The 68868-nt window shown below is 67.7% G+C and overlaps 1 protein-coding gene across 1 annotated transcript; it reads right to left on the reverse strand.

Moving 5' to 3' along the window:
• Positions 1–12606: 12606 nt before the first annotated feature.
• Positions 12607–51306, reverse strand: RXRA (retinoid X receptor alpha). The gene is given in 11 exon segments (XM_071217113.1): positions 12607–16279; positions 17612–17717; positions 19540–19631; positions 21408–21540; positions 25788–25917; positions 29678–29847; positions 36823–37002; positions 37308–37458; positions 42984–43151; positions 43154–43227; positions 50790–51306. Coding segments are annotated over 11 exon segments (1854 nt in total). The 5' UTR covers positions 51292–51306; the 3' UTR covers positions 12607–16131.
• Between the last annotated feature and the right edge of the window lie 17562 nt (positions 51307–68868).

The following is a 68868-nucleotide window of genomic DNA, read 5'->3' on the forward strand; positions in this document are numbered from 1 at the left end:
ACTCCTGGGAGGACGCCCTCACCCGCAGTTACCCTCCCTCCACTCCCGCACTGCCGCTCAAGAGGCAAAGCGGGGTCCAGGAATACACAGCTCATGAAAAGGCAGCTCGCTACGTGCCCCGAGGCCAGCTTGATCCAGCGCTGTGATTCACGGCGTTGAGTGTGCAGAGATGGGCTTTTCTGAGCGTGTTCACTCAGGAAGGTATTTGAGGAACTTTGAGGAACTTTCAGCTTGGAATAGAGAGCGCCATCCACTGTCAACCCAGGGAATTGCAACCCAGCTCTACAAGCTGTTGAACTCTTCAAACAGGAGCAAGGCCTCTGCCTCGGGTGGGGTAGGGTAGGGGTAGGGGGACCAGGCAGATGGGACAGTGTCCAGGGACTGGCAGAATTTCTGGATCCCTAAGCTGATGTGGTCAACAGAGAAAGAAGCCACTGAAATCATAAGGGTGCTGGGGCGGGGTCTGGCCTGGGCTTTTAAGCTCCCACCCCCTCACCTTCCACCTGACCCCCTAATACAAACACTTGCAACCAGCAGCTCTCCTGGAAGACTAGCAAATGCACAGCCTCCGCTCTCCTAAAGCCGCGGCAGAACTAATTAATTACAGCATCTCTCCCCCTCTCCCACTCTTGCGCCCACTCTCTGGCTCACTGCTGTGAAGTGGGTGCTGATGAAGGCTCACTGGACTCTCTGTGGACAAGGTGACCCTTCCCGCCAGCAGCCCGCATGCCCCTAACAGGTCTTCAGTTGATAGCTGGTTTCCACAGGGGAGGACGTGGGAACAGCTGGTGGTTGTGCCTTAGTGTTTGAAACTCCCCTTTGTTATGGAATACTTTCAGACTTATAGAACCTTTGCAAAGAGAGCAGGGCTCCCCTGGCTCCACCCAGGCGGCCTCGTGCCAACGTCTACCTGGCGCTCGCCCAGCAGGGCACCCGCATGGGGACGCGAGCGTCCACTCACAGCTGTCCCTGAGTCTCGGCCTCGGCTTCCCCCAACGTGCTTCCCATCCAGACCCCACGCTCCGCTCAGCAGTCGTGCCACTCTCTGCTCTAGAGGCCACGCGGCTCCTCCAGTCCCCTTGTTCCCGATGGCCTGGACAGGGCGGCAGGAGCCGGTCTGCATTTTGAGGATCGTCAATTGGAGTGGCGCTGTGCCCTTCTCCGCACAGCCTGTCCAGGGCCTGCTGGCAGCAGGTGCAGCTGGCCTTGGTTGCCTGGCTGCAGTGGGGGCTACTGGGCTTCCCCCTCCAAGGAGGTCTCCCCCGTCCCCCTTTCCAGGCTGCACCCCTAGGAAGAAAGCCAGGAGGTGGAGCCCACGTTTCTGGCTGAAGGGACCCTCTGCCTCTCTGAGGGTAGAGCACCTGTCCACGTGGCTTGGAATTCTTTCGCACAGAAGATCCATCTGTCCTCCACCATTTGTTTACCTGTGCACTCGTTTATTTATGTAGTATGGACTCATGGGTCTTTATTACATACTTTGGGGTAGAACCCAATACTACTTTTTTTCCAGTGTTCCCGCTTGGGCTGTGGGGAGCTCTCTCCATAGGCACCTATAGCCTCAGTCGTATCCTCTAGCATCTTTTTGGTTTTGGGGGTTTTAGCTCCCTTACTTTTACTTTCTTGCATGGCAAAGTGCTACAGGCTTATCCTCTAAATCCCCTGCCTGTGCTGGAATGGACCCCGTCCCCGTGAAGACCCCATCCTGTGGGTGTGGACTCATTTGGAATTGGGATCTTCAAAGGTCCTATTAAGTCAGATGGAGCCAAACTGAACCGGGGAGGGCCTCAAGCCAAGACGAGGGAGGCCAACGAGCAGGGGAGGCCTGGACATCGGAGCAGGGACCGAGGCTCCGACGTCGTGAGACAAGGCGGGTGGAGCTCTGGAGTGCGGCCAGTCGACACCAGAACGCACAGGCCCCGGGGAAGGAGCGGTCTGCCAACCCCTGGATTTTGGAATCTGGCCTCCAAAACCATGAGACAGTCGATTCCTGCTGTTTAAGCCGACCAGGCCACGAGATGTGGTAACAGCCGTGACAAGCTGAGACACCGCCGCAGGCTTGCACTCGGCCATTTCTCCAAGAGGCCCTGGCTGCTTTTACTGGCACGTGGTATTAGAAGCCATAGCCCGGGACCTGGGTGTGCGCACGGCTGGGGGGAATTCATTGCTTCTAGCCCTCTTGCTCTGTGTGTTCTAACCCATGGTATACTAACACGTACCTGTGCGTATTTCTTCCTCTACCCACCTGTGTCCACATGAAGCTGGACCTGAGTTCACACGGAGGTCTCCAGCCCTACTCCTTCATCACCTGGCTCATTCTAGCCTCTCCCTTTGCTTATCTAGAACCTCCCACCCCAACAATGAGACAGCTGGCTCCCACTGGCTGCCATCCATTGACTCGATCGCTCACAGTATATGGTTTATACTGAATAATGGTTTCAGAATTGTTAGCACGTACCCCCATGGAAACAACTATTTCAACTAGAGTAAAGTGATTTTGTGTGGTCCCCTCTGTCCTCGGTCTACCACCTTCCACCCATGCCAAAACATTCCTAATCCAAACCTGGATTAGGGTTTATTCCCCTACCCTCTTCAGTGAGGTTGTTTCATACATTCGCAATGCAATTAGATTCTCTTTCACATTCTGCATTCCAACCTGGGATTTTAATTTGCATACAATATTGTTCACGCTTTGAGCTGTAAATTCTATGGGTTTTGACAAATGCGTAGCATCATGTGTCCCCAATTACAGTACTGTACAGAGTAATTCACCACCCTAAAAATAATTCTCGGGCTTCACTCATTCAACCTCTCTCTGATGGTTAGGCTATTGGGTCTATTCGGCTAGGTAATTGTGCCCAGTTGTTTGGTCAAGCAAGCACTGAACTAACTGTAATGCAAGGACATTTATGGACTTTAGTCACCATTGACTTGACTGCAGTGGTAAATCATAGATAGCTGATTACAATTACATTAATCAAGGAGATTGCCATCAGTAGTGAGTGATGCTTTATCCAATCAGCTGACTGCCTTAAAAGGGGAAGTGATTCCGCATTGAGTAAGAATTTCCCAGCTCGTCTTTGGACAGCCAACGTCTCCCAGAACTCATCAAGAACCTTCACTGGACTTTCATTGGAGCCCCTGGTTGCACCTGCCTGTGGAACCTGGACTTTTGCACCCCACAGTCACATGAGAGACGCTGATAAAATCACATACTATTGACAGATATCTCTTGTTGATTCTGTTTCCCTAGAGAATCTGACTAATACAGCTTAGTGCCAGGAGTGGTTCTTGGGGAACAGTCTTAAACATGGGGTGTCTAAGGTGGTTCTGGAAGCTTTGAAATTGGCTCTAATTAGACTCAAGTGTACTGACGACTCCCTTTCCAATAATGAAGAGGCTGCTAACAGTCCATGGCATGAGTTGGCAATCGAGATATGCAAAATATCGCCACTGTATTCCTCCACTGCCATACTTATAAGAAGCAAGGATCTGGGTGAGAGTGTTTTCAACACCTTAACAGAGTTTTGTGGAGTCAAAAGTTATAATGATGTTGACTGGCTCCTCCTAGATATTCTGGATACTGTTACAAAAGAAAGAGATGAGTTAAAGGCTTCATATTTGAAACTTAAACACCACATGACTGATGGGAAAGTTTCTATGTATGCTGTCAAAGAAAATCTTGCCTCCTGTAACCACAGGCTCAGAATATCTGAGAACCAAACTCAGACTCTCATTGTATGAGTAGGTGAGTTACAAAGGAAACTAAAATCTCAAGTTGCAAAAGAGTGGAATCCAGAGAATTGGGATGGAGACATATGGGATGATGATGATATTGGTGGAGACATCTGAACCCTGAATTCTGCTGAGACTTTACCAGATAAGCCTGCCACAGCCTGCCCTGTCCAGAACACACCTTGTCAACGTTGTATCATCTAGCCTCCAGCTTGCCCCAGGGAGTTTAAAACAACTTCCAGCCCTGAGGTGGGGACCTGTCAAACTGAAGCCTGCCCTCTCCAGCCTCCAGCCTGCCCCAGGGAGTCTGGACCTCCTCCCAGCCCTGAGGCACATACCAGTCAAACTCCAGCAAGCACTGCCCAGCCTCCAGTCTGCGCTGAGGAAACTGCCTTCCAACCCCTGCCTGAAGAGATTAATCCTGTCTCACCAAAAGAAAATGCAAGGGAATGCCCTGAGGTCAGTAGCTTGCAAGGCATTTCTCATCCTTTTCCTTACCCACCCCCACCACCCCTCTTGTCTTGGAGACCTATCACTAGACTAAAATCACAACAAGCTCCCAAAGGTGAAATTCAAAGTGTAACCCATAAGGAAGTAAGGTATACTCAGAAAGAACCACATGGCTTTTCCAACTTATATAGACAGAGATCTGGGGGATATGTGTGGGAATGGATACTAAGGGTGTGGGATAATGGTGGAAGGAATATAAAGTTGGATCTGGCTGAATCTATTGATATGGGTCCACTAAGCAGACATTCTGGATTCAATGCTGTAGCTCAAGGAGTGAGAAAGGGCTCTAACAGTTTGTTTGGGTGGCTGACTGAAACATGGACCAAAAGCTGGCCTCACGTGTCTGAGGTCGAGATGCCCAATTTGCCCTGGTACACAGTAGAAGAGGGAATTCAAAGGCTTAGGGAGACTGGAATGCTAGAATGGATTTACCATTTGAGAGCTGCCCACCCACCCCAGGAATGTCCAGAGGACACACCTTTAACCAGGACTGTGAGGAATAAATTTGTAAGACTAACTCCTTCCCTGAAGAGCTCTGTGGTTGCTCTTCTCTGTAATCCAGATATTACTGTAGGGAGGGCTGTGATGAAATTAGAATCCTTAAACATTATGGGGATGATCAGATCTCGGTCTGGTAAAAGTCAAGTATTGGCAGTCAATCGCCAAAGTCAAGGAGGGCGTGGCCACTGCAATGAAAGGAAGATTCAAAAAAGCACTCAAAATAGTCTGAGTCGCATAGAGTTATGGCATTGGCTAATACATTATGGGGTACCTAGCAGTGAAATAGACGGGCAGTCTACTAGATTTCTTCTGGATCTGCATAAACAGAAGAGTTCTTGATCAAGTGAATGAAACCCTATCTCAAATTACAGAAGCAGAGAGTCACAGCCCCTTAATCAATTCCCAGACTTGAGACAGTTTATAGACACAGAGACCCTTGAATGAGGAGGAAGCCAGGTCCCCTAGGGGAAGGATCCTGTTAAACTGCCAAAATGTATACTGTTAATCTTCCTCCCGCCTTTCCCCAAGGAGACCTACAGCCTTTTACTACAGTATCTGTGCACTGGAGAAAAGGAAAATGATCAGACATTTCAGGGATTATTAGACACTGGCTCAGAAGTGACATTAATTCCAGAAGACCCAAAATGTCACTGTGGTCCACCAGGCAGAGTAGGGGCTTATGGAGGTCGGGTGATTAATGGACTTTTAGCTCAGGTCCATCTCACAATTGGTCCAGTGGGTCCCCAGACCCATTCTGTGGTTATTTCCCTAATTCCAGAATGCATAATTGGAATAGACATACTCAGCACCTGGCAGAGTCCCCACATCAGATCCTCACTGTGGAGTGAGGCCTATTATGGTGGAAAGGCCAAGTGGAAGCCACTAGAACTGCCCCTACCTAGCAAAATAGTAAACCAAAAGCAATACCAGATTCCTGGAGGGATTGCAGACATTAGTGCCACCATCACGGATTTGAAGGATGCAGGGGCGGTGATGCCCACCATGTCCCCAGTCAACTCCCTATTTGACCTGTACAGAAACAGATGGATCTTGGAAGATGACAGATTGTACTTAACCAGGTGGTGACTGATTGCAGCTGTTGACCCAGATGTGGTTTCATTGCTTGAGCAAATCAACATATTCCCTGGTACCTGGTTTGCAGCTGTTGATTTGGTGAATGCTTTTCTCTCAACTGCTGTTAGTAAGGACCACCAGAAACAGTTTGCTTTCAGCTGGCAAGGACAGCAGTATACCTTCACTGCCCTGCCTCAGGGGTGTATCAACTCTCCAGCCCTATGTCATAATATTGTCCGCAGGGACCTTGATTGTCTCTCCCTCCCACAAGACATCACACTGGCCCATTATACTGATGACATCGTGTTGATAGAACCTAGTGAGCAAGAAGTAGCAAAGACTCTAGACTTATTAGTAAGGCATTTCTGTGAGAGATGATGGGAGATAAATCCAGCTAAAATACAAAGCCCTTCCACCTTAGTGAAATTTCTAGGTGTCCAGTGGTGTGGGGCACATTGAGATATCCCTTCTAAAGTGAAGGATAAGCTGTTGCATCTGGCCCTTACGACCAAAAAAGAGGCACAACGCTTAATTAGTCTCTTTGGATATTGGAGATAACACATTCCTCATTTGGGTGTGCTACTCCAGCCCATTTATTGGGTGACCAGAAAAGCTGCCAGTTTTGATTGGGGACTGGAACAAGAAGAGGCTCTGTGTCAGGTCCAGGCTGCCGTGCAAGCTGCACTGCCCCTTGGGCCGTATGATCCAGCAGAGGCAATGGTGCTGGAAGTTTCTGTGGCAAACAGAAATGCTGTCTGGAGCCTTTGACAGGCCCCTATAGGAGAATCACAACACAGAACCTTAGGATTTTGGAGCAAAGCCCTGCCATCCTGTGCGTTCTCTACTCCCCTTTTGAGAAACAGCTTTTGGCCTGCTACTGGGCCTTATGGAGACTGAACGCTTAACCACGGGCCACCAAGTTACCCTGAGACCTGAGATGGCTATCATGAGCTGGGTACTGTCTGACCCACCAAACCATAAAGTTGCGTGTGCACAGCAGCACTCCAGAATAAAGTGGACGTGGTATGTGCAAGACAGGGCTCGAGTGGGTCCTGAAGGCACAAGTTACATGAGGAAGTGGCCCAAATGCCCACGGTCACCACCCTGCCATGCTACCATCTCTTCCCCCCACAGCTTTGGCCTCTTGGGGAGTCGCTTACAATCAGTTGACTGAGGAAGATATACTGGTACGATACGCAGGTACCACCCAAAAGTGGACAGCGGTAGCACGGCAGCCCCTTTCTGGGACATCCGTGAAGGACCGTGGTGAGGGCGAATCCTCCCCGTGGGCAGAACTTTGAGCAGTGCACCTGGTTGTTCATTTTGCTTGGAAGAAGAAATGGCTGGAGGTGCATTTGTACACTGACTCACGGGCTGTTGCCAGGGCTGGATGGTCAGGGTCTTGGAAGGAACATGATTGGAAAATTGGTGACAGAGGTCTGGGAAAGAGGTGTGTGGACAGGCCTTTTTGAGTGGGCAAAAAACATGAAAATATTTGTCCCATGTGAATGCTCACCAGAGGGTGACTTCAGCAGAGCAAGATTTTAATAATCAAGTGGATAAGATGACCCGCTCTGTGGCTAACGCTCAGCCTCTCTCCCCAGCCACTCCTGCCATTGCCCAGTGGGCTCATGAACCAAGTGGCCGTGGAGGTGGGGATGGAGGTTACGCACGGGCTCAGCAACACGCACTTCCCCTCACCAAGGCTGACCTGGCTACAGCCACTGCTGAGTGCCCCATCTGCCAGCAGCAGAGACCCACACTCAGCCCCCGAGATGGCACATTCCTCCAGGTGACCAGCCTGCTACCAGGGGCAGGTTGACTACAGTGGACCACTTCCACCATGGAAGGGGCAGCGATTTGTTTTAACTGGAATAGACACATACTATGGATGTGGGTTTGCATTTCCTGCACACAATCCTTCTTCCAAAACTACCATCCGTGGACTTACCCGATGCTTTATTTGCTGCCATGGCATTCCACACAGCATTGCTTCTGACAAAGGAACCCATTTCACAGCAAATGATGAGCGGGAGCGGGCACACGCCCATGGAGTTCCCTGGCCTCACATGCTCCCCATCGCCCTGAGCAGCTGGGTTGATAGAACAGCGTCATGGCCCTTGGAAGACTCCATTACGGCGCCAACCAGGCGGCAACACCTTGCAGGGCTGGGGCAGTGTCCTCCAAGAGGCTGTGTGTGCTCTAAATCAGCGTCCACTCTATGGTGCTGTTTCCCCATAGCCAGGATCCACGGGTCCAGGCATCAAGGGGTGGGATTGGCACCCTCACTGTCGCCCTGGCGGCCTGCTAGGAAAGTTTACTCAGGTCCCTGCAACCTCAGACTCTGTTGGTCTACAGGTTTTAACCCCAAAAGGAGAAGTGCTGTCACCAGGGAACACAACGATTCCATTGAACTGGATGTTAAAACTTCCACCTGGCCACTGTGGGCTCCCCTTACCTCTCAATCAACAGTCAAAGAAGGGAATGATTGTACTGGCTGGGGTGCTTGATCCTGACTATCAAGGAGAAATAGGACCGCACCTACATACTTCCCCGGAGAACCCTAATACACTCCCCCTACCCCACCGACCCCCGGCACCCACTGGCCTTTTGACTGTCTCCGTACTTGTGTCTTTCCCAGAGTGTCATGTAGTTGGCATCACACAGCACAGAGCCTTTTCAGCCTGGCTTTCCACACCCAGCAATGTGCATTTAAGGTCCGTCCCTGTGGGGCATGGCAGTTCGTTCCTCTTAATTGCTGAGCAGTAGTTCACTGTGTGGCTACACCACAGTGTGTTCCCCCAGGGAGGGATGTCCTGGTAGCTTCCAGGATGGACGATTACGGACGAAGCTGTGATGGAGATCCACATGCAGGTGTCTCTGTGGGCATCGGTTCTCACTCAGTTGGACCAATACCAAGGGGGCATTGGATGGACATCATTTGATTCTGTAAAAACTCTGCTGGAGGAAGCCTGGCCAGCAGCACCTCCCCTCCTGAGCCTTGGGTGGCCCTCCCTGCCTAGGCTGGGGAGCTGGGGTCTCAGCTGAGCTCCCCCACTTCCTGGCTCCCACCCTCTCCAGCCTCCACCACGCCAGCCCCTCCCGGTAGCCCGCGGGCTCCTCAGCGAAGGCTGGTGCCTGCACCTGCCCAGAGCCCCCGCCTGAGCAAGCACCCCTCTCGGCCTCAACTTCCCCACCTGAGCAACGGGGCAGAACACCGCTGCTCTTTGGACGTGCTCTGACCTTGGACCCCTCAACGCCATCGTTCTCCCCTCTGTCCATACAGTGGACCCCAGGCCGGCTCCTGACTTGTGCTGGGGGTGGGTGGGTGGTTACCGCTGCCCCCCGGAGCCCTCCCCAGCGGGGCTGGCCAGCCACGGAGGGAGAATGGGGGGTGAAGGCCCTCTGCCACCTGCAGTCCCCAGAGGGCACAGCTCCCTCGAGTCTGTGGGCTCCAGGGCCCACCTCACCCTCTCCTTAGCCAGAGCAGGGCTTCCCAAAGTGGCTCCCCGGACCCCACGTCAGAGCCACCCCCGGGCAGATTCCCACCCCACCACCGGCCTCTCCGGTGGCTCCGAAATGGCCGGGAATCTCCCCACAGGCTTCCGGCCTGGGCGAACGCTGAGACCCACGCCTGTCCCCAGGGAGGAAACGAGCTTCACTCGGCCCAGCTGTGGGCTGGCCTGCGCTTGAGCCTCAGGGCAGGGTCAGGGACTGACTGAGGCGTGGCCCGAGGTCCCCAGAGGCTCAGGGACACGGCGGCTCTGCCAGGTGCTCGCTGGGAGGGGGCACAGCATGGCGTCGGAGGGCTGGGAAGGGGGGTCGGAAAGCTCCAGGCCCGATCCAGGTGCAGGCGATCGGAGGCCCCATCCCCCACTGCACCCCCTCGCCCGGGACCAGGCCTGGCCCAAGCAGGCAGCTGGAGCCAGGCACACAGTAGGCCCGCGCTCCCAGGCTTTGCCGCGCTCAGGATCCCCGGCCGTCTTTACGCTGTGCCGACGCTGGCTTCGGCCCGGCTGCATGGGGGGGGCAGCTGTGCACCAGAACTTCGTGATGCTCCAGGTGGTTCTGAAGTGTGCGGAGCTGGGAACCACAGCAATGGGCGCCGGGAAACGCTGGGCCTGGGAGGGCCTGGAAGGACCCGGGCTGCTCTGCTGCAGCACGTCCGGCAGGGGGCAGCACCGCCTCGCGTGTGGCCCGGTCCCACGCCGGGCCCTGGCGGGACGGACACGGAGCGGGGCGGACACCGGGCGCAGGACTTCGGTCGGCCCGAGGCTTCGGGCGGGCCGTCCTAGGGGGCCTGGGGGCTGCTCCAGCCTCGCCTCGCCTCCGGCTAGCAGGACCCTCCGAGGGGCTCGGGGACTGTGCATGTGGCTGGAGGCTGGCACGGAGCCCCCAGTTGCTGTCGCTTCCGTGAGGGCGGGCGGAGAACCATCCATCAGGCCCAAGGCTGGGTGGGGTCTGCGGGTGCCGGGGCTCCTCTCCTGGCCATCTCCCCACCCCACCCCACCCCCCCGGGCAGGCCCAGCGGGGGCAGGGCTGGGACCCCGGGCCACCCTGGCAAAGCGGTAGGACAACTGTCCCTTCCTACCCTTCTGCGTCAGTCCCAGAAATCCCAAGGAGGGTCCCAAATTTGGGGACAGACAGGTATGAGTGCCCCCCAACCGCCTCCCCGGGCGGAGGAAGGTGCCGGCTCCACATTCCAAGGGGTCTCTCCGGGGTCCGCACATCTCAACGACGGCCCTGCCCACCACTCCAGGGGCTCTGCATCTCCCCATGGGCGCCAAGGGGTCCTCGCCCCAACCCCCCATTCTCTCCAGGAAGCCCCATTTCCCAATGGGCCCTTCCCATCACGGACCCCCGGGGGTCCTGGGGGGGCACATGCTCAGTGTCCCATTCAGGGAGTTCCCACGAGCCCTGCATGCCAGCTCCCTGCCCGGCCCTGCCAGGTCCAAGCCCAAGGCTGAGGCTGGCCGGGGCTGTCACAGCCGCTGCTGCCCGTGAGCCACTTATCACGCCCGGCATCTCTGGTCCAGAGGGACTGCCCCGGGCAGGTGTTGCTATGGCAACCAGAGGCCAAGCAGAGGCCGGAGGCCAGGTTGCCACCGGAGTACCCTAGGCAGCTGGGGTTTCTGCTCAGCTGGGGGGACGAGGGGGACACGGCAGGCCCTCGGGCTCTGGCAGGAAGTCCAGGACGGGCACCCGCCCAGCTGGACCCGGCCAACCTCGAACCCCTCCCCACTCGCTCCAAGGGGCCCTGGAGGCTGCGCTGAGCGCCCCCTGAGCGCCTGGAGCCCCCAGGCTAGCACACGGGAGGCCCTCACTGTGGGGCCACTCCTGGCCAGCTGGCCTCCACGCGGCTGTGGTTAGGACGAGGCACGGGCACCCTGCGCCGGGGGCAGGGCCGCTCTAGACCCTCCCTGGCCTGGCCCGCCTGACCGCCCCCGCCCCACCCCTCGGCAGAGGACACGGTGGTGCTGGACGGAGCCCGCGCCCCTCCCTGCTCCTTGCTGCGCTCCCCCCCGGCCTCTCGTGCGGGCTGTGGCCACTACTGGACAGTTGTCCATGGACGCTGTGCTCAGTGCTGGAGGCTGGCCTCTGCATGGGCGAGGAGGGGACCAGTGAAGGCCGTCAAGGGACACCTTTGAGCCAACGGCGCCCATCATCGGAGCACACCGCGGGCACGGCTGAGTGCACAGAGGACAGATGCCTGGACTCGTGCGTCCTTCCCGCTCTGTCACACACACCTCACGGCGGCTTCACCCTAGCCACACCCGCCCTGAGCTCACGGCAAGCACCCACCACATCCACGGAAGGCAGAGGGAGCAGGCGTTCCACGCGGCAGGTGAGAAAGCCCAGGCTACACAGCCAGGGGCTCGGGAAAAGTCCCTCGCAGGGAGGCAGCGCCAGCCTCTCGGCCGCTGGGGGCTGAGCCCCTTCCAGACCAAGTGGGGGCCACGTGACATGGCACAGAAGAGACTAAGCCGAGGGCCGTGGCAGCCACGGAGACGCGGGGGCGAGACCGCGGCAACCGCGGCTTCCCTCGTCACACCAAGCCTCACCCTTCCCGTGAGCCTTCGGCCCAAAGCACGAGCTGGTGGCGAGGCCGCTGCCCGACGCGGACGGCGCTAGAAGGGCCCGTCGGAACCAGCAGCTGGTGGGCGGCCCCTCAAATGTACGGCACACCGCCTGCACAGCGTCCTCTGCACCTGCAGTGCTCAGCCAAGGTCAGCGGCCCAGGTCTGGGTGCACCCACCCCCCAGCACTCCCAGGGTGGCGGGCGAATGCCAGCAGAGTGTCCTGCCTCCTCTACCACTCCCCTGTCCATCGCTCGGGGGCAGCGCGTGGGGCCGGGGTGGGGGCACGTCAGGCAACGCCTGGGGGTTCGCCCTGAAAGCTGGCTCCCCTGGCCCCCGTCTTCCGGCTGCAGAAGCTTCTGGAGCCACACCAGCTCTCCCGCGGCAGTGCCTCCGTGCAACCGGCTTCAGGGCTGGCCTGTGCCCCTGGGAGGGCGCCCGGTGACACGGAGGCGCGTGCAGCATTCGGGGGGCGCCAGCAAAGTGCGTCCAGCCCGGCCCCAGGCAGCAGGAGTCCTAAGGCACTGACAGCAGGATGCGGGTACGGCGTGGACGCTGCCCGGGGGGTCGGGGACCGGGCGAGGGCGGGGGCCCGGGGTCTCAGCAGGCCTTCCCCAGGCAGGCCCAGGGCCGGGAGCCCCCCGGCCTCGCCGGCTCCCAAACCCAAACAGGAAAACCCTGACACAGAACAAACGAGAACGGCACGGCAATGTATTTTTTCAAACGCTCTTATTTCGTTTGTTTCTCCTCTCATGTGTTTCTTTGCTGTTTCTTTCTTTTTTTCCTCCACAATTCTATCACCGCTGTTCGTCCAACCCCGGCATCGGTGGCCGCAGTGTCTCAGAGCACAGTCGTGCAGGGAAGGAGTTTCACAGTCAGAGCCGCTGCAAGGCTGGTGGGCAACCAGGACGGACAGAGCAAGGCTGTAGAAGTTACTCGAAAGGGGAGAAGACCGGGAGAGTTTCAGGCCCACCCTACTACCCCAAAGGGAAAAAATATATATATATATATATCTATATCTATATCTGAAGCGGTTTCATACAAAGCCTTTACGCCGTGTCACGGGAGCTCCCTTCCTCTGCTCTGTCTCTGTGTCCGTTTTTCGGAAAAAACTTTCACCTCGACCTCTAGAAGCAGAAACAAACCAAGTCCCCGCCCTCCCCCGTCCCCACCCTATCTTCCAAGTATACATGAGGGATAAAATTACATTTGTACAAAAATAGATTTTTTTTTTTACCTTTCCCGATGCTTTAGACATTTTTTTCTTAGCTTTACTCTCTCTGTGTATTTGTCATCCTCTCTAAAGCATTAGCGACATGTCCCAGCTAAGGCATTGCTGAAGATTGGGAACTGCTAAAGCCGTCTGCTCCAAAGCATCTTAAAATAGATGCATCTCCTTGCCTTGAGATATTCATTCGAACCCGGATTTCACCAAAGGAGGGGTCCTTAGGTACTCGCTTACACGAAGCAAATGTATAGGAAAACAGGAAAAAGAGTCTTGATTAAAAATCAACACGAGACGCTGGGAGCCGCCGCACGGGTGCTGCGCCGATGGCTTGACGATGAAGAGGCGCCACGCAGCACGTACATGTTCAAACCGCACGCCTGCATGGACGGGGCTCGGGTCGTGCACCCCGATTCCGTGATGGGGACATCAGCTGGTTACCCCCCGGCTGCTCGCCGCCGGCCAGGAATCCCTTGCGAACGCCATGACTTGGACAACCGTCCCCAGAGGCTGGGGCTTCCAGGCCGTGCTGGCCGCGCCCGCTGCGGGATAGTCACCCGCACGCCGACTTGCACGGAAAAGGCCTAATGCGGGGGCAGCGGGCGCTTGGGTTTGCTGACACCTTCCAAACACCCAGATGCGGTCGTCTCGGTGCGTCGGCGCGGGGGCCGCCATCTCAGCGTCAGAGCAGGGAGGAGACGGGCCGGGTCGCGGCGGAGGCGCCGGCAGGCCGCGGTGGCCAGGCCGCGTGGCCTCGAGGACTGCGTCCCGCAGCCCGGCCAGGGCAGGTGTGGGTCCGGGCAGCCAAGGAGCTGATGTTAGTGCTATCTTTAGAAAATTAAAGATTGTCCCACCGAAATAATAATAAAATAATAATACTAATTACAAAAGAATCACCCTAATTGAACCAGGTTTGCAAGGATCCGAAACGTCTGGTTAAATAAAAGCCCACCCTGGCGAGCGGCGCGCCCTTCTCCCGTGCCACCGCTTTCCGCACAGGCAGCGTTGCATCGACGAGGCTGGAGGGGAGGGGAGAGAGAAGCCGCCGTGGAAGAAGCCGGAGGTCCGAGGGGCCGGCGCGGCGCATGCGAGAGGCGGCGGTTAAGGCTCGGTGGGCACCGGGGGCGGCCCGAGGGGTGGGGGCGGGCACCGGAGGCTCAGTGCTTTGTGTCCAGCCGGCCAGAGGCAGCGGCGGCGAAGCTCTCAGGAAGCAGCCCGGGCGGAGGGCCCAGTCCCTGGCTTCCTCCGCTGGACGCGCGGCGGAGGGAGGCACCGGGAGGGCGCGGGGCGGGGGCCGGCCTGGGACGGGGTGCGTTTGGCTGCAGAAGGCACCGAGGGCTGCTGGGTGTGGGGGGCTTTCTAATTTCCCACCGCGGCCTCTGCCAGTCACAGCCATGCCCCCAAAGGCTGCGCGGACTTCCGGGGGCGTCTGGGGGCAGAGACAGGTGGTGTCCACCGCAGTCAGAGGCCGAAGCTGTGCGAGGGGCCCCCGCGGCAGGGGACACAGTTAAGCTGCCACATTAAAGGGCGGCTCCCAGCAGGGACGGGAGAGGAAGGAGATGCTTCTGGAATCTTCTACGGACTTCCTTCTAAGCAGACTGCTGCAGCCTCCACCCACTTGGCTCTGGTTGGAGCCTCCTGGACGGCGAAGAATGGGCACTTTCTTCTCCCACGGAGCCCTGGATGCCTGCCCCTCTCCCCGCCTGAAAGCGCCTGCCTGGCCGCGCTCTCCTCCAGATGGGGCGCAGACCTGAGAGGGTGGCGCCAGCGCGTTGCAGGGAAGTGGGACGACGGGCCGGCGAGGGGTGGGGAGGGGCCAGCAGGAGCGAAGCCAGCCCCCGCCAGCCCCCCCTCGGGCTGAGGCAGCAAGACCCCAGCCCCCACCCCGGCCGCCCCCGTGGGTGCCCACGGCCGCCAGGTGCAGAGGCGTGGGCTAAGACACGTGTGGGGAGAACTGGGCCGAGAGGAGGGTACAGTGCTGGAGAGGCTGGCTTGGCCCGAGCGCCCCCCAGGAGGTAGAGCGGCACCCCCGGGCTGGGCCCACGGCGTCCTGCACGGGCGCTCGGGGAGGCTGAGCAGGCGCAGCCCGAAGCCCGGGGCACAACCAGAGCAGAGGCCCGGGGGCTCCCAGGGTGGACGGAGCTGGGCACACGCGAACCACAGCGCACAGCCCGCTGCCCGGTGACCTGCCCAAGGGTGCAGGGACACAGGCAAGAAGGGGGCCAAGAGGGGCCCACGCTGCCACGGCCCACGGCTCCCCCACGGGCCGGCGTGCCCACAGGCCTCTGCGGCACACACTTCGCTCCCCTTCCTGAACATTCCTGCAGACCTCCCGGGGAAAACCAAGCAGCCATCCTGCCCCTTGCCACCCCCGCGAGCCTTCGAGATGCCAAAAAGGTGGCCCGCAATAGCCGAGGTCCTTCCAGAGGCCACTGACCGCGGACACCCGGCCCTGCCGAGACGGCCCGCCGCGCAGCCTGAGATTCGGGGTGGCACGAGGCAGGGGCGCGGGCTGAACGTGATGTCGTGCGGGTGCAAGCTAAACCCAAGATGCCGCAGAGGGGTGGGCGTGCCCGGTGCCTGAAGCCTTGGGGGGGCCCGGGGCCCCGCATGCCGAGGTCAGCCTCGTCGGGATCGGCTCGGGGCCTGGCCCATAAGTCATCTTTGGAAAAGGAGCGCCCGTCCGCCTCTCGGCCAGAGCTCCCCTCAGCCTTGCCAGGGGGTGTCCCGCGGTGGAGCACCCGCCTGCCCCCAAGCAGGTGCACGGTGGGGGGGGATCCCAGCAGCCAGAAACAGCAAACAGCAACCCAGACGAGCCCGCCCCCCACCTCGGCCTCCGGGGGGGCCCCGGGGCCGGGCGGGGTCTCCCCCCAGCGCTCCCCGCTCCCACCACGGCCCGGGAAAGCCGCTGCCCCTGGCCCAAGCTGCGTAGTGATCCAACGAGAGCCGTCGCCAGCTCTCAGGCGGGGCCGGGCCGAGCGCGAGTCCGAACGGGCCCCGCGGCGGGCGGCCCTAGGTGGTCTGGTGGGGGGCCTCCAGCATCTCCATGAGGAAGGTGTCGATGGGCGTGTCCCCGATGAGCTTGAAGAAGAAGAGGTGCTCCAGGCACTTGAGGCCGATGGAGCGCAGCGCGGGCAGGCGCAGCAGCAGCTTGGCGAACCTGCGGGGCAGGGCGGGCCAGGTGAGGCGCAGGCGCCCTCGGTGCCCCGAGGGGGGTGTGCAGCGGCGGGGGGAGGGCTGGGGAGCCGGGGGCCTGGGCTGGGTCTTTCAGGAGGAGGAGGGGCCGAGCCAGCACCCTAAAAGCAGGAGGCCGTGGGGGGTGCCAAGACCCTGAAAGCAGCCAGGAAGGGTAGAAAGCAGCCAGGGGGCCGGGGCGGGACGGGGAGCAGAGGCGGCTTTCTCCAAGGGCAACGGGGAGCCGGAGCAGGCCTGTGAGCGGGGCAGAGGGCTGCGTGGACGCGTCTGAGTCGCGCGGCGGCCCTGGCGAGCGTGGGGGCCTGCGCTGGGACAGCGGGGGATGCAGGTGAGAGCGCAGCTTCCCAGCACACGCCCTGGACTTGGAGGGCGGCTGGGGGCCCGCTGGCGACGGGCGGCGGGTCTGCGCTGGAGTGGGCCCCTCCCCATGGAGCGACAGTGTTCTGCGTACCCCCCCCCCACCGCGGCGCTGGCCACTGCTCAGGAGCAGCTGTCCCCTCGGCTCCCGGCCAGCGCCCCCTCGCCAAGAGGGCTCTGCTGAGCTGGGGCCAGAGGGAGACGTGGGTGGTGGGTGGCGCCCCTTCTCGGGTCCTGGCCCGGCCCCCGGTGAGCAGGGGACGGGGCAGCAGTCAAGGCGGGGGTCTCCTGGGAGGAATGCCAGGGTCGGCCGCTCTGAGCTCCAAGGTGACGCGTGGCGAGTACGGCGCGGGCCCCGGGGACGTCCCCGGGGACACTCGAGAGACCGCAGCGCCTCGCGCCTCCTTCCCGGGGACCCGCCACGGGGGGGCGGCTGCCGCGCAGACCGCGTTTCAAGGAAGAAGGCAGCTCCGGGCTGGCGCATGGCTTTCCGCGAGCTAGTGAAGGCGGTGGGCGCGCAGCCAGGGCCCCGCAGCCCGCCCGGGGCCTCCCTCTACCGCAAACCAGACAGCCAGGAGGCGCCGGCCCAAGAGGGGGTGGGGTCAGGACAGGACGTGAGCCCCGAGAATCTGCGGGTGTCCGCCTCGCTCCTCCCAGGTGCCTACTGTGCGCCCACCACTGCGGACCAGAAGCAAGACCCAAACCCTCCAGGGGCCCCAGCTGGGAAGGGAGGGGGGTAGGCAGCTAGGCATTTACTCCCCAGCCATCCACTTGGGAGCATTTATACAGCGCCTACTGTATGCCGCTGCCGGCCCATGCTAGACACACTCCAGCCCCCGCCTCACTTATTCACTCAACAAACACAAGCGCCTGGCATTGGCCAGCGGGGCGGTGCTTGGCCGCCAGCGCCTGTGCGCGGCCCCGCTCGGCCACGGCTCACCTGCCGGGCTGGTCGGGGTACTTGTGTTTGCAGTAGGCCTCCAGGGACGCGTAGACCTTCTCCCGCAGCGCCTCCACCTCGGCCGGGTTCGAGAGCCCCTTCGAGTCTGCGAGAAGACGCCGCCGTCAGAGCCCCCCCGCTGGGGAGCCGCCCCCGGGCACCAGGCACCAGGCACCCCCGTGGGCAGCGAGAGGGCGCGCGCATGCACCTGCTCGGGGCCCCGTGCGACCTGGGCTCTGCCCCTCGACCTGCCGGGCTCGGGCTCCTGCCTTCCCTGCTCTGGACACGAGGACCCTGAGGGACCCCCACGGCCAACGGCCTTCGCTGCAGACACCCTGGTGAGAGCTGCGGCCCCCTCCCCAGACACCCCCCAACACCCCCGGAAGCCACGGCAGCGCCTCGGGCGTCGGCAGGTCCTGAGCCCGGGACCCTGGGGGCGGGAGCCCAGCCCGGAGGGCGCAGCTGCAGGCAGGGACGCCAGCGCTGGGCCCCCCGAAGCCAACAGCGGCCCAGAGGAGCTGAAGAGCGAGGGGAGGTCTCGGGGTCAGCTTGGCTGAAGCCACGGGACTTTGTGAGGCAGCCAGAGCCACCCCCCCACGCGAGCTGGTGCCACGACCCGCCCAGCCCCACATCAGCCGGCTGCCATGCCGTGGCCTGTGCCTCGCGCTGACCCCGACCCCCGTGCCGGGAGAGCCTGGCCGCCCTTGCCCCATCCTCGTCCCCTGTGCAGTGCAAGCCCCTCTCTGGCCCCTCGGCGTCCCGCCCCAGGCCCGCTCCTCACTGGTCTGACCCCAGCCAAGCGTGGCCTGCCCCGGGGGTGGGTGGCGGCTACGGCCCACCATCTGCAGCCATCGGGCCTCGGGGTCAGGCCGCTGCCACGTCCCTGGCGGTGGACTCTCGTGGCCGTCCTGGCGACCGGCTTCCCAACAGGGGCAGCGGAGGTCCGGCGTGGCCGTGGCTGCTTAGGAAGGCTCCGGGCCCGCCACCCAGGCTCTGCAGTGGGCTCTACCTGTTCCAGGCCTGGGGTGCCTCCCGCCCTCCCCAGCAGTGTCAGGGGCCAGCACGGCACCCACCTAGTGGGACCCACCAGGGCTGCCTCGGGTATGCCCCGAAGGCCCTCCCACCTCCTCACAACTCCGCTCTGTCCCCTTGGCTGCCACCCCCACCCCAGCTCCCTGCATCACCCCCAGGTGCTCACGGCAGCCTGTCCTGTCCTCACTCGGGCTGCACCGAGCAGAAACCACTCGGCTCCCTCCCCACCAAAACCTCAGGGGCTCCCGTGGCCCCAGGTAGAGTCCACCTCCCACCACGGTGCCCGCTCCACCGGCCCCTTCCTCAGCTCTCACGGCCCACACCAGGCCGGCCAGAGGGTCCCGTTGCGGCGGGTGGCCCGCGGCTGGCAGCTCCTGGGTGCGCTCCCCAGGTGCCCCGAGGCAGGCCCCGCGCCGCTCTCCAGGGGCCCTTCTGGCCAGCAGGTGCCCGGCGCGGCCGGCATTCCAGGAGCACTCATGGGGCGAGGAGGAAGCACCCCAAGGCTTTCAGAGAAACGCGGAGGCCGCACAGGGCAGAGGTGCGAGCAGGGTGCCCCGGCCACAGACGGCCTCACCACCCCAGGCCGTCCCTGGGCCCCATGTCCCAGGCCAGCCCAGGGAAGGGCTCTTAGCAGGGCCCAGTCCGAGGCCCAGAGTGTTCCAGAACGAAGCCTGCTCTCCTTGAGCTGAGAAGTCTGGTGCCAAGGGCAGGAGCTTGGCCCGCAGAGCCCAGGAGACTCAGCCGGACACAGCGCGGACGCCTCGGCCGGCCCCGAGGGCCCGAGAGGGGGGTGCGCCTGCCCGTCCCGTTATATAGAGAGGGGCCCACGAGGCTCGGGACGGGGAGCGGCAGGCGGGGAGGCTGGGGGACCGCGGCCAGGCGCGGGCTCTGCGCACCGGGGTTGAAGAGCACGATGGCGCGCAGGCAGCCCAGCTCCGTCTTGTCCATCTGCATGTCCCGCATCTTGGACACCAGCTCGGTCAGCACCCTGCGGGGAGAGCCAGCCCTCGTCAGCCCACGGGCCCCAGGGAGGGCGCGGCCGGGGCAGCCCTGCTACAGGCAGCCGCGGGAGCCGCGGGCACCCCACGCCCCTCCACGCAGCCCCTGCCCAAAAGGCCTCCCCGCCTCCGCCCCGGGAACCTGGACAACGGCGGGGGGTCATGAGAGCGGAGCAGGGGGCAGGGGACCGGGTAGGGGGGCGGTGTCCTGCACCTCTCGACCCGCTCGGCTGCCAGCCGGGACACGCCTTGTCCCATCTGCCCAGGACACGGCCTTCCTGGGGCACGAGCTGGCAGATGGGGCACCTCCACTTCCGTCTCCCGCCATGGATGCCCGCCCTGGCCTCGTCAGAAAGCGGGGGCCCCGTTCCCCACAGGGGCCTGCGGGACAGCAGCTGAGTCGGGGTCCCCCTGTCCTCTTCAGTGGCACTGGACGCCAGGCCCTGGGCCTCCCCCGCCCGGCAGTCTGCCACCCACCCCAGCAAGCACGGCAGGGGGCCCGAGGGCGGGGGGCCCGGGGGTGAGCGCCGGGAGCCCCTGGGGGGCTGCGAGCCGGCAGGGATGTGCTCGGACCTGGAGAGCTTGGAGGAGCGGGCAGGCGAGGGCGGCCGCGGACGGCGCTTTAAACAGGGCGCGGGACAGGCATGGGGAGCCCGAGGCCCCCGAGTTCATGGGCCCCGCCGCCACCCTCCCCGTCACCTCTACGAGCCGACAGCAAAGCTTCGGCAGGGCACGCGGCTGAAGGTCCCCAGAGCGGGGTCCCGGGGAGGCCCCAAGAGCAGGCCCCCATGGCAGGAGGCGCTGCGGCCGGCAGCCCCGCCCTGTACTCTCAAATGCCCTGAGAAGTCCCGCGGCAGGGACACCGAGCACGTCGTTTCAACCCACGCTGCCCCAACGTCGCGGAACATGGAAAACCCTCCGTGCTCACGGCATGGGCTGGCGTCCCAGGGGTCCCACTCGGGGTGTCACCGGGGCCTCCTGGTCGTTCCCTCTAAGCCACCCTGGGGGCAGCGATCCAGTCCCCACGGGTGAGTGAACCTGCGGCTTCCAGTGCTCCTGCTCAGGCAGCGAGCCCCTCGCCTCCCCTCCCCCAAGCCTCCCCCTCCCCCCACCCACATTCCCCTCCCCCTACCCCGCCTCCCCCTGCCACCCCTCCCCCACCCCACCTCCCCCCACCGCCCCAACGCTGCAGGCCCCTCCCAGGCCCTCCCGCTCTGCCCGGCTGAAGCGGGCGTCTAGGTCCCCAGAAGGCGGGCCTGGCGGGAGTCGGGGATGGGGCAGCCGGTCCCACTCTCCCTGGAGGAGGGTGAACGGGCAGGGGGGTCTCTAGAGAGCAACTCGAATGGGGACGGACAGGGGCCAGCCTCGGGCGTGTGCCCCCTCCGGCCCACCCTGCCCCCCGGGGTGGCTGCCGACGGGCAGAGCAGTGGACCAGGGCGCCCGGGCCCCACCGTGAGGCACCAGCGCAGGCTCGGGCTCGGGGGTCAGCTGAGCGGACGCCCCGCACCTCCACCCCCGGCTCGAGCCCGCCAAGCGCAGCTTTGACCATCGACGGTGCGTCTACAGCGCCGACGCCGCCGTGCCCGCGCGGTGACCTGCTCTCGTTCCCAGGAGAGTCCTCCTCCCTCACCACGGAGACACACACGGGGCGGAGTGGACACTGACGCCCGACGGCGACCCCCAAGCTCCCCCTGCTCCCGCGGGAAGGCTGACAACCGCCGCGCGCAGGGAGATGCCAGGCCGGGGAAGGGGCGGGGCCCGCCCACCTGTCGAAGATGGCACCCACGCCCGCGCTGTGCGCGCTGTCCCGGTGCACGTGCAGGCCGGTGGCCAGGAGGATCCCATCCTTCACAGCGATGGACCGGTGCGAGAAGGAGGCAATGAGCAGCTCGTTCCAGCCTGTGGGAGGAAGGCGCCCGGTCACTCGCCGGCCCCAGGCCGCCCCCTCCACGGCCCCCCGAGGGCAGCGCGTGTGCTGTCACCTCCGCCAAGCCAGGGTTCCCGGAGTGGGCTCCGTGGAACCCTTGCCCCGTGAAATGTTCCACCGGGAAAGGGTTCCCCGGCACCAAAGTTTGGGAAGTGTCTCCTCTTGCTGTTCACGGGAGCACAGCAAAGGCCCTGAGAAGTCCCGCACCGAGCTCCTCCAGGAGCCTTGCTGAGCCCGGGAGACCCCAGCCCCACGCGCTCAGGGAAGGCCCTTCCTGTGTGCGTGGCGAGCTCGCGCCACAGGGCAGCCCCGGACGGCCGCCTGCAGGCAGGTCCTGAGAGCAAACTCTGGACAAGCCACAAGGGCTGCGAGGAGCATGAATTATCAACCCCAAATCAGCTGTCGGAACAGCACGACCAACCAGAGCTCTGTCACCTGAGGCTCGAGTCCCCACAGGCCCAGGCGGGCGCGCAGGCGCTTAGAAGGCCGAGGAAGCACCGCGAAGGGCAGCGGTGTCGGGCCACGCGGCCTCAGCAGGCCTGGACACAGGTGGGCGGACCGTCCTCAGGACGGCCACCGCGGGGACCGCCTGGGCCAGCTCCCGGCCCCCGGCCACAGTGCCTGGGGAGGGTCTCATTTAGTCTACCAGCCCACCAGCAAGGGTCAGCTCCCGTTGACAGGGGAAACTGAGGCACGGGGCAGGACACCCATTGCCAACACCCCGCGCCTGGCAAGTGGCGGCTGGTCTCTGGGACCCCTGGCGCCTGCCCTCTGCCCCATGACCGCCTGACCCTGGCTGAACCATTCACAGAGCCCCTTCGGGACGGTGACCTTTGTCCCACAGAGGGGCAAGTCCCCGTTCCCACGTCACCATCAGAGAGTGGAGGGCCGGGGAAGGCATAGGCCGGGCGCCGGGGCCCTGCCCCACGGGTTCCCATACCCGGCCCCACACACGCACAGGTTGTGGCCTCCTGCCCCCCAGGTGTCCTCCCACCTCCCCAGGTGTGTGCCTCCCCCCCCCAGGTGTGTGAATTCCTGCTCCCCCAGGCATGCTGCACCGCCCAGGTGTACTAGCAAGAATGGCCCCCACATATGCTGATGCCTAGCACCTACAGGGGTGACACCTGCCCACCCAGGCATGCTGCACCCCTAGGTGTGCCCCCCAGGGGTGCTGGGAAGGACAGGCCCGGAGCAGCTCCCCCGAGATCAGCGCAGGAATGGCAGGAGGGCTAAGCGCATGCCCTCTGCTCCTAGGGAGGCAAAACGCTCTGACGGACGATGCAGGACCAGAAGACAGCCAGTGCCTGGCACAGTCCAGCCCGTCCACAGAGCCCGGCCCCCGGCCCACCATTCTGCACCATCAACACACGTGCCAGCATTCTAAAGGCTCTGACAAGTCCTGCAGTGGAAATATCTTCCTTTGTTCAACCAAGCACTTCCCAAACCTCCTTGCCTGGGAATCCTCTTTCACACCCACAAAAGGCTCTAGTTTCACATTTTCAGGAACACTGATCTAGGTGACTGCAGCGGTTTGACATGGTTATGAATTCCAGAAATAGATACTGAATTACGTTTGTAATCTGGTCTGTACCTGGGTGTGACTGAGTTATGATTAAGGCTTTGATTGGGCCACATTAGTAGGGTGTTGAGTCCCTGCCCCTTGGTGGGTGGGGACTCAGATAAAAGGCATGGCAGAGGACAGAGTTGGGAGTTTTGATGTTGGCGTTTTTTTTTTGTTTGTTTTTTTTTTTAATATTTATTTATTTATTTAATTCCACCCCCCCTCCCCTGGTTGTCTGTTCTTGGTGTCTATTTGCTGCATCTTGTTTCTTTGTCCACTTCTGTTGTCGTCAGCGGCACGGGAAGTGTGGGCGGTGCCATTCCTGGGCAGGCTGCACTTTCTTTTCACACTGGGCAGCTTTCCTCACGGGTGCACTCCTTGCGCGTGGGGCTCCCCTACGCGGGGGATACCTTTGCGTGGCACGGCACTCCTTGCGCGCATCAGCACTGCACATGGCCAGCTCCACACGGGTCAAGGAGGCCCGGGATTTGAACCGCGGACCTCCCATATGGTAGACGGACGCCCTAACCACTGGGCCAAAGTCCGTTTTCCTGATGTTGGCGTTTTGATGTTGCTGGACACTGAAGCCTTAAGCTGGAGCCCCGGGAAGTCAGCTCACAGAGGAGAGAAGCCAGCCCCAGGAAGAGGAACCCTGAACCCAGAGAGAAGCAAGACTCTGGAAGAGAAGAACCCAGGAAGCCTGAGCCCTCGCAGGCGTCGGCAGCCATCTTGCCCCAAATAGACTTTGGTGAGGGAAGTAACTTATGCTTTACGGCCTGATATCTCTAAGCTCCTACCCCAAATAAACACCTTTTATAAAAGCCAGCACATTTCTGGTATTTTGTATCAGCACTCTTTTGGCTAATACAGTGACCCCCCCCCCCAATTTGACAAACAGGGAAACTGAGGCCCAGGGCCCTTCACCTGAACATCTGCCTCTCCCTCTGCCTGAGATGCCCCCGGACGGTGCCCGGCACAAGCCAGGTGCCCAGCGGTGGCGGGAGGCGGCTGCAGGGCACAGGGCCTTCCCTAGCAACATGTGCCCAGGGCACGGGACACACGGGAACGGCGCTGGGGCAGGGTCGGGCACACACCAGGCTGCGCCTCGGCCGGCCCTCCCTCCCGCCCTCCACCCCACGTGCCAGCCCGTCTCTCGCCTCGTGCCGCGTGGACCGCGAGCTCGTTGGGGCCTTAGGAACGAGGCAGGGGACAGCTAAAGAGCACGCCGCGGGCGCACCCCCTCCTGAAGGTTCCCGGACAGGCGCAGGGAGCCTTGGCTGAGGGAGGGCTCCCAAGCCCCCCGCGGCAGACACGGCGCCCACAGCCACCAGCCAGGGGACCGCCAGTCCGTGGGCGCTGCAAAGCTGGGGCTGCTGCACCCCACCGCGGCGGCTCAGACAACGTGGCGGGCGCTCCAGGGAGAGCCGAGGCCGCTCTGCGTGCGGCAGCTTCCTCCCGGCCTGGCAGCCGCAGGGCGGGGCCTCGGGGCCGGGCTGACCCGCCACGGCTGGGTCAGGTGCCAGTGCCTCTGCCACCAAGGCCGGCCGGCCCGAGAGTGGGGTTGCAGGGGGCAGGCCCCGCCAGGGCCCCACGGCGAGTCTGCAGCGCCGCCCGGCGCCTGGAGGGCCTCCGTCACCCTCCCCGAGCAAGGACGAGCGAGGGGCCTGCTGAGACGCAGGGTCCACGGCCAGCATGACCGCCAAGAGCCCCGGGGACTCCAGCTGCCCAGCGGCCGGCTTGGGCCTCAGCTGCCTCCGCTGCCAGGCAGGACCTGCCCTTTCACCCTCGTGGGGTGGCGGCGACTTGGGGGTCACTGGGTGGGCGAGTCAGAATCAGAACCTGAAGGCGGCACCCGCCCCTCTGCGCCCAGCCCCGAGCACCCGCCCGGAGCGCTCGCCCCACGCCTCCACGCAACAGCCCCCAGGGCACATGGGGAAACTGAGGCATGGAGTTCTTAAGAGCCTTCACCAGGTCCAAGGCCCCTGTGAGGCCAGCTCCGCTGTGCTCCCACAGACCACTCTGAGGGCAGCTCCCCATGCTTCCCCTGGACCCCCTCCATGAGGGTGGCTCCCCTGTGCCCCACCCCGGCTCCCCCCCACCACGGGGTGAGTCCTCCACAATCGGGCAAGGCGCCTCAGGCCTCAGGCCTTGACCGTGGACCCGACGAGGCCTGGCTCTCGCCCAGCGCAGGGAGGCCAGCCCACCCGGCAGGAGCACGCAGCTACCTGGGCTGCCACGGGAGCCGGGACCCTCGCCCGCTCGCACCGCCAGCGGGAACCTGTGCTAAGGACCCCGGGCACAGAGCCCCCTGCTCTCTCAACAAGAACAGACGAGGACAGAGGCACAGGGCTCCGCGGGGAGGGCCGCGGCTCCCCCCACAGGCGCCTGTCCCCGTGCCGGGGGTCTCTGCTGCCCACCCTCAGAGCACCCTCCACCACGTACACAGCAGTCCCTGCCTGGAAGAGGAAGAAGAGAAGGGAAACCGAGGCTCGAGCCACAGGCCTATTCTGACAGCCCCAGGCTGCACAAGGCAGGATCAATCTGTCTGCCCAGCTCTGGGGCACCTGCGGCCCCTGCCCTGCCCAGCACCCCCAGTACCCACCCCGGGCGCGGCCGCTCCCCTGCCCAGCGCCCCCCACCCCAGGCACGGCCGCTCACCTGCCCGCAGCAGGATGACCTGGTCGTCCAGCGGCAGCTCCGAGAAGTGCGGGATGCGCTTGGCCCACTCCACCAGCGTGAAGAGCTGCTTATCGGCCGCTTGGCAGATGTTGGTGACGGGGTCATTCGGCTACGGCGAGAGGGAGGCATCACGTCAGGTCCATACCACCAACGCGCCCACGGAGAATGAGGTCCAGACATGCCCGTCCCCGCGGCAGCAGCACAAAGGCCCCGAAGCTGCCCGCGTGCCAGGCCAGAACCTGTGTGCGCCGTCCGCGCCACAGGAGGACACAGGGGACGGGGCTGAGTTACGGGCCTCGGGAAGGGAGCTGCGCCTGGGCTGAGGGGGGGGCCTGGAGGCCCCAGGGGTGTCCGTATGGGGAGGCAGGAGAGGGACGCCAGGACGGACACAGAGGCAGCGAGGGGAGGGGCGGCGCCGCAGCGGGTCTCGAAGGCGAGGATGGGGCGGTGGGCAAGGGGTGCAGGTGGGACCCAGGGCAACAGAGCCCCCAGGGCGTCCAGGGGCCGCAGCCCTGCCGGCAGCTGGACTGTGACCCAGTGAGGACGTGTTAGAATCCTGCCCTCCAGGGCTGGAGAGGAACCCACACGGCTTTAAGCCACTGAGGCCCCATCACAGCAGCGAGAGGACACGCACACAACCGCGGAGCCCGCTCACTCCCCGCCACGGCCTGGGCAGGAGGCGAGACGCCGCGGGGGAACTGTCAGTCACGCAGCGGGTGGGAGCGGGGTGCTGCCCCTTGAGTGGGCATGGAGGTGAAAGCTCAGGGTAGGGCAGGCAAGTCAACGGGCCTTCAGGCCTTCTGGAATGTTCTACCCAGAGGGGCTAATCCAACTCAGGGTCTGATGAGCCGGGACCTGGACGGCTCACCTGGCCACAGCAGGACCCATGCCGAGAGCCCGATGCAGGAGCAAACACCTCCCTTTAAAAGCTTCCTGTAGAGAGAGTGTAAACTACAACGTGAACTACCATCCACACGGTGCGGCAGTGCTGCAAACCCACTCGTCAAACGCAGTGAACGTGCCACAAGATGAAAGAGCTTGATGACGTGGGAGGGGTGGGGGGGGTGGGGAGTGGGTATATGGGGACCTCTTAAATATATATATATATTTTAATGTTACATTAAAAAAATGTGAAGTCCCCACATAGCCCCCACCCCCCTCACCCCACTCCTCCCACATCAACACCCTCTTTCATCGTTGTGGCATTTTCATTGCATTTGGTGACTACATCTCTGAGCACTGCTGCACCACATGGATAGTGGTTTACATTGTAGTTCACGCTCTCCCCCAGTCCACCCAGTGGGCCATGGCAGGACACACAATGTCCAGTAACGTCCCTGCAGCACCACCCAGGATAACTCTAAGTCCTGAAGATGCTCCCACATCGCATCTCCTCTTCCCTCTCCCTGCCCTCAGCAGCCACCGGGGCCACTTTCTCCACCTCAATGCTAGGATTTCTTCCATTACTAATCACAATAGTTCCATAGTAGAATATCAGTGCGTCCACTCTAATCCATACTCTATTTCTCCACCCTGTGGACCTGGGATGGTGATGTCCACTCCACCTCTATATCAAGAAGGAGCTTAATATAACGTTTTGTGTGCTCTATGTATCCTTTCAAAAAAAAAAAAAGCAATAATAAACTAAATGGAAAAAAAGCTTTGCAGAGGCAGATGCACAGTCTAAACACGGCCCAGCCTGCCGCAAGGGCGTGCGAGCTTCAGCGGGGAGGCCCAGGTGACAGATGGGGCGGGACTGGTGGGGAGGGCTGGGGGGTGCGGGGGGGAGCCTGGGGCCACAGGGAGAGGCGCCCGGCACGGCCCAGGGTGTGCAGGCAGAGCAGCTCCTGAGCCCCAAGTAGGCTGGGGGGACAGAACGCCGCCTCTACAGGAAGTCCTCCTGGGTGTCCCCTCTGCAGACACACTCCACCTCCAAGGTCCTAACACCAGGTCAAAGTGCGCCCCTCCACACTCGGGGCCCCCACCCCTAACATGGGGGGACAGTTCCCACAGCACCGCCCGAGCCCATGGCACGTGTCAACTGCTCTCTCTGCTTCCCAGCACCCTAAGTCCTGGAGAAATGAATGCCGGCGCGGGGGGACACGAGGAGAGGCCCCTGCCGGGCTGTGAGAGACTCGGGGTCCTGCGTCACGGCTCAGGGATGCGGGGTGCGCCCGCCCCATCACGGAGAGCGTGCAGGCCAGCCCCAGGCTTACCCGCCCCGCCAGAGACCGGCAGACCCCAACACCTCTTCTCTGTCCCCGGGCCTCGGTTTCCCCACCCTGAACAAGACAACTGGTCCAGACCTGCTGACGTCACTGGCCTCGAAATTGCTGAGATGCAAACACACAGGAGGGAGGCCCGAGAACCGGCAAGAGGGACCGGGGCTGGTCAGGGCTGGGTGGACTCGAGAGCCTCAGGGTCTAGCCGGGCAGGGGAGAGGCGGCCCTGGAGGAGCTGGGGGCGGGGGCACCGCCAGGGCGAGTATCGTGCCAGCCCAGGACACTGCCCGCCCCGCCCCTCGGGAGAACCGGAGCCAGGCCAGGCGGCCCGGGCGTCACCGAGCTCTCCCTGCTGTTGAGCTGTGCTGACACCTGGACCGCCCACCTGGGCATGGGCGCTGGCCAGGGGGGACCTGTCGGGCCCTTCCCCAAAGCGGGGCCGGGCCAGCCCGCCAGGGTGGGCCCCCGGAAGTGGGATTCAGGGCAAGCCGCTGTCGAGAGCGGCGCGGCTGGTTCAGAACCCCCTACGGTTCTGGCGAGCCCCGCCCGGGCACGTGGCACCAAACCGCCCTCCCGCTGTGAAACGGTGGTGAGAACAGATGGCAGGGGCTTTCCTTCTCCCAAGTAACATCCTTACTTGGCAAAATAAAAAGCCGGCGAACCCAAGCTGCTTTTGGAGCTCCCCGTGCCTAGAAGCCTCGCAGCTGGCGCCCAGCCCCCAACCCAGACAGGAGAGGTGGGGGGGGGAGGTGGGCCACAGGCCGCGGGGGCCATCACCTCCCACCCAGGCCAGGGAAGGGCCCAGCCCGGGGTCCCGGCTGCAGGACCTACCTGGCCCAGGGCTGGCGGGTGGGTGGGCTCGTCGGGGCAGGGCAGGGGTCCCTGGGCCTCGAGAGGGCAGGGAGGGGCGAGCGCCTCACGGTGGGGAAGGATTAGCCCTGGCTCCCTCTGCAGCCGCCACGGGGCAGGGCCGCAAGAGGGGCGGGGGCTCTGAGCGGAGCACAGGGGTCCAGGCTGCCCTGGGGAGCGCAGGGGGGGACGGGCGCACGGCCTCGGGGTGGCCCAGGCAAGGTCTCGGGGGGGCCGAGCCACAGGGCACTGAGCCCGGCCCAGCCCTGGACCACGGGGGGCAGCCAGACGAGGGCCAGACACGAGGCTGACCCCAGAGCCAGGCCCGCCCTGGCCCCCGGCGCGACCTGCCAGGCAACGGGGCGGGCGCGTGGCCAGCCTGGCTCTCACGGGGCGCTCAAATCCTCGGCTGCTGCAGGGCCCAGACCAGAGACGGCTGAAGGGCCCTGGGCCAAGGGCGCTCGCGTAGCTCCTGGGGGGCCGTGCCCAGCGGCCTGCAGAGCCCCTGTGCCCCGCTGGCACCTCCTCCCACCTTCTCCAGAAGGGGCTTCCGGTAGGCTGGGGAATTGTCCCGCTGGGCTGCCTGGGGGCCCACCCACAGAGACAGGCAGAAAGTGGGGATGGCGGGGCCAGCGCCCGTCCTCGAGGCCCCAGCAGACCCCCCGCCCCGAGGGCCCGACCAGCCGCCCCTGGCACAGCGGGGCCCACGGGCCCTGCCCGCGTTGCCAGGCCAGGGTGCAGCTTGGAGGGGAGGGCGCAGGCAGGCCCGGGTGGGCGCAGCGAGCGGGCGGCACTCACCGAGCTGGGGTTCAGCCCCACGCTGGCCTCCACGTAGGTCTCCGTCTTGGGTTCGACGGCCAGCTCGGCTTCCAGAACCTTCTCCACCGGCATGTCCTCGTTGGCGCTGCTCGTGGACTCCACCTCGCTCTCGCCGCGGTCCTTGCCACGCTGCCGCTCCTCCTGCACGGCTGCAGCACGCCCGGGGAGGGAGGTCAGCGCAGGGCCGGGCAACGCCGGGAGTCCCGAGAGCACATGGCTCGCCCCCCACGCGGGCTCTCTTGAGGACACTCACACAGGAGCCCGCCGGGGGCACACTCACAGAGCCGACGGCTCACCCCCAATCCAGGGTGGGGGGGCTTTGGTAGGGAGTGGGGCCAGAGAAAGCCAGGAAGGCTTCCTGGAGGAAGTAACAGGAAGGAAGTGTGATGGGCCAAGGCAGCAGCAAGCGCAAACAATCAGAGATAGGAAACAGTGCGCCGGCTGGCTCAGGAGCGCACAGGGTCCCATCAGGGGAGGGGGCCAAGGGTGGGACAGAGCTCCAAGGAAGCGCACGAGCCCCAGGGAGGGCGGCGAGGGCCCCACGGCAACGGGGCGCCGGCAATGGACCAGGCTGAGGCTGACATCCGGGGAAGCCCCTTCCAGGACCAGGAGAGTGACCCAGGTTAGGAACAAGCCGGCAGGCGTGGGGCGCGTGAGGGGGCCTGGCGGGGGGCACGTGGGCCAGCCAGGGTGGTCAGGGTGGCCAGCGTCGGGGCCCCCAGTGAGCGAGGCCGGGAGGGGCGGGCCTTTGGGGGGCAGGGCAGGAGGCCGGAGCACCCCCAGGCAGGGTGGGCAGATCACAGGCCTTCTCGGGAGGGCGCGGACCCCCCCCCAAGCTCAGCAGCAGGCCTGGGGAGCACACAGGCACCCGGGGGCCCTGCGGGGCCCCCCCCACGCCCCCTGCCCCCTGCTCTCGGGGGGCGGCACCGAGGACCCTGAGCTGGGGGCACAGACACAGGAGGCGCAGGGGGAGCCACACTCCAGAGGCCACGCCTGGCACAGGGCCGGAGGCTGCCCACCGCGCCCGTGGACGCCCCCACGTGTGGCCAGCAGCCCCTCCCCCCGGGTTCTGATGACCAGAGCGGAGGCCGCCACCGCCCGCCCCGCAGTGCGCAGGCCCACGGCCTCCGCAGCCCTGCCCCTGCGCGCAGCCCGCCTCCCGCCACCACCCGGGCCTCTGGACGCTCCCCCTGCAGGACGGGAGCTTGGGCAGGTGGCGTCCAGGGCCTCCCCAGCCCAAGAACGCTGCCCCCCCACACACCCCTGGACGCTGCAAGAGAAAGGCCTGCAATGCAGGGACCGGGGAGCCCCCAGGCCAGGAGCATCGGGGAACGGAAAGCAGGAACTGGAGCTGGAGCTGCCCTCTGGCGCCGGGCCCACCCTCAGGCCGGGAGAGCCCACCCAGGCCAGGCCTGCTCCCTGCCCGGGGCTCCTGGCGGCCCCGACTCGAGGACAGCCCTGCCCGGCCCCTGCCACGTGGCCGCCCGCCAGAGCCTTACAGCCCAGTGGACACCCCCACGGGCGGCCCAGGGAGGGAGGCTCCGCCAAGGGCCAGCCCACCCAGCCACGCTCAGGCCGCGGGGGCCGCGGGGCCCTGGACCCTCGCCAGCCCTGCCCGGCCACTGCCCCTCGAGCAGCAGTACCGTGCATTTACCATAAACCCACCCCGGCCACGCCCGTTCCCGGGTCCAGAGAAGGACACGAGGCCACGGCGCGAGGCCACAGCCACCCAGACCTGCTCACCCCTGCGGTGGACGCCACGTACCTGTGCTGCCCCCGCCAGGCCCTCCCCAGCCGCGGCCCCCACCCCCCGCCAGGCTGCAGGGGCCACTCAGCCAGTGGCCGGTCCCCAAGCCCACCCTGCTCCCCACCGGCCCCAATCCATGCACAGAGCACAGGGGTGACTCCCAGGGACCCTGGCCTTGGTGCACCTGCTCACGCCCTGTCCCCTCACCAAGGTCGAGCTGGGTGGTGGGTGAGCCCTCCTCCCCACCACAGCCATGCCCCCACCTGGGCACGTCTTCTCCCCTCCCTCCCCAGGACCCTCGCCCACGCGGCTGGCGGTGTGGAGGTCGGCAGGGCCCTGCGCCTGTCTCCTGCTGCGTGCGCTCCTGTCCTGGCTTGGGTGGGTAGCACCCACTCACCCCTCAACCCGGCGCCTGACACCCTGGGTTGTAGAGAGAGGCCTCCCACGCCCCCACAAGCAGCAGTCCCATCCCAGAAGCCAGCGAGCGCGGCCCCTCCGTCCTCCCCAGCCCCGTCCTCCCCAGGCCCTGGCCGGGCGCCCGGGGAGACTCGGGAGAGGGGCTTTCCGTCCCCACAGCGGGTCCCGAGGCCCGGGGCGCCAGTCAAGCCTCCAGGCCACGGCCAGGGGGCCGAGGCAGCCCGAGGCCCAGCCTCTGCAGGCCGGGCTTTCCCAGAAGCCCTGGCAGCGGTGGGGGCTGCAGGTGCAGGGCGGGTGGCCCAGGGCCCGGGGACGCTGAGGGGGCCCTGCCCCCCCCGCCAACCAGACCCAGCCCCTCAAGGAGCCCCCTCCCCGCGTCACCTTCCCCATCAGATGACGAGGCGCAGGCCCTGGAGGGCTGAAGGACCCCCGGCGAGGCCCCCACTGGGGCTGACCACGGCCAGTCAGTGCCGAGAGTGCAGCCCAGGGCGGCCGGGACCAGACCAGGGGACCCCAGGCCCCGCACTCAGGAACGGGTCCCAGTTGGACCCACCTGAGGGGGACACGTTCAGCTTGACCGCGTTTCACCAGGTGTGGGGACAGCGCCTGATGGGGTGGGCACGGCTCAGCTCTCAGGCTGCAGGACCGGGAACCAGACGGCCCGGACCCCCAGCCCCACTGGCACCCCCAGACCCCCAGCCCCACCCGGTACCTCTAGGAGCCCAGCCCAACCCAGCAGCCCCCAGGTCCCCAGCTCCACCTGGCACCTCTAGGACCCCCCGGCCCTACCCAGCACCCGCTGGGCCCGCAGCCCCGCCCCCCCCCCAGCACGCCCAGGCCCCCAGCCCCACCTGTCACCCCCTGGGCCCCCAGCCCCACCCGGCACTCCCAGGCCCCTCCCTGACTCTCAGGGATGGGTTCCCTGTCTGCAAAGTACAATCAAAGTGCTTCCCTGGGGACCCACCCTCGAGAACGTGCCTGGCACGCAGTAGGCCCTCAAAGCCACCACGGCCCATCGCCAGGCCCGGGGAGCTCTCCCCGGGGGCTCCCCAGATGCAGCAGCTGCAGGGACCCCTACACACACTGTGACGGTGGTCTGGGCGTGGGGGCAGCACGGCGGCGGCCCCGGGTGCCCGGGCAGGGCGCGGAGGCGGCGGCGCGGGGGAGCAGGATTCCGGGCACCTGCGCCCGCAGCGGGGCCGCCGAGAAGTCAGCAGCGAGGGTCCCGCGAAGGCTCTGGAGCCTGGAGGCCCCGGCGGCCCCGCGCAGTCGCTGCGAACGTCACGGCTCTATGCATGCCGGGGGGCCAGGCCTCGCCCGCTCGGGGGCCCGAGACGCAGCTGCGTCTGATCCGTGTGCCCTGGCACCGCGCCTCGGGCAGGGGCGTCTGTGAGCACGGGGCCTCCTCGGGCGCCGCGGGCGGGCGGAAGAACGGGGGGCAGCCGGCGGGGCAGCCCCAGACACCAGCGTCACGTCACACGCCACACCCCCAGGCCCTGGCTCCCGCTCGGAGCCCCCAGCCCCGCGCCGACCTCCCCCCACAGCCATCTGCAAATATGCCTGGAGAGGGCGGGCGCCTCCGCGCAGGCTCGACCCCGGCACGGCGGGACCCCGACACCGGGGCACAGGGGACGCCCAGGGGCCGCGTGCGATGCCCGGGGCGGTAACGGCAGTCAGCCCCGTGGTGGGCATGGCCGGGGGCCGGGGGCGCCTCCTGGGTGCACGGCCGGGACGGAACCGCACGAGAAAGCCCCTCTGCAGCCACCTCAGGACAGGGCGATGGGTCCCCCACAGCAGGGAGTCCTGCCAAGCTGACCTAGCCCAGAGGACAAGTCCCCCCTTCTCGCAAGGATTCAATTCAGGACATGCACTCCTCACACGTGAGAGCACCACAGGTACACACACCCTGGCGCCCACCCACTGCCCAAGCCCACCACGAGCCAAGGACAGAGCTGTCTTCTCTCAACAAGCGTGGGAAACAGAAAAAGAAACAAGAGGGTCAGAGTGGCAAACGCAGGCAGCATGGGAGCAGCCCAGGCTCTTACACTATAGTAGGAACGTGTGGGGCCATGTGGACCTGTGCACACGCACCCACTCACATACTCGTGCACATATATAGTATGCCTACACACAGACAGCATACATATGCACGTGTGTATAACACAAACACGCACACACGTGCACAGACTTGCACGCATAGACATGTACATGCATGCACTCACCGTGCACACACATGCCCGTACACACTCTCATCCACTCACACACGTGTGCACACACCGGACGCTCCCGTTTCCTCACCCAAGTCCCTTAAAGCTGGGCGGAAGTGGGAAGCAAAGGGCAGCAGAGAGGAAGTGGGGGGGTGCCTTCCTGGAGAGGAGGAGGAAGGAGAGCAGCGGGGGGGGCGGGGCGCAGCGCTCCCAGCCCAGCCGGGGTCACCCCAGCATGGGAACCGGGTCTCCCCCATCAGACTGGGAGAACCCACACCCGCCGCGAGTCCACAGACAGGCCAGGGCTCAGCCGGGAGCCCCAGGATGTGGCGTCGGCCCCAAGCCCCTCCTGCCCAGCTCCAGGAATGCCGTGGACCCAGCTGGCGGCGCTGCCCGCGTGTGCAGGCCCCACCGCTGCCCGATGCCACGTGCTGTCACCCACGGCGTCCCACACCAGCCCCGAGTGAGGCTCCGTGTCCACGGAGGTGGCCAGGCAAAGCTGCTGCCTGAGCGGCCACGCAGTGCCACTCCCCTGGTGTGGAGAGGGCCGGGCAGCCCCCGTCCTGCCCGCTGGGCAGCCGGCTGCCCCCAGGGCGAGCACCACCCCGACGTGGGCGGCCCCCAGCCCCTGCCACGCCAGCACCTCCCCAGGAGGGTCTGCCCAGGAGGGAAACGGGGGACAGGCTGCCTGGGGAACGAGGGGCGGCACGCTCGCCACCACCCACCTGGCACGGGCCATCGCCAGACCCAGGGTCTGCGTCGGGGACGGACCAGTGACTTCTGGGCAGCACCAGCCCTGAGGCTCGACAACGGCACTAGGGGGGCCGGGCACAGTCTCCCCAGGCCTGGGGTGGGGGGCAGCTGCAGAGGCTTTGCGGGGGCTCCCGGGAAGACCAGGCGCTGAGAAACGCCACCTCCTCCGTGCGCCACGTCCGCTGGCGCCACGTCTGCCAACGGTCCCAAACCTTCGCGGACGCCGCTCCCTCGGGCCGGGTCCGTGGACGCTGCCTGCTGCCACCCCCTCGTGTCAGGGTCCACCAGTGCCCCCTCCCGCCAAGCCCCGTCCGATGCCGCGGAGCCCGGGTGACCGCCGCCTGGAGCTGCGCAGAGCTGGAACGGGAGGGTGTGCCGACTCCCCAAGCTGCACGCTGCAGGCCGCACCCCGCCCCAGCAGGCGCCCTCTGCTCTCCAGCCAGGCCACACTCTCCACAGCCCGGACCTGCCAGGCTGGTCCAGACTCTCCACGCGAGCGCCCACCTGACCCTGCCCAAGTTTGTAGGCTTGGGGGCCGGCGCTGGCCTCACCGCCTCCAGCAAGCCCTCCCTGACTAGGCAACAGCCGCCTTCCGCCCGGGCAGCTAAGGGCACAAGGTCTGGACTGAGAGCTGGAGGCTGGCCTCCAGCCCGGCTGGGTGACCCCAGACAAGCCCAGCCCTCTGGGCCTCGGTTTCTCCATCTGCACAGCGAAAGGCAGGCCTGGGCGAGCTCTCACCACACTCACGGGGACACGTGTCTGATCAGAAAAGCCTCGTATGCAGACGGTTCGAGCAGCCCTGGGGCTCAGGGCTCCACCCACGGGACCCCTCCCTGGGGAGTTGGCGCCCCCAGACCCGTCGCCCTCCCTGCTGCCCCCACCCTCACACTAAGTGGCCCCAGCCGATGATGCCCACCTGGGCTGCCCCAGGTTCCCCTGCCGTGCCCCTCGCCAGCCTGGCAGGCTGCAAAGGAAATCCTGCAGGCGCTCACGGCCCAACTGAGGTTTTGATTTCTCGGTGAGAACAATTAAGGCTGAGAAGGTGCCAGAAAAAGAAATAAAAAGAATAAAATGGGATGAAAAGCCCCACCAGCACATGAGGCCTTCCAGCAGGGCGCTGGCAGCTCCGCTTCTGGCTCGCGGACTCCGCCAGGGGCCGGGGCAGAAGGAGCAGGACGAGCAGCTGGCCACGTGGGGCACGGCAGGGGACAGCCTCAGCGGAGAGGAGGGGCTTCCGTGGTCTGGGGTAACAGACCGCGCGGGCCCTGGCCCTGACTCGCCTTCCAACCCAAGGCCAGGGGCCACGCCTGGCGAGCCACACCCCCATACCCACCGCCCCCCGTCAGCAAACCGGGAACCAGGGGTCTGCTCAGAGTCAAGAGGCTGCCGCAACTGCAGGAGAAATGGGACAGCTGCAGCAGGAAAGCAGGAGCAGGGCCGGGAGGTGGCACACGCAGGTGGGGGGCCAAGGGCAGGCGCCGCTGGACGCCTCGGCCACCCCAACGCTTCCCAGCCCCACCTCTGTAAGGCCTGTCCACAAACAGAGCTCGAGAATCCCAAAGCTGATGCGTTGGCCCCGCTGCTCCAAGGGTGGGATGCAAGGGGAGGCTGCAGGGGGACCCAGAGGCCCCTGGCCCCCAACATGGCGGTCTCTGGAGGCCGCTGGCCTGCCCGGCCGCCCCCGTGCTGGACCGCCAGAGTGCGCTACGGAGCGGCCCACCCCGACCACAGTAGGTGCTCAATAAAGGCCTAGAGAGGTAGACTGCGGCAGGGCAGGAAGGTAAGGGCCTGGCACTGAGCCAAGGCAACCCCCAACCCCGAGAGAGCATGCTGCCCACAGGAGGCACTGCCTCTCAACCAAGGAAGCCCCCCGCCAGCAGGGACCCCGAGTCCAGAGCCAGATCCTGTCCTCGGGGGCCCCCAGCCCCAGGATGCAAGGGCAGGTGCCCCGGGTGTCTCGGACCCGCCCCCAGCCCCCCTGTCCGCCGCCCAGGGCCCACCTTCCCGCTTCATGCCCATGGCGAGGCACTTCTGGTAGCGGCAGTACTGGCACCGGTTGCGCTGCCGCTTGTCGATCAGGCAGTCCTTGTTGTCGCGGCAGGTGTAGGTCAGGTCCTTGCGCACCGTCCGTTTGAAAAAGCCCTTGCAGCCCTCGCAGCTGTAGACGCCGTAGTGCTTGCCTGCGGGCGGCGGCGGGCGCTGAGTGCCACCCCGGGCCCCTGCCCCGGGCCCCGCCCCGGGCCCCAGCCCTGCATGCCCAGCAGGCCTGGACCCCCGTCTCTGCTCGGACCCTGCCCTGCTTACCCGAGGAGCATCCCTCTCGGGGCGCTGGGGACCCGGGGGCAGAGGCACAGGCCCCCACCCCGGGCACAGCTCGGAGGAGAGGCACCGCCCCACCCCAACCACCCGGGGCTCCCACCGCGCCTGATGGGGACACCAGCAGGCCCCAAGGGGAGGGCCCCCGGGGGCCCAGGGCCCCCCCTACCTGAGGAGCGGTCCCCGCAGATGGCACAGATGTGCTTGGTGAAGGACGCCATGCTCCCCGAGGGGTGCGCGGGCACCTTGAGAACGCCGTTGAGGCCCAGGGGCGGCTTGACGTCCTCGCTGCTGCTGACGGGGTTCAGGGGCGAGCCGAGCTGCGGGGGCGGTCAGGGGGCCGGGGGTGGGCGGCAGCGCCATGGCAGGCGGCGAGCCCGGGCCCCGCCCTCCACGGCAGACCCCTGGCGCCAGGCGCGGAACTGCCCGGGACCCCGCCGCGCCCCCCACCCGCAGCCCTGCAGGCCACCCCCTGGGGGGCATCTCCCCGGGCGGGCCCGCGCGGCACGTCCATCGACAGGCGGGGGCTCCATGACCGCGTCCCGCAGCGCCTCTGGGACCCCCGACCCACAGCCCAGCACGGCGGGGCGGGAACAGCTTCCCGCCGGGCGCCGCCGCCCGGGGCGCGGGGGGCAGGGGGCGGCGCGCCTTGAGGACGGGTGCGCCGCGGGCGCCGCGCACCTGGCTGCCCCCTCCGCCCGCCCGACGGCGCAGCGGCCCGCCTGACGCCGCGCCAGCAGGAAGCGTGGGAAAGTCACCCCGTCGCCCTGGCAACGGCCGCCGGGGCCGCGATGACACAGCAGTTTTGGTTCCGCCGCTCCCAGCCCAAGGCTCCCGTCAGCGCCACGGGCCCGCGGCTCCCCGCGCCCCTCCGGCCGGCCCGGCTCCCGGCAGGCAGGACCCCGGCCGGCAGCCCCCTACCCCCACTTCCCCAAACATCCCGAGAGAGGCGGAAATCACCAGTCCCCGGGCCGGGCGGCAGCTGGCAGCCCCCGGGCACCGCCCCCGCGGGCCTCCCTCTTCCTTCCACGCGGCCCCCCGCCCCCACCCTCCTTTCTGGCGGCCCCCCCACGGCCTGGCCCAGGCGCCCCCCTTCCCCCACCCCCAGCTCTAGGCCCTTCTCTGATGGTGGGGCGGGGACTGCAGGGGCAGGGGGCCCGATCCCCCCGGGCGCCATCAGGAAGGAGGCGGGGGGAGGCCAGGGCACCTCTCCCCGAGTATCCAGAGAGGCCCGAGAAGGGCGCGCGGCCCACCGGGCGGACCCCAGAGGCCTGCCGTGCTCGCCCTTGTCGGGCGCAGACTGTGGGGGACCCTGCTCCCCAGCTGCGGGCACTAAGGGCAAAGCTGTGGCTCGGCCTCTCGGAGCCAATGAGTAACCCCTGAGCACGTGGTCCCCCACACAGATGGGGGAACCGAGGCCCTCGAGGGACGGGCCTTGCCCAGAGCCGCTCGGCGAGGACGGACCTCGTGTTCCGCGGTCCCGTACGTGCCAAACCTGCCTGCCCAAGCACGGGCAGTCCCAAGGCCACAGGGCAGGGGGCGGGGGCCGGCAGCGGCTCCTCCAGGGCCCCGAGGCTTTGGGTTGTGTCCTCCCTGCGCTGTGTGGCGTGGAGACGGCTTCCCGTCACACTGCGCCCGTCCCCTGCCTGCAAATCCGATGGCATCACGCCATGCGCCGGGGGGCTGATGTGAGGACAAGCGCGCAGCCACCAGCAGGGGCTGCAACCAGGACGGCCAGCCGCTCAGACGGGCCCTGGGGGACAGGGGGGGCCCCCAGGCAGAGGGAGCTGGCAGAGCACGTGTGAGGTGAGCACAAAAGGACAGTTAGGAAGAGGAAAAGAAGCCGTCTGGGTGCTCTCTTTGTGCCACCGCAATAGGGAGCCATGGAGGGTGACGGAGCAGGGCCCCCGAGCACCCCCGCAGCTGCCAACCTTCTCACACTGGGGTGTCCAGGGCGGGCCCCTGAGGGGATCGACGTCCTGGGCAGGACCAAGGAGAGGAACTGGTGCGCTTCCTCTTTCGGCGGTTGCCCCGTATCACGCGGGGGTGGAGGGCACGGGAGCCAGCAGCTGTCTCCCAGCACCCATGTGCAGGGCCTGCAGCCTGACCTAGGTAAACTGAGGCAGAACCTCAGCAGCAACGTGGGCTAGCCACGGCCCACACCAGGGAGGATGGGATGGAGCAACGAGCCACACTGCCCGGACAGAGCGAGGCCAAGCCGGCTCCAGTCTGCACCCAGTCACCCCTGCTCCCTGTCAGCCCAGCACTCGGCCAGAGGCTCTGGGAAAAGGGGCAGCCAAGCGGGAGCCCAGGAGAGAGGCCCCCTCGTCACTGCAGCCCCGAGGCCACCCCCTCTGCTGCCCTGGGCTCAACCGTGCAAGGCTACAGTCAGCCACGGAAACGTGCTCCTGCCCACCCCAGCTCCAAGCGGACGGCCTTGGGCCCAAGTTCAAAGCTTCCACCCCGAGTGAGGGGCGGCCCCGACGTGCATCTGCCACACACGCATATCCCCCCGTCACCGCCCTTCGCCCCTCTGGGCACTGCTTCCCCTTCACGTACCCCATCTTCCGGGAGACGCAGGGTGCCAAGAGCCCCTCGCCCAAGCCTTGCGATTCTGCACACGGCCAGGGTGGGGCCCGTCCCATTTCCCCTTTCACATCCTTGGCATCTATTTCAGTTCCTGCCGGGGCCTCCGTTGTCATTGCGCCCCACGCGGGTCTCCCCTGCCCACCCCTGGCTTCGTCTGCCCTCTGCGCCCACAGCAGCCCCAAGGCAGGGACCGCCACGCTCAGGCTGGGGTGCGGTTCCCTCTGCACCAAGCCCGCCGGCCTTGCTGCACCTGCACCCGTCCCTGCCTGTCCCTGGTCAAGGCAGCCACCTGCATGCTCTGTGGGCCTGGCCGATGCCCAGCTGCCAACCCGTAGCATTCACAGCTCACGCGGGCTCTCATCCATGGGACATCGTGCTGTGGGCCCCACCGGAGGGCGTGGGCAGTGCTGGCCACCGGGGCCCGGGCAGGCGCTCCCCTGGGATGCTCTGCTGCTCTCCCTCTGAGCCAGACACGTGGGGTTTCCACGAGGCCTCGGGGCCGCCCAGCCCCTGGCTCAGCCTTTGGGGCCCTCCCTGCCCAGCCAACCAACACCTGCGGTGACTGCAGCGGGCCAGGCGCTGCCAGGTGGGCTCTGGGACACCCCCGGGTCTCATGCTGGGGGAGGCCCCAGACCAGGGAGAGGGCGTTGGGGACTGGACAGCTGTGGCCAGGCCGGCTCTGCCCAGACCTACGCCAGGCATCCATTTCCCACAGGACAGTTGGAGCAATTTGACATGGTTATGAATTCAAAAGATAGATACTGGGTTATGTTTGTAATCTGGTCTGTACCTGGGTGTAATTAAGTTATGATTAGGGCTTTGATTGGGCCACGCCATTAGGGTGTTGACTCCCCACCCCGTGGTGGGTGGGACTCACGATAAAAGTCATGGCGAAGGACAGAGCTGGGGGTTTTGACGTTGGAGTTTTGATGCTGGAGTTTGATGCTGAAGCCTTAAGCTGGAGCCCCGGGGGGAGAGAGCGTTTGCCTGACAGTCTACAGCTGACCTTGTGGAGTAACAGAGGAGCTAAGCCCAGAGAGAAGCAAGCCCCAGGAATGTAGGAACCCAGAAGGCCTGAACCCTCACTGACGTCGGCAGCCATCTGGCTCCAAACGTGAAAATAGACTTTGGTGAGGAAAATAGCTTATGCTTTATGGCCTGGTATCTGTAAGCTCCTACCCCAATAAATACCCTTTGTAAAAACCAACCGTTTCTGGCTTTCTGCATCCGCACTCCTTGGGCTGACCAATACGACGGGCCAGGGGAGCGGGCTGGGGGCTCTGGTCTGCACCAGCCTCCGGGCTGGCGGCCCCAGCAGGCAGGGCGCAGCAGAACGCCAGGCTCCCCGAGGAGCGAGGCGGCAGAGAACCTCCCGGGGGCTGCTGCGCCTGAGGCGCTGGGCGGGGGAGGGACACGCCCCCCACTGAGCCACCCACCCTCCCACCAACACCCCACGTTTCCCAGAGGGAGACTCAGCCCCACGGAGGAGCTGCGGACCGGGTGGAGGCAGGCTCCAGCCCGAGCAGGAGGCCGGAGGCCCAGCAGGCGGCGCGGAGCATGGCGGAGCCAGGCTCACCGGGGAGGGCGGACGGCGCCGAGTGGCCACGCAGGGCAATGGGGCAGCTGGGGTCTGTGCCCCGCCCCCGCCCCTCCCTGGCCTGGCCCCGCCCCATCAGCTGCGCGGGGCCCAGAGGCTCGCCCAGGAGCTCTCGGGGCGCCTGCTGCGCTGGGGGCCGTGCAGGAAGCAATGTGGGGGGGGACGAGCGGGGCAAGAGAAGGGCACGCCGGGCCTCGGGGCCCCAGGGATGCGCCCCAGGGCCTGCCCAGCTCCCACGGACCCTGCGCCTTGGCGCCTTCTGCCCAGGAGGCAGACAGGACGCTGGCCACGGAGGGGACTGGCCACAGAGACCACCGGGTATGGGGGTGCCAGGTGTGGGGGGACCACAAGGATCTGTCCTCGGGCCCTCAAGCCACTACAGGGCTCAGGGCTGGGCAGAAGAGGGCGCCAGCAGTGGGGGGGGGGCGGCGCCAGCAGTGGGGGGGGGCGGCGCCAGCAGTGGGGGGTGAGCGCCAGCAGTGGGGGGGACGCCAGCAGTGGGGGACGCCAGGAGTGGGGGACGCTAGGAGTGGGGGGTGCCCGCAGTGGGGGGAGGGGGCGCCAGCAGTGGTGGGCGTCAGCAGGGGGGGCCCCCGGCCAAGCCCCGTGCAGCCCCAGCAGGGCCAGGTGGGCAGATGCACCCACAGGTGCCAAGCGCACCCAGGCCTCTGAGAGAAGAGCGCACAGCAGGTGCAGCCCCCACCCCAGAAACTCCCCTGCCCTTGCACGCCCACCCCGCCCCCAATGGGGCGCCAGGCTTGGGGCCTCCAGAGCCCCTTCTGGCCCTCAGTTCTGCCCCGACAGAAGCTCAGGGCCGGCACCGGCCGAGCCCAAGGGTCCTGGAGGGCGGGCCCAGAGCAGCCCCTGCCACCGTCCGAGGGACAGGTGGCAGCCGGCGTCTTCGCCCGCCCTCTTGCTGCACTGGCGTCACACAGCTGACACCCAGGGCTGGGGCGGCCGTGCCGAAAGCACTGCGGCAGCACCCGGGGCCTCCTGCCTGCTTCTGGGGGCATCGCAGGGGGCCGCACTCAGGACACCGCAGGGCTGCCCGAGGCCGCACTTGTCCCGCGCCCGCCCCCAGGCAGAGGGGGCTCGGCCAGCGCGACCCCGAGAGGACGAGCGCACCTCTAACAGGCACTCGCGCCCCTCCCGCGCCCGCGCCTGGCAGGGTGTCGCCAGCCCGTGCGGATTACCCCCAAAGCTCTCCATCGCCCCGGGGTTGGCCCCAGGCCAGGAAACCCCAAGCCAGCAGGGAGCCCCCAGCCTATTTCGGGGTGGGCCCATGGAGCCGCGGCCGCAGAGCTCCACGAGTATGGGGCACCCACGGCACGGGCCACGGGGCGGCAGAGGGCCAAGAGGAGGACGCGGGGCTGAGGGCGCCAGGGTCGCCGCTTGGTGCCAGCCAGACCGGGGCTCCAGCCCCCCTACGGCACGCGGCCCCCCCCGCAAAGGGCCAGGCCGCTGACACGGCCCCGTGTGGAGCCTGCGGCTCGGGGCGCGTGCCCAGCGGGGGCTGCGGGGGGCTGTCCCCACCCGGGCTGGACCGAACGCCCCAGCCTTGGCCCCACCCCCGGCCCCAGCCCCCCCCTCCTGGCCTCAGGACCTGCTCCCCGGCCCCGCCCTCGCCCTCCCCCTCCCCAGCCCCAGCCCCTCACTCACCTGGGGGCTGCCCGTGCCGAAGCCCAAGGAGGGGGTGGCGGGCACAGACATGGAGTGGGGGCCCATGGGGGAGCTGATGACCGAGAAGGGTGGCCCCATGCCGTTGATGGGAGAGTGCAGCTGCCCAGGCGAGCCGAGCGACGGGCCGATGCCGGGGGCCCAGCGAGGGGTGCAGCGAGGGGGGCAGCCATGGAGCCCCGGCCTGTCGGGGAGCCGAGGGAGGAGTTCACCTGGGTGGAGAAATCTGCAAGACAAGAGGGTACAGGGGGCGGTCAGCGGGGCGTCGGCCGGCGCTGCCTCCCCAGACCCGGGCCCCCACGCGCGTCGCCACGGGGCCGCTGCGTGCCAGGAACCGGCCTGCGCCCTCCGAGCCGCGGGGCGGCTGGGGCGGGGCCACACGACGGCGGCCCCGCTTCACAGGTGCGGACACCGAGGCGGGGTGGCCCTACCAGCTGGCCGGCAGCCGGCCCCTGGCGCACAGTCCGCGGGTCACCAGCCAAGCCACCGGGCAGCGGGGCAGGGACCCCCAGGGTCTGGGTCTGTTTGGCTCTCGTGGGGTGCCGGGGAGGGGCAGGGAGGGTGCACGGGGGCCCCCGGCGCATGCAGAGGGCACCCCAGAGCTGGTGAGTGGGGGCCGCCTCCTGCACGCCAGGCCTTTCGCCTTGGGGACTTCGAAGGCCCAGCGGCGCTTAGGAGGCCTCCCTCATCGCCCCCAGAGACGCGGCAGGAGGCAGCCTGTCCCCGAGGGAGGGTCTCGGGGTGGACCCACGACCCAAGGGCGTGAATAGGCCAGCAGGAAGCCTCGGGGAGCCCTAAGACGGCAGCCCCATCGCGGGCCCCGGCCCTCCCACCCGCAAAGCGGGCTCCCACGCCTCTGAGGAGTCGAGCGGGCGACGGGTCACTGCCTGGCCTTCCGGGGCCCAGGCACGGCGGATCCCCACCTGGCGGTCGTGACCAGTGCTCATGGGCCACGCCCTGGCTGCGCCACCCCAATCGCCCCGGCGACGGTGGCACCTCCCTGAACCCGGGGCGACCCTGCGGTGCCCCCAGGACATGGGAAGGAGGCATGGACACGCGCCCTCCAAGCCTGTGCCATGGCCGGCAGGCGGTTCCCTTCTCACCACCACTCGCCACCCGCACATGGGGACTTGGGCGACAGGCCACGCGCTCGAGTACAGTGCTACCACCAGCAGGTCAGAGCTCGGACCCGACCTGATGGCGCGCTCTCAGCCAGCGGTTTAGGAAACCGCAGGGGATTCTGGTGCTGCGCCCACGTCCCGCCAGGCCCTGCCACCCGTGTCCAGACCCACTCCTCTGGGAGAACGTGCCCACTCCCACCTGGCAGCCTCCAGCCTGCTGGCGCACTTGCTGCCTCGCCTCCCAGAGAGACGGCCAGGAAGGAATCCTGGAAATTCACCACTCAAGTCGGGGGCCCCTCTGCACGGGCCTGGGGTTCAGGGGCGAACCTGGGCACTGGCCGGCAGGGTCTGACTCAGGACACAGACTCCACTGGCAAAACAAAAACCTCCCCAGATCCATTTAAAACCTTCATCGTTCTCCAAGCAAAGAGTAAACCAGGTCAGAGATTGCAAAAACGCACGCCTCAGCAATTCTAGAGCCTGATGGCAGCGGCACCTACTGGCAAAGCCAGGTATTGCAGACCAGCCGTATGGTCATTAAATTCCTTTAAGGAGAAAGAGTGGAGCCCAGGAGGAGCTGTCAAATTCCTGAGCCTGGAGGGCCCTGAGCCCTGGAGAAATCCTCCTTTGGGGCTACAGGGGAGCAGCTGAGGGCTGACGAGAGCAGATGGGCAGGGAACATGTCCAAGAGTGGCAAGCACCAAACAGGCTGGCCTCACGCACCAGGTCACTCTGTGACCCTAAGAAATCACCAGCTACCACCTGTGTCAGACAAGGAAGCAGGCACAAAGGAGGCACAAGCGTGGCCCCAAGTCATACTCCCAAAATCCGCAGCTGCCAGGTGACAGGTGCTATTTCCAGCAAGGCCAGCCCCCAGCACAGCCCCCGCCCTGCCTTTGCCTGCCCCCTCAGCGGGGAGCCCGAGCCAGCTTCTTCCCTCCTCTAGGCCTTGGTGTCCTCATCTGTGACGTAGAGAGACACAACGCTCTGCAGGACAGTCCCAACATTTAGGGGGACGGTTGAAGAGGGCTCAGCCATCCTGGCGCTATTTCAGTGCCGTTCAGAGAAGCACCTGCCGATCTAGGAGTAGAACAGAGAGGAACAGCCAGATTCCCCTGGCACAACTCTCCCTGCAGTGCCTCCGCCAGGTAGCACAGACGGAAAGGCGAGGGCACACGCTGTGGGTCTCGGGAGTGGGTGGGGTCGGCAGGGGCCCAGGCCTCGGGCGTGACTTCGAGCCAGGCCAAGGACAGTGGGATGCCGAGGCACGGGTGCCCGGGAGATGCTGGGCCCAGAAGGACGGTCACTCCTGGGTGCCCCCAGCTTCTCCGCCCTCCCAGGAGAACTGGGGTGGGGGTGGACTCTTTACAGGACAGGAGGGCGTGCACCGCCGCTGGAGCCCGCTCCCCTCTCAGAGGGGCCTCTGCTCCCGGCCACCGTTCTCCAAAGGCAGCGCCCTGCCGAGGAGGCGCTCTCTCGGCTGCAGGAGGCCGGCACGCGAGGCTGCAGGGCGCAGGGCTGCCCTCGGCCTGGCCCGACCGCCGGGCGGGCCCATCTGCTTGTTTGTCCTCCCAGCAGGAAGGGGAGGGAGAAGGCAGGAGAAGGCTCTGCAGGAAGGAAGGCGGGAGGGAGGGGAGCAGCTTGTTTGGCCGCCCGCTGCCAGGCTGCACCCCGAAGCTCCCCTCCTCCCTCCAGGCACTGCCCACACCCGGAGTCTGAGAACCACGAAGCCGCGGGAGCCAATCAGATGGAGGAGGGGCCAGTCGGGAGGGGGGAGGCAGGGGTGCAAGGAGGGGCTTGAGAGAAAGAGGGTCAGGGGGTGGGGTCCTGGCCTGGTTGCAGCACATCCCCCTAAACCCGTGCCTGGCTCCCTGGGCGGTCCCCCAGCCCCCCCAGCCCCCTCCCCAGACGCACGGCCTGGAGTGCAGGGCCAAGGGTCCAGGAACTGCTCCCAAATGGCAGACAGACTGCGCTGAAAGTGGGGGCCTGGGGGGGGGCCCAGGCCAGAAGGGGCGGCCCCCCGCAAGGCCCGGCTGTGCACGACTCCCACGCCCCCCCCCGTGCCCCCGTTCCCCAGGGCTTCCTGTTTACACTGAACGTCCACACAGACACTTTCCCGAGCCCGGTGGCAACGGCCGGGTGTGTTCCTCTGGAAAGACACTTTCTACCAGGAAGGGAACGTTACAGAGAAAAGGTTGACGTGCCCGCATCCCGGGCTGGGAGAAAAAGGCACGCCCCCCTCATGCCGAGGCCTCTCCGGGGCGCTTACCTGTCCCCACCTGCAGATAAGCAGGCGCTACGATGAGGTGTCGTTAAGAAGTCACACTCGGGGCTCGCGGAGCCGTGCTCCCTTAATTGGCGCTCCGCACTCACTCCCACGCGGCACGACGGCCCCAACCCCGGGGGCCCTCCCCGCCAGGCGGGCGGCAGGGGGGCCCGGGAGGAGGCCGGTGGCAAAGCCGAATTGCCCAGGCTCAAAACCCCAGGGCCTGCGATCCGCCGGCCCCGGCCCGAGCCTCGCCCTCCCCACCAGCCTGGGAGCCTGGGAGCCCTGGGCCATCAGGAGACCCAGGCTCTGGGAAGGACGGCATGGCCGGGGGCAGCACGGGACCACCCCAGAAAGGGGAGCAGATGGGCCGAGCGAGGCAGAGGAGGCGCCACCTGTACCCCGACATGGACGCGGGGCCTTGCGAGGACTGTGGGATCTCGGGCCAGGAGGGCTGCCTGGAGGAGGAGGTGGATGCTTCCCTCTGTCGGCATGAAAAGCTTCCCAGGCCTCCAAACTTAGCCTCCCTGGCAAGTATCTAGAGACCAGAAACAAGTCTTGGACAGAGGCAGGGTACCCCGGGTACCAGGGTACCAGAGGCTTGAGCCCCCACAGCAAGGGGCCAGCGAGCTCCCTAGCCCCAGAAGAGAGACCCTCGGTGGGGGAGGGATAAGAAGGTCACATTGAACAAAATTGCAATAAAACCTGTGCCCATGGCGACTGCTGCCCCAACACAGCATGGGCTGCCTCCTCGAGGGGGTGAGCTCCCCGTCATGGCAGTACGCAAGCAGAAACTCCAGCTGCCGCTCCAGAACGGCTCCAGGGGAAAGGAAGGAGAACGCCCCCACCGACCAGAACTCCCGAGCAGGGTCCCCCGGGGCAGCCCACCCCACAGCAGGAAGCGGGGGGAGCCCCCACCAACTCCCTTCCGGCCTCTGCCTGGCAGGCGGGGGAGGCGGGGGCAGGAAATGCCAGGCCTGACGCGGCTGGGACGAGCCCCCAGGCCTCCCGTCCCGTGGCAGCGGGGGAGGCCCCGCTCCCGGGGGGGGGCACTCAGGGCTCCTCCAGGGCTGGGTTCGAGTTTGCAGGACCCATCACGGCAGAGTCTCGGGGAGGGGCCGGGGACCAGTCCGGTGGGCCAGATAGAGAAACCAAGGCCCAGCCATCCGGGCCTTGACCGAGCCCAGAGGAGGGCTGGGAGAAGCCATAATCCTCAGCCTCCAAGGCAAGGAGCCGGGGCCAAGGGAGACTGCCACGGCTAGCGTGGGCTGGGGGCTTCCAGGGGGAGGCAAGCCGCCCCCAAGGCAGGAAGGATGGAGCGGAGGTGGAAGGGGGGCTGCCGAGAGCAACGTGGGCCCGGACGTCGGGCAGAACCACGCAGCGGCACACCCAGGCCAGAGCGGGCTCGGCCTGCGTGCCCAGGCCCCCCCTGTCCCTGCCACATCGTGCTCCCCACCTGGGGAGACCCCCGGAAACCAAACCCGGCGGCAGAGAGCTAGCGGGCCCTCGGGAGCTTCCTGGGGCGCCCACCCCCGGCCCCCGCCTTCCGGAAGCACTGCTTCCCCTGCCCACCCGGGGGAGGGAGAAGTGGCAGCCACGGCGGGCACTGTGGTGCGGGTGAGACGAGCCACGGCGCGACGGGCTCCGGGGGAAGCTGGGGGCGGCTGGGGCAGGAGGGGGGAGGCAGGATGGGCCCGGGGCCCGGGGGCCGGACGTGCCCGACGCGAGAGGCGTTGGCAGCGGTGGAGAGGCGCACCTGCCCACCCTTGGGGCCGCGGGGCCCACCTCTCCCTGGCCAAGGGACCCCAAGCAAGTCCCTTGGCCTCGCTGAGCCTCAGTTTCCCCTTTGAAGCCAGCCGTGAAGAGAGCAGAGGCTGCCATGGCGGCCCGGGGATGGCACGGGGCGCCTGCTGGGTCGAGGGCTCGGGCCCTCGGGCCTGCCCGGCCTCTGGGGAGGGGGAGCTGGGACTGGAGCCCACCCCCAGCCTGGAGCTACCACCTGGCCCTGCGTCAGCTCAGTGTTCAGGTCTCCCAGCCAAAGGTCCCAGGCCCAGATCTCAGCCCCACTGAGGGGCACCCAGGCCGCGCAGTCTCAGGGGCAGTCTGCTGAAGCCCCGGACCCGCCCTCAACCTCCTCGAGCCCCGAGTCAGGGTCCAGGGGGCCCCGGAGCAGGCGGCCTTCAGAGTCCCTTGAGCCCCTCCTCGGCCCGGCCCGGCAGCCTGCCGCAGCCCCGAGAGCCAGCGCCTCCGGGCCCAGGAGGGGGCCCAGGGCTCCTGCCAGCCGCTGCGTGGGCCAGAACATGCCGGAAGGCGGCTCAGACCCCCAGGGACGCCCCAGCGGCCACCAGCCCCGCCCCCCCAGAAGCAGCAGGTCTCAGCTCCCCATCGGCCGCAGCCACAGGGCCGGACCCTGGCCTGCTGTCCCCAACCCGGGGGACCTTGACGGCAGGACCGCACCCAGCTCCCCCGGCACCGCCCTGGCACCCCAACACGGGGTCGGGGCCTGCTCAGAGACACACAGGAACCGAGGGGGCCACCCTGGGCACTGACCATGGACACGGGGCACGGCAGCCGGTTTCCCGGGGCCCCACACCCAAGACCTGGCCAGGGCGCGGGTGGCAGGAACAGCGACCCAGATGCCTGGATTTCTCGGGGCCCGGCCAGGAGGCGCCACCCTGAGCCCTTCGGTCCCGACAAACTCGGGATCTCGGAAACCAAGGGTCGGTGCCCCTCGGGACACGCCCCTGCAGGCTCCAAGGTCCATGTGACCACCCTCAGTGACGGCTGGCCAGCGTGACGGCCCCCAAGGGGGCCGCGCGGCCGTGATGCACACACCCGCACCCGTCCCAGCTGAGCGGCCCTTCCCCCCACACGACAGGGCCACTGCCAGGGGCCGCGGAGGACACCACAGGTGGCCAAAGGGAGTGCCTGGGGTCCCACCGGTCATGTGAGGGGGACAAAGCCCGCACGCGGATAGGAAGAGGACAAGGGAGCCCGGCAGCACGGTCGCCCTCGCTGGCCCCCGAGGCCTCCGGCGGCGCTGGGGCCGGGCGCGGCGGCAGGCGGCTGCGGCAGGAGAGGCTCAGGCGGGAGCCCGAGGGTGAAGTGGGATCCAAGAGGCCACGGTCCTGGGCAGGGGGTGGCGCTGCGGCCCCCCAAGCTCCCACAGCTTGGTGTGCACGTGGGTGCAAGGCAGGAGGGGCAGCTGGTGGGAGGCTCGGCCTGACACCAGCCGGACCCTTCCTGCGGGGACCCAGCGCCCTGACGCAGCAGCCCTCTCCCCACCTGGCTCTGTCACCCCGCTAGGGCAGACCCCCCAAATCCCTCCCAGGAAGGCCGAGCCCCTGCCTTCGCCTCCCTCTCCCCCGGGACCCAGGCCCGGTTTCCAGGGGCAGCTGGGGGCCGGCCACATGCACGGCCTGACCCGGCAAGGTGGACGGCCTGCAGGGGAGGGTAGCAGCGCCCTGAGGGGCCCAAAGACCCCTCCTGGTGGCCTCCGCCAGCAGCTGTGCCTCCTCCCGGGGTTGCTCCAACCACCCCAGGTGGCAACCTCAGGGCCCCGGGGACGTTGCCTGGCGGTCCCCAAAGCTGCTCCAAGGCACCTGCCTCCACCACGGGGGACCCCTCGTCCCCACCCCGGACAGCCACACCCAGAGGGGACGGGGCCAAGCCTGGTCAGCCCTGAGGCAAAGTCAGGAGGGCAAGGGATCCCAGCAGCCAGCGGCACCCCAGGAGGCCACCTGCTAGGTCCTAGAAAGCAGGCCCTGCCAGGGGGCTCCCCGGGTCAGGCTTGGGGCCACCTGCCCACGCCAAAGGGCCCCTGAGGGCCTGCGAGCCAGGCAGTGCCCCATGGCCAGGGCCCCTGAGCCCCCTCCCTCGGCACAGCAGGCAGGGCCCCCACCCCCAGCTGCTCTGGTCGGCTGGACCCGCCTCCTGCTCCCGCCAAAGGCCCCGGAGAGCCCAGCCCCCAACCCCCAACCCAGCAGGAAGCTCTGGGGAGGGGGCCCAGCCGGGGAAAGGGTGTGGCGAAAGTGGAGGGGCCCCAGCCCCATGCCCGCTGTCGCCTCTGCCAGGAGGAGGTCTTGCTATCCACGGCCTGCCTCGGGGCATGACAGGGCTAAGCCAGGGACAGGGGTCCCCAAAAGCACACAGACACCACGACGAGACGAGACGAGACGCGCGGCGGCCTGAGCACCTACTACGCGTCAGCCCAGGCTGGTGCCCCCGGCCGGGGGTGCACTGAGCCCCCCCACAAGGGGAGGGGCTCCCACCAGCCCCAGTGGGCTGAGCAGGGAATGGGGCTCCCCCACCCGCTCCCACCCCCGGGCTGCCCCAAGGCTGCACAGGGCAGCCGCCGCCCCACGCGGGGCCAGGCGCCCCGGAGGCTGGCAGGGCGCTCACCTCTCCAAGGCCGGGCAGGGGCTCCCGGCGCCGCAGCCGGCCTCCCGGGCCGTACCCCGAAAGCGTGCTGGCAGCCGCAGGGGCCCCGCGGGGCGGCAGACGGGGGCGGGAGGGGAATTCCTGGTGAAATCCCCGCCGCTGCCGGGGCACGCAGGCTGGGGGCGCATAGCCTGCGGGCGCCGGGCCGTTTCCCCGCGACAGGAAAAGCGCCAGGTTTGTTTCGTTTTGAGGCGCGGCCCGGCGGCTCGGGGGCGCTCGGGGAATGTGCGCTGCCCGCAGCGGCCCTGCCTCCGGGGTCCCGGCCCTGCCCACCGCGCCCGGAGCGCCCCATCTTGCAGACATGGAGCCAGGGGCTGGGGTGGCCCAGGGCCCCCGCGGCCAGGTTGAGGGGAGCGGGAGCCCCTGCGGGGCGGAGCGCGCGGAACAAGCCAAGCTCCAGCGGCTGGAGGGGGGTCCCCCCAGTGCGCTGCGGAGGCCCCAGCACCCCCGTGCCCTCGCCCATGCTGCTGCCGGCAGCCCCCAGCCCGGGGGCCGGTCTCTGGCGGGGACTTCCTGAGACCAAGGACGGGGTCTTACCCGTGCAGCAGAGGCAGGGCACCCAGCACAGCTGGGGCCGTCGCCACGCCCCCTCGCCCACCCGGCCACGCTAGAGCCAGGGCAGCCCCTCAGACTCACCCCCCTTTCTACTCTGGACCAGAGAAAGCCCCTCCAGGCAGCCCCCGGGGCCTGCACAGGGCCCCTCCGCCCTCCCCGCCAGCCTCGCCGCCCCAGACCCGCCCTCCCCGTGCCTCCTGCCCCTCAAATGCACGTGGACCTGCCTGCCGCAGGCCCTTGGCACGTGCCACTGTCCGCCCGGAGCTCCATCTCCACTTCCCTTCCCAGTTAACTCCCCGCTTCTCCTGACCAGCTCCCATGCCGAGCTGTCCTCAGGGGAGCCGCCACCCCACGCGGCCCGGCAGCCTCAGCCAGCAGCACCTTCACGGCACCTGGCGCTGCCGGTGGGCCCCCAGACCCGTGTGACGGTGTCCCTGACGCCCCTCTTTCCGAGGCGTCATCTGCCTCCTCCAGCCGAGAGCGATCAACAAGGCTTCCCGCAGGAGGAGACCCCGAAGGCTGACCGCCCTAAGATGGGGCTACAGCGTGGCCCCCACGGCCGTGCTCGGCCCAGCCCACGGGGGCTCCCAGGGGCAGACGGAGGGACGGTCAGCGAGGCGGCTCCAGAGGCTCGCGGCCCCCACCTGCACATTGCCTCCCCACGCCCCGCGGGAAGAGCCCGCCAGCGCCCTTCCATGGGTGGGAACCGGAAGTGACCAAGCTTGGGCCCGGGCCGCGCCAGCTTGCCACACGCTGCCCGCCGCCGTCCCCGCTGCGGCTCACCTGACCGGGCGGCTGGAGCTGCTGCCCGCACTGCCCCTACTAGAGTCTCCCGCATCTGCCTGTCCCGTCCCCGAAACCCAGAGCCCCTGCCCAGGCGCCCGGGCTGAACCGTGGCCCGCCGTACCCTGCCGGCCGCCCCCCTCACCCAGGCGCCCTGCTGCCAAGCCCAGGTCAAGGCCAGCCGGCCCTGCCTCCCCCCAGCACGGGCTCCGGCAGAGCGGGGTCCCTGCCGCCCGCCACGGCACCCCCACGCCTCGCTGGCGTCATGACAGATCTCTCTGGACCGCACGGGAACGTGCTCCCCAAACGCTGGGCCGCAGCCAAGACAGGTCAGCAGGGGCCGGGCAGGCCCAGGACAGCCCGTCTCCACCACCCCCGTGCCCCCGGGGGTGTCCGCAAACAGCTCCCGTGAAGTGGGGACACCGTGCGCCCTGACCACCGGGGGCGGGGTCTGGCCAGGGGCCGTCCCTACCAGGCACTTGGGGTGCCGTGCAGAGGGGACCCAGTGACCAAGCCGCCCTGGAACTCAGGGAGCGAGCGAGGAGACGCTGCTTTCACTAGAGGGGGTCTAGGGCAGGGGAGGGGGCTGGGCACAGGGGCCCCTCACCCGCACCCTGGGGGCACCGGGCCCGGCAGTGTCCACGAGCCATCCTGGCCCCGAGGATGTCCTCCAGGAAGTGGGAGATGCCCGCTGGGCACCACCAGAGGCACGCCTTCCAAGACCGCAGACCCCCGCCAGAGCCACGAGGGCGGGCAGGGGGCTCGGACCCTCAGAGGGCACGGCCTGCGGGCGCCTCAAAGCCTCGGCCTCGCCCGCAAGTGCCGGGCGGCCACCGGCTGGGGCGGCGAACGTGGGCGCTCGGGAGGCACAACTGCCACTGGCGCTGCCCCAGCCCGGGAGGGCCAGGGGCCAGGAGAGGCCCGCGGCACGCAAAACGCACCACGGACCCAGAAGCCAGCTGGAACCCCGGGCTGCCCACGCGGCGCAACGAGGGGCTTTGGCGGACCCCCGAGGGCGGTGGTGGCCGGCAGGAGCAGAGGGGGCCGCCAGGACCCGCGGCACAGCACGTCCCGCCTGCAGGGCATGCGCAGCCTGCCGACGCCGTGAGCGAGATGAGGTCTCATCACCAGCGCCACGGTCACGAGAGGAGGCCCCCAGGCGTGCCACGGCGACCAGAGCCCCCCGCCCCGCCCCCAGGCTGGGACCACCAAACGGTGGGCAGAGAAGGGCAGGCGAGACGGGGCCGTTCCCCACCTCCCGACCCGTAAAGAGAGAAGGGGCTCGGAGGCCCCCTTCCCGCGCCCGTCTCACAGACAAGAAAACCGAGGCCCGAGGGCTGAGAAGACGCGGCCAGGGGCTCTGCAGCGGGAGGCCGGGGGTGTGCGGCCGGTTCACGCCCCCGAGGAACCACGGCCGGGGGTGGGGGTCTGGGTCCCCCTCCCCGCACCATCACCCCCAAGGAAAGGCAGAGGGCCATGCCCCGGACCCCGTGCTGGAGGGCGCTCTGCCCGGCCGGCGGCGGCTTCCAGAAACCTCGGGTCCAGGTCCAGCTGAGCCCCCGCGGCCCCAGGGCAGCCCGGGCGAGGCACAGGGGTGGCTCACGGCCCCCAGCCACCAGGGCACGGCACGTGTGTGCAGCGGCACCCCTGCACACCGGCCACGCGGCCGCTGACTTGGCAGCACAAGGGCCAGTGCACGGCGGCACCTTGCAGCCGGGCACGGACGGTGGGTTCCGTGCCAGCTGCCAGCCACCAGCCCCAAACGCGCCCACGGAGGGCCGCCCGCAGGCAGCCCTAGCCACGTCTCACGGCAGCGAGGACTTCCTAAAACGCCTGGGTAAAGCAAGGGGTCGGAGTACCCCCACCCCTGCCAGCCAGATCCGGCTGGAGCCCCACCCCGACCTGCCGTGCAGCCTCGGGCCACTCACGTCTCACCTCCGAGCCTCAGTTTCCCCTGGAACGCCCGTCCGGGGGCCTCTGGGACACTAGCTGAGCTCTCCACACTGCTGGAGGAACCGACGTCCTTGCGCTTAAAATGCCAGCAGGAAGGACACGGGGGCCGGGCGGGGCCGGCGGCGGTGGGGGGCGCTGCCTGCGGACGGCTCGGCGGGAGCCTTTGGCCCAAGCTGCTGCGACTCGCGGCTCATGCCTCCCTGCAGAGGGGCCCCCCGAGCAGCCGCGCCTCCCCGCGCCCCCGGGCCACAGCCCCTGCGGATCCCAGGAGCAGAGTCACGCAGGCCGCCGCCCCCCCACGCCGCGCACTCGCAGGGGTCTGCGCTGAGCCTGCCCGGCAGGCGACCCAAGGCCCCCACCACCGGCCTACACAACAGCGGTAGCCTGGGCCACAGCTTTCCAACCAAGCGGTGAGACCGGGGGTCGCTCCGGGTCCCAGGGCAAGGGTAGAAAAACCAGCCGGACACCCACCCGGCACCAGGGCCAGTGGGCTGAGGCCTTTGGCCAGTCACCCATGGAGCCCACAGGGGGCTGCACACCAGCCCTTCACAGCCGTGCCCAGGGGCCACGGACCAGCCCCTCGACCCCTCCTGGCCTCGGTGCCCACGTGGGGCTGGCGAGCAGGTTGGCAGCTCTCCAGAAGGACGGTGGTGGGTACCAGGTACAGGCTCAGAGCCAGCACACCTGGGAAGACAGGGTCCCCTGTGCCCAGTGTCCACCCAGCTCTGTCACCTGGGCCCTCCCTGTCCAGGTGGCCCCCAGCACCCACCTGCATCCACCTCACCTGCCAGCCACCTGCGGCGCCCCGCCCGCCAGGGCAGGCCGCCTCCAGGAAGAGAAGCGAGCAGGTGCAGCCTCGTGGCCAGCGCAGGCGTGAGGTCCCACCTCGGGGCCGGCCTGGGGGCTGGCAGCCACTGGCCAGCCGGCTCGGGGTCCCAGGGCTCCTGGCGCTGCAGCATGGTGGCTGGGGGCGAGCAGGAGCCTTGGAGGCGAGGGCGAAGGGAGGTGGCCAGTGTCCGGGCAGGCAGCTGGCGGCAGGGCAAGTGGCGCTGGCAGTGGCCCCGCAGCCGAGTTCCCCTTTCCCAGGCCCGCCCGGCCACCCTCGCCCAGGCACCTGCGGCCACAGGCCACTCCCACCGGCTGAGGGCACGGACCCCAGCCTCGTTTCCCAGACCCAGCTGCCCCTGCCCACCGCTGAGCAGCGGGGGGGCCACCTCGCCAGCCAGGGCAAGGCCGTGACCAAGAGGGAGCGGGCTCAGAATGGCCACCAGTGGAGGCCGCCCCCGCCCACTGAGCCCCTCAGTGGCATGCGCCCCCCACCCTGCTCCCCGACACGACACCCTGTGGGAGCCCTGGCACGTCGGCAGAGAGATCGGGCCGGGGGAGGTAACTGTGGGGAGGGGGGCACAAAACGGGGTCCCGAGGAGGAGAGTGGGCATTGTGCCTGCCAGGGCGGAGGGCTGGCATGGAGAAGGGTCTGGAAGGCAGGCCAGAGGCAGCGGCAGGGCGCGGCGGGAGCAGGCCTGGAGGGGCCCCCTCTGGGTGCTACAGGCAGGGGGCTCTGCCTGGGGGGGGACTGCAGGAAGTAGATGGGGGAAGAGGCCTTCCCGGCTCCCCAGCCCCCTCCACCCACACAAGGAGACCATTCTTCTGGGCACAGAATGTCTTTTGTGGCCCGTCGGCCAACGGCCGGGCCCGGGGCAGGTGGGGGAGCGGGCGTGGGGGGCACGGCTCGCAGCACGCAGCCTTCAGGCTCGCCGGGCCCTGGCGTGCAGCAGGGCTCTCCCGCCTCGCCCCCAGGAGCCCCAAGTCCACGTCGGGCCGCCCGGGGCCGCCCTTGGTGGCAGCTGCCAGCCACAGCGGAGAAGGCCCTGGCAGAAGGAGGGCACTGCCCGCCCCGGCCTGGTGGGCCCGGCTTCCTAGAGGTCACCCAGAGGCGCTGAGAAGCCTCCCGGGGCCCAGCCCACGCCCCCTGCCCCCAGGGCACTCGTCTACATGGCTGCTCTCCCCACGCTCTGCACCCGGAACCCCAACGTGCCGTGTACCAGTCCCCCGTAAACGGCCCCAGGCTCGCTGGACCCCGCTGCGTCCCGAGGCCCCCCCACGTCCAGGGCTGGCTCGTGCTCCCTGCCCCCCACCGCGTCTGTGGCCCCAGCTGGCTCCCCTCTGCGCCCGGGCCCCGCCGCCCAGCTCTCGTGGACACCTGCCCAGCCGGGGCTGAGGAAGCCCGGGGGAATTCCCGGGGGTCCCGGGGCGGCGCGCAGGGGCTCTGGGCTCCGAGGCCGGAGAAGCTGCGCCGTTTTTTGCGTTTTATTTGGCTTGGGTTTTACCGCACAGGTGTGTGTTTTTCCCATAATAGTGACGCTAACGACCCCGGCAGTCTGGTTTTAGGGAGGCCCTGCCAGACAGGCCGGAGGCTGAGGCCCTCCCCACCGGGGACCACGTTGCCTGGGATTCTTCACTCACTCTTCTCGGAACTTGTCAGCTGCCTGCCTGTCGGGTCGGGGCCCAGAACCACACCTGGGTCAGCATTGCGACGGCCGAGGGCACGGCAAGGTCCCACCCACAGGGCCATACAGCCCGGTCTACCTCGTCCTCACCCAGCCCCAGTCAAAGCCTTTATTCCCAACAGGCAAAACAGGCTGATTCAGGTATAGCTAGAGGTCAACTGTGGCCCCCGGATCCTCTTCAGCTAGCTGAGGGCCTGGCCAGTGGGCCGAGGGCCTGTGTTCTCAGAGTGGGGAAAGGAAAGGAACAGGAAGAAAGAAGGGAGGTTCCTGTGGAATCCTCTTGGCTTTCGTTCCACCGAATCGGTTCATTTGTGCCCAACAAGCCTCGTCACTTAAAGGAACTCCTGCCATCCTCAGCAGGCACACAAGGAAAGGCCCCCAGGGCCAGGCCAGGTCTGGGATCACAGGGCCCCCTCCCAGAGCCACCGCAGACATCCCCCTGCCCCAGAGGTCCTGCACTGGCGGGGACGCCAGCCCGCCATGCCCCCTTGCAGCCAGGGGGCCACCCCGGGCGTGCACGACTCCCCTGAGACGCCCCCGTCCCCACGCCTTCCCTTGCACCCCCTCCCCCCTCCCCCCTCCCTGCCCACCGCTGAGGAGCTGACCTGCCCGCCGGGCCAGCTGACCGCCACGGGGCCGCGGGAGCTCCCGAGCACGGCGCGGCCCAGGCCGCATCCCCTGCACAGCCCACCGGCGCGTGCCGAGCCCCGGGGCGGCCCCTGGCAGGACACGGCGTTGGGTGCCCGCCTCCCCAGCCGTCCCCCGCGCCCGCCGGGCACACGGCCGCCCCTGGAGTCTGAGCGGGCACAGGGCACAGGGCCTGGCTCTCGGGAGTGCCCAGAAGCACTAGGCACAGAGAAAACAGCGGAGTGAGCCCCCCCCTTCAGGAGGGTCTACACCACAGGTGTCGGCCGGCCCCCCGAGAAAGCCCGTTTCACCCATTTCCCAGCAGGCCATCAGCTGCCTCCCTCCAGGCCTCGGTTTCCCCACCCGTAACGGGAGGGCGGGCCCGTGACCCGAAGGACCCTCCCTCACCCGCTGGCACCCCACGAGTTCCACGCACCTACTGCTCCATCGGATCCCCAGGGGCTCGTCTCGCCCGGCGCCCTGCCCGGGGCCCACCGCGCCGGCCCCGAGATATCCAAGATGGTGGCTCCGGGGCCGCCCCTGCGCGGCGTCGGTCCCTCCTCCCAGCGGGCGGGCCCGGCCTCGCCCTCCTGCCAGCTGCCTCGGCCCTCGAGCTCCTGGCTCCCGGGGGCCCCGCCGGCCCTGGGGGGCCCCCGCTGCCTTCCCAGGCCTCGCCCCTCCCTCTCGAGTGGCCGGAGGCGGCGCCCGGGCCCCGGCCAGAGCCCTCCGGGCCCGTCACAGGCAAACCCTCGCCACCCAGACCTCAGCTTCCTTCCTCAGGGCGTGCAGCCGGCAGCGCGGCAGGCAGGGCGAGGGGGCGGGCGGGCGGCCGGCGGGTGGCAGGGGGAGCCCAGCGCGGCCCCCCAGCTCCTGGCAGGGCGTGTGCAGGGGGGGACTCAGCTCAAGACCCAGGGGCCCCCGAGGCGCCCTAGGGGCCCCCGGGTCTCGGGACAGAGCCAAGGAGGGAGCCTCGGGGGTCCCTGGGTGGCTCCCCCGTGCTCCTCACACCCCCAGGCAAGCCCTCAGCCGCCCTCCAGGCCCCACGGCCTGCCCAGCCGGCGGCCGCCATCCCTTCCTGGCCACGAGCCCAGGAGGCGGCCGGCGGGACACGATCAGCCACTGCACCGTGCACCGCCTCATGCCCTGGCAATGACGGGCCAAGGACCCCAGGGTCCCCGCTTGTTCTCGGAGGAGCCGCCCGGCTAAGCGGGTGCGCAGAGCCCTCGGGGGGGCCTGGCCGTGCAGGGAGCCCTGCCCGCCTTCTCCCACTTGCAGGCAGTCTGCCCCACGCGCCCCGAGAGCGCCTTGCGGGCATTTCCCACTGGGTCCTTGCGCTCCGGCCGGGGACACCGCCTCCAGGAAGCCCGCCCCTGCAGAGGTCAGAAGGCTCCGCCACAGCTCCCACGCCAGCCGTGTCGGGGCCGAGTGGTGTCCGAGCCCAGCGGCACCGCAGCCACCGCGCCGCCGCGTCCGAGCCTCAGGGCCTAGCCTGTCCTACCCCATCGGGGGGGACCAAGGGCGGCCAGAAGCCTCTACTCCCCTCTGACCCGGAAGCAGCAGCCAGGGCTCAGGAAGGTCAAGCGCCCCCGGACAGGTCACCCAGGCTGCGCCCCGGGACAGGTCACCCAGGCTGCGCCCCAGTCCCACCCGACCCTCTTCCTGGCCCTGCCCAGGTGTGGCCTCCAGCCGCTCCCCACACGGTGGCTGGCACGCCCCCGGCGCCCTCGCGCCCGCGTGGCTGGAGGGGACTCTCCTGGGACTGACCCACGGCTCCAAGGGCCTGGCTGGGCCCTGGAAGGGGGGGGGGGGGCTGCCCGGGGCCCCTGCCCCATGACCCCTGGTCTGGCGGCCCCGCCTCTGGCTCAGACCTCCCCAGACCCGGCTGTAAGGGCCCGGCGGTGGTGTCCGGGCACGCTCGGCTCCCCGACCTGGCACGGGGACCGGGGCCACCACAGACCAAGGCCAACAGGCATGGAGCGCAGGCAGGAGGGGCGCCAGGCCAGCCTCGCGCAGGCAGGGAGCGCGGCTGGACGAGCCCGCCCCATCGGGTCCCCGGCCACCCCAATGCCACCCAAGCACCCCCAGGGGACTGCGCCCCACCTGCCCACTCAGCCCTCCTCACCGCCGCCTCCTCCCGGTGGATCTTCCGTCCGTTTTAAGGCTGGGGACTGAGGCCCTGCCCCTCCCGGAACCCTGAGCCCTCCCCGCCTCCCGCTGGGTGCGGCCCCCTCCTCTCCCAGGAGCCTTTGCTCTCCGGGGCCCGGGCAGGCCTCGGCACGTTGGCGGGGGGCCGACCCCCTGCCCGCCCCGCTGCCAGGGCCAGGTGTGACTCACAGGCCGCACGCCGCCCTCTCAACGCACAGCCTGCCCGGGCTTGACGGCAGCGGGCGGCAGCCACACCAAGGCCACTCTGTGCCCACCGGGCAGCAGGCCGGGCCCCCAGGAACAGGGACGAGCCCGGGGCGGCCCCTCAGAGGGCCGGTCAGCGCACGCTGCCAGGAGCCCTGACCGGAGGCGGCCGGGAGTTGGCCTGAACCTGCCGCCTCTTGGGGTCACCCAGGGAGGCCAGCGCGCCGGCCAGGGGATCCGGCCCTCGAAAGCCCCGCCCCGGGTCCTCCGCCCTCCCCACTCGAGCCCCCACGGTCCCCAGTCCCCTGTCCCCACAGTCCAGGCCCCCCCCCGTTCTCCAGCCTTGGGCCCATGCCTGCGTGGAGATGCCCAGACCTGCAGGGCATTCGGTCCAGAGCGTTCCTGACACCACGGACGTGTGGACGCCTGAGCGAGCTTGGCTGGGGTCCTCCCATCTTGGGCTTCGGGGGAACATGGGCCCGTCCCCCTGCCAGGAACGAGGGGCGCCCACGAAGGGGCAGCGGGTGGGAGAGGCGGGGGGCCAGTGCCTCCACCGGGCGGCAGCCGCGCCCCACGCTCCAAGGCCTGGCGTGGCTTCGCACAGAGAAGGCGCTAGAGGGACGTCAGGGCCGGGGTCGCGCCTTCAGAGGGGAGCGTCGCCGCGGGCTCGGGGCCTGCCTCCTCGGGTCACCGGCCCCAGGAGTCTATCACCGGCCGGCCACGGTGGAGGCCCTTCTCAGTCCTGGTGGCAATGGTGGGGCCGCCCGACTCACTGTCCCGGCCACGGGCCCTGGATGCCGGCCCCGGCCGGGGAGCAGAGGGACGCCCACCTCAGGCTCCCCTCCCCCGCGGCCGCCCGCCAGCCCTGACCGGCCATGCCCACCAGCTCAACAGGAGCTGCTGCCGAGACGCCTGGCACCGTGGAGGGGACACCCGCCACCCGAGGGGCGCCCACAGCGGCCGACAGAGCCCAAGGGCAGGGGAGTCCTTGCCCGTGCGCAGGACTGGCAAGGCGGGGACAAGCAGGGGCCCACAGGGAAGGGCTTGGAGCCCTCCTGCTGCTCAGAGGAGAGGCGGGCTGGGCGGGAGGGGGCAGCGAGGCCGGGTGGCTGGGAAGCGCATCGACCGACTGACGGGCACAGCCGGCCCCCGCCCGAGGGGAGGCACGGCCCCGAGCACCTGCCAGGGCCAGAACGGGGAGCCCTTCCGGGCACAGCGATGAGGTGGCCTGGCTTGAGGAGACAAAACAGCACTTAGGCCAAGGGCAGCCACTCCAAGCCATGCGCTGGCGCGAGGGACCCTGCTGCAGCCAACGGTGGGGACGGGCCCCGGGAGGACCTGCTCTGGGTGAGGGGCCGCTCCGGGGCTCTCCGGCGGCCGTGTGGGACCCAGGCCTGGTGTTCTGCACCGAACACCGTCCCCGAAAGGCACACCAGAGGGTCTCTGCAGGCGCAGTGGCCACGACAAGGCGCTCTGCGCCAGGGCCTGACCCCATCACGGGCGTCCTTACGAGAGGACGGAGACCCGGGCACCCAGGGCGGCGCGGAGAACGTCACGTGGTAGGGCGCCAGGGACGGAGGGTGCTCGGGAGCCGCCTAGGCCAGAAGAGGTGCCCCAAGGACACGCCGCCCCGCGCACCCCTGCGCCCGTGAGGGGACCATCCCCCGTGCTTTGGTGTCTTGCCGCGGAGCCCCCGGACGCAGACACCAGGCAGTCCACATGCTGGGGGCGGGTCTGAGGCCAGCTGGCGTGGTGGCCCTGGTCCAGCGCCTGCCCCTGGGCACTGCCGCAGTCAACTGGACGCTGCCCCCGCCCAGGAGAGCACCGGGGGACAGAACCAGGAGGGATTCTGAACGACGGACCACCAGGCAGCCCGCCGCCCTCTGGGCCTCCGCGCCTGACCTCCCTCTGTCCGCAGGTGGCAGGGCCGCGGCCGTCCTCGGGAGGCCAGCAGCGCCGCCCCCACCATCCCCGGGCCGTGGGAGAAGGCGCCCTGAGAACTGGCCTCCCTCCTGGGGCACCAGCTCCAGGCTGAGAGCCCGGCCCTACCAGGTGGTCTCACCCCCTCAGGGACCCTCCCAGGAGCCCAAGCCTCAGCCACACGCCCGCCCCCCCGGCCCGCCCCCTGGCCCTGCCCGGAACCGCGGCGGCTGCCAGCCTCCTGCTGCACCACTCCCGGGCCACGAGCGGGGATTGCGTGAGACCTGCTTGGCACCCACCCGTCCACGAGGGCACCCCTGCAGGAGGCTCCTGACCGCCACCCCTGGAACTGGCCGGCACTGAGCCCCACGGTGCCTGCACCCACATCACGGCCCCGCACACCCTCCCCGGGCCCGACAGGGTGGAAGCAGGTCTGGACGGCAGGACAGAGTGACAGATTACCAGACAGGAGACAAGAAGAGGTGAGAGGGAAGCGGATTTGGCCCAATGGATGGGGTGCCCGCCTACCACACGGGAGGTCCAGGGTTCAAACCCCGGGCCTCCTGACCCACGTGGAGCTGGCCCATGCGCAGTGCTGATGCGCGCAAGGAGTGCCATACCACGCAGGGGTGCCCCCCGCATAGGAGAGCCCCACGCACAAGGAGCGCGCCCTGTAAGGAGAGCCGCCCAGCGCGAAAGAAAGCGCAGCCTGCCCGAGAATGGCGCCTCACACACGGAGCACTGACGCAGCAAGATGATGAAACAAAGAGAGACACAGATTCCTGGTGCTGCCAACAAGAATACAAGCAGACACAGAAGAACACACAGAGAATGGGGACAGAGAGCAGACAACTGGGGGGGGAGGCGGGGAAGGGGAGAGAATTAATTTTAAAAAATAAACCTTAAATAAAAAAAAAAAAGCAAGAACGGATGGTGGAATGAAAACAAAAATCTGGGCCATCGGGGTGCTCCTTGCTCCGCCAAAGCCAGTTCCGGGGGGGCAGCCGCCCACAGGGACCCTGGGGCCACCACTCCAGCCCGGGTCCACCCTGGAGCCGACAAGCCCCCTGCACCAGGGCCCCAACAGTGACCGCGCTGGGGACAGCGGCACGCAGCGGCTCCGGAGGGCACACCAAGGAACCGCAGGGGGCGCAGGGCCGCGGCGGCGCGAATGGACGCCCTCAGAAACCTCGTGCGCCCACACCCCACACGGGGCCAGGAGAGGCAGGTGCTCACGGGCACCCAGGCGGGGTGGCGAGGCCGCTCCCCACCCGGGGCCCGCCAGGGGCCGAGGGACCGGCCTCCCTGCACGCGGCGGCCGTGGGTCTGCCCGGCCCTGCCACGGACAACGACACGGGTGAGGCAAGCGGGCAAAGCCCAGGGAAGGTGCCGCCGCGGGGCGCGGGTGCCCACAGCCTCCATCCCCACGACGCCCGAGGAGACTGGCTGACCCGGGGGGCTGCGCGGGCTGGAGACGCCATGGTACACGCGCTCTAACCTCAGCTGCACGCGTAGATGCCTGCAAGGAAGGCCCCAACCGGGTGCTGCCCGGGTACTGGGGACCTCCCCCCGCTCCAGCTTTCCTGGGGGGTCCCCGGAGCAAGAGGCCAGGCTAGGCTCCACCGGGCAGCAGAACCCCTGCCCAGCTCCACTCTGACCGTCGGGAGCTCCTTGTCCACGGCGGGGCCAGCGCACAGGGGGGTGGGAGGGCATCGTGGGTGCTCGCTGAGACCCCCACTCTCAGGCCAGCCCCCCATGCCCAGCCCCATGCCGGCAGCAGGGCGTGCGAGGGGGCCCAGGGCGTGGCTCGAGGCCACCCCGCCTGCCTGGAGGATGCACTGCCCGAGCAGGCAGCCCGGCCGCGTGGAGGCGTGCGCTCCCTGCACCGCCTGCGCAGCCCCCCTCCCCCAGGACGGCACCCCATGCTCACCAGGCCCCTCCCCGCCTGAGACACCGGGGCTCCCACGAAGGGGTAGGCGCGGCGCGGCCGGACCCCAGCTTCCCCCTGCAGGGGCCGCCCGGGGGGTCTGCTAGCCAGCAGTTTCAGGTGGCCTTAGGGCACGTACCTTGTTCGGGGCTCTCAGGGACGGTAAGTTCACGTAGGAAAGGATGCTCCGAGGCAGGGCCTCAACCTGCCCAAAAGCACACAGCTGCTCCCTGGGAGGCCAGAGGCGAGCCCAAGGCTGGCTGGCCACAGAGGGCACAGGGCCGGGGGGGAGGAGGGAGAGATGGGGTAGAAGAGAGTGAGGAGGAGGGAAGAGGGAGGAGAGAGAGGGAGGAAGAAGGGTGGAAAGGGAGGAAGGAGAAAGTTAAGGAGGGAGGAAGAGGAGGAAGAAAAGGAAGAGAGGAAGGAGGAAAGAGAGAAGGAGGACCGAGGGAAGGGAGAGAGGATGGAGAGCAGGCAGGGAGGAGGGAGGAAATGGAGAGAGGAGGAAGGAAATGGAGGGGGGAGAGAGGAAACAGAAGGATAAGGAGGAAATGGAGAGAAGGAGAGCAGGAAGGAAGGGAAAACAAAGGAAATGGAGGGGGAGGGGGAGGGAAGGAGGGAGGAAGGGGGAGGAAGAGGAGGGGAGGGGGACGGGGAGGGGCGACGCAGTCAGGGAAGGGGGCAGGCGCTGTGGGGCCCAGGTGCCAAGCAGGGGCGCAGGTCTCGGCCCCGCCAGGGGATGAGACGATGACCAGGACGGGCCGCGCAGACGACGGGCGCCTGCGCACACAGCACGCGGACACGCGCCCCCACCCGCCCTGCTGGCGACCCAAGACACCCCCAGGCCGGGCAGGAGCACGGAGGGGCTGGGGCACCCGGCGGCTGCCAGGAGCCGAGGCTCCCCCGGGTGCAGGCGCGGGGGCAAGGGCGGGCCCTCGGGGGTGCTGCTGTGACAGAGCCAGACGCCCACCCTGGTGGAGAAAGAAGGCCCACGAGGCGGGCAGCGGGCACAGGAGCCGGACGGGCACGGCAGGAGGCCGGCCACACCTGCGGGGGCTGCGCGACCAGCCGTGGGGGCCGCCGGGCGCCGCCTGGCCCGAGGGGGGGGGGGCACGTCGGCCTCCCGCCTCCCCAACCGGCCGCTTAGATGGCTCCCCCAGCGCACCCCGGGCTGCTGCCCCGCAGTGGGCGCTCCTCCAAAGGCCACCCCGCCAGCCCCGCACCGCCTCGGGACGCCCCGCCTGCAGTAGAAGGGCCAGCTGGCCCCGCGCTGCTCCGGCCCCACGCCCGCGCCAGGCCCCGCGCCCGCGCCAGGCCCGCCGCAGGCCTGGGCTGACCCCGGGATGAACCGCCGCCCACCGCGGGCAGAGCCGCCGAGGCCGCCGAGCGCACGCGGGGCCCCTGGGCCCGAGGCCGGGCCTCCGCCCGCCACCGCCTGAGGCTCGGCGCCGCCGCGCGAGCCCCCCGCGTCTCCGGCCCTGCCCACCCCCCCACCCCCACCCTGGGAACTGGGTCACGGCCAGGCACACGCCAGACGCGCTCTCACCTCCAGCCTTGGACGTGCCGTTCCCTCCGCCCCCAGCTCCCCCGCCCGACTCCTGGCTGCTCGGGCCACCCCAGCCCCCAGGCTCCACTTGAAGACCCCTCCTCCAGGAAGGCCTCCTGGGTCCTTCCAGCCAAGGCCTACCGAGGGCAGGGTCATCACGGCCTCCCCAGTGCCGGGCCCAGAGCCTGGCACACAGCAGGTACCAAATACTTTCTAAACAGATTGCGGGGTGGGGTGAGGCGGCCGGGAAGGGGCTGGGATAAGGCTGCAGGACTCCCACGTCCTTAGGACACAGCTGAGCATGAGCCAGGTTCAAACAGAGCCAAAGCAGTAACCCAAGGCACAGGGAAGCTGTGCAGCCCTGAGCAAGCGAAAGGGTCTCTCTGAGCCTTCGTTTCTTCTTCCGCGTAAGGAGGAAACTGCTAAGGCAGAAGGCTGAGTCCAGTGCCACCTCGGCCTCCTGTGCAGCCACCTCCCCACTCAGGGCCCCCAGCACTCAAGAGCTCCAGCCCACACTCTCCATGTCCACTGCAGCAGCGCCATTTCCCAGGGAGGCGAGGGACGGGGACTGGGCCCGTGGAGGGAAAAGGGGGCACCAAGGGCTCCGGAGCCTTTGACCCTGCCCAGCCCCCCCCGAGGGGGGCAGCCCTCGATTACCACAAGGGCCAGCCGCTGCCCACTTGGACGAGCGTCCACGCACTAGCCCGCCACCCAGCAGGCGGGGTTGGGGCCCAGGGGCCGGGTGTGAGTGCCGCTTGCGCAGCCGGGAGCCGACTCAGCCTCGTGGGGCGGCAGCATCCTCACCCGCAGGTATGGCACCCGCGGCTCCCAAGTGCCCTGAAGCTGGGAAGTCGACCGAGACCACAGACAGCTGCCCCGCAGACGGGGCCGCCACAGGGGCTGCTCGGTGGCGGGGCGTCTGCTCCCTCCACACCCCAGGGCCAGGAACAGGCGAAGGGGAGGGGCTCTCCAGGGGCGGCCCAGAGAAGCTTCCTGGAGGCAGCGGCACCTCCTCCAGCTACAACCCCATGGCTCCCGTGCACTGCTGGCGACAGGTGCAGGCCTGCAGGCGCCTCCCCCCCCAGGCCAGCCCACCCCCTCCTGGCTGAGGACCACGAAGCACTAGGGACGCGCCTCCTGCTGGGAGACGGGCCCCCAGCACGGGGCAGCTGAGCACACGGACGGGCCGAGCCTGGCACACAGTAGGCCCGCAGGCGCCCGGGGCCACGATTCCCGGCGCACACTAGGTGCTCCTTCAGCGCCACCCTCCCGGGACTGACGCCCGGCCAGGGGCGGAGGCGCCGCCGACGGCCGGCGGGGACCCAGGCTGCCCCAGCCTGCCCGCGGGAACCCCACCTTACCCGAGCGCCACATCCACCGCCCCCGGCCAGGCCCCGCCGCCCGCCTCTCGGCTCCGCGGCGCCTGGCTGCGCGGCCCGGGCGAGCTCCTCGCCCTCTCCGGGCACCGCTTCCTCATCCGTGCGACGGCCCGGCCCCTCCCCGCTGGCGGGCGGCAGGCAGACGCCACAGCGGGGCGAGACCCGACCACAAGGGTTCCTAGAATCCCAGGCCCCACCCGCGCAGCCGCTGGTGCGGGGCAGCTTCCCCCGGGGCCTGCGGGGGCGGTCCTGGGTGCCCCCCCCGGCCGCCCGCTCTGCCCCTTCCCCCAGAAAGCCAGGGGAAGCATCCCCACGCCCAGCCGAGGCAGCGCCCCCCGGATATCGGAGGGCCCGGGTGGCCGGTCGAGGCCACAGAGCAGCAGGCCAGCGCCCGAACGGGCCATGAGCCGCCGCCTCTCCACCGCGTCCTAACGGAGAGCGCAGGGCCTCCCCATCCTGCCACGGACCTGTGCGTCAGCTGTGTGTCCCCCAGGCCAGTCCCCAGCCTCTCTGAGCCTCTGTTCCCTCCCCTAAACGCCAGGCCCCAGGGGACCCACCTAGGCTTCAGGGACGCTCCAGTCCAGAGGTGGGGGGGCTCCGAGCCCTCACCGCCGCCCTGTCTGCCCACGCGCCCCACCCCGCACACAGCGGCCCCCTCTGCCCCAGAGCAAGCCGCTGGCCTCCCGAGCCTCAGTTTCCCCCTCTGTGAAACAGGGAAGCTACGGGGATGACGCGGGCACGGGGTGACGTCACGTTGCCAAATGCCATGACCTGCACCCGTGCCCTCGGCAGCCGGGGGGTTGTGACCGCCCCCTCTCCCACCCCCCCAGGAGGAAACGGAGTCCAGGGAGGGAAGTGGGCCGCCGGGGCCTGGCACTGACGCCCCGTCCTGTGACCGGAAGGCAGGGTGTTGGGAAACCTGCGAGCGCTTATTTCAACACCACCGGCCGCGTCAGGGACGGGTTTTGACACGCAGCAGCTCCTGGGAAAGGGCCGCCCGGGCAGCGGCGGCTGGGGGGCGGGCCCCCTTCCCCACGGCTGGGGGCGGGGAGGCCCATGGGTGCCAAGGCGGCATGCTGAGCCCAATTCCAGCACCTGCGGCACCGGGAACGGGCAGCCAGGAACGGGCGAGGGTCCTGCCCGGCGGCCGGCAGGGAGGCTCTGGGGGCGACGTGTCCATGGAGGAAGCTCCACCGGGGCTAGGGCCTCCTCAGCGGCCGGCCGGGTCCCCTGCTGTCCCCGGCCACCCGGTCAGGCAGGGACGCACAGCCCCGACCGCTGGGTGAGGGAGCAAAGGGGCCTCGGGGCCTGCCGCCTGCAGGCCAGAGCTGCCCCCCACGTAAAAGCAGCGGCGGTAGTGGACTGCGCCCCTCCAAGGCCACCCCGTGCATGCAGAAACAGCCCCCAGCCCGGGCAGCCGCCCCACCCCGGGAGGAGGCGGCGGGAGGCCTGCAAGGTGGGGATCCGCGGGGGAGCGCCCCAGGATCTGCCCTCACTGCCGGGCCGGCCCCCCTCACGGGGCCACCCGCACCTGCCTGGGGGACCCCACGGCACTGGCTGCCCTTCTCCACCCCCGACCTTAGCCCCCAGGGCTGAGGCCGCCTCCAAGCCTGACACGTGACCCCAGGCCCTTCCTGCAACGGAGGTGACCCCTGAAGGAACAGCTGGGTGGGGGTGCCACACTGGCCTCCAGCCGCCCCCGTGTCCACAGCCCCCCACGGCAGGCCCCGGCCGGGACAGCGCCCCCCTCTCAGAGAGCCAGAGGTCCCCCTGGCCTGAGCTCGGCCAGGTCTGCGCCTGCCCCCCAAGTGGCCCAGGGACCACCAAACAGCGGGCGCCCAAGGTCAAGGTTTGGCCGGGTCTCCCCAGGCTTGGCCTGTGGCGAGGAAGGTGGTCTGGGGGCCCCGGCCCCCAACCAGCTCTACATACCTCAAAAGCCCAGCCTGGCGGGCTCCTCAACCAGGGAGGGGACCGCAGCCTCCAGCACAAGTGACAGGTGCCCTCGGTGCTCTCGTCCCGCCCTGGGTCCTGACCCAGAGTGGGAGGCAGGCGGCCGGCCAGGGCACAGGTAAGCGAGGCAGTCACCGCGGCCGAAGAGGCCCCGGGAGACACGGAGGGCAGCGGAGCACAGCGCGGGGCTCGCACGTGCCAAGGTCACCCGCCGGCTGTCAGGGGAGTCGGGATTCGAACTCGGGTCCTGAAAGCATCAACACCCACGTCCCCATGGCCACCAGCCCACAGAGAAAGGGCTTCTCCTTCCAGCCGCTGAACCAGGGGCAGAGCCGGCTCCCCAGGAAGCCACGTCCCCACCGCCCTCGGGGGGTGCCCCCACGGGAGCCTGGGACCCCTCCCTAGACTTCCAGCGCAGCGAGGAGACCCCCGTGCGCAGGGGCACAGGACGGCGCTCTTCCAGTGCACGAGGTGCCGCGGCACCCGCCCCCCACCTTCGCGGACCCGAAGTGCTGCTCGCGCACGTGCACACACGCGTGTA

This window comes from Dasypus novemcinctus, chromosome 8 (assembly GCF_030445035.2).
Source record: "Dasypus novemcinctus isolate mDasNov1 chromosome 8, mDasNov1.1.hap2, whole genome shotgun sequence".
In the NCBI taxonomy this organism is placed as follows: Eukaryota; Metazoa; Chordata; class Mammalia; order Cingulata; family Dasypodidae; genus Dasypus; species Dasypus novemcinctus.